The sequence below is a fragment of the Hesperophylax consimilis genome, chromosome 4 (assembly GCF_061612785.1).
Source record: "Hesperophylax consimilis isolate HC1 chromosome 4, BYU_Hcon_1.0, whole genome shotgun sequence".
Lineage (NCBI taxonomy): Eukaryota > Metazoa > Arthropoda > Insecta > Trichoptera > Limnephilidae > Hesperophylax > Hesperophylax consimilis.
The window spans coordinates 22,536,098-22,597,045 of record NC_142839.1 but is presented as its reverse complement, the minus strand read 5'-3'; the positions used below and the strand labels follow the sequence as shown (position 1 = coordinate 22,597,045).

General features: G+C 33.0%; 3 protein-coding genes across 3 annotated transcripts; 1 reads left to right on the top strand and 2 right to left on the bottom strand.

Moving 5' to 3' along the window:
* The first annotated feature begins 5,877 nt into the window (after positions 1-5,877).
* On the top strand, positions 5,878-16,194 carry LOC149424365 (puratrophin-1-like). Its single transcript, XM_089631303.1, has 9 exons — positions 5,878-6,047; positions 6,318-6,549; positions 9,323-9,536; positions 11,996-12,227; positions 12,919-13,005; positions 13,345-13,614; positions 13,782-13,913; positions 15,118-15,328; positions 15,913-16,194. The coding sequence occupies exons 1-9, from the start codon at positions 5,943-5,945 to the stop codon at positions 15,963-15,965; spliced, it is 1,536 nt and encodes a 511-aa protein (XP_089487429.1). The 5' UTR covers positions 5,878-5,942; the 3' UTR covers positions 15,966-16,194.
* Positions 16,195-32,915: 16,721 nt separating this feature from the next.
* LOC149424364 (uncharacterized) lies at positions 32,916-37,958 on the bottom strand. The gene is made up of 4 exons (XM_089631302.1): positions 37,832-37,958; positions 36,867-37,010; positions 34,483-34,676; positions 32,916-33,750 (listed from the first exon to the last, which is right to left on the bottom strand). Exons 1-4 carry the CDS (start codon positions 37,859-37,861, stop codon positions 33,711-33,713), a joined length of 408 nt encoding a protein of 135 aa, XP_089487428.1. The 5' UTR covers positions 37,862-37,958; the 3' UTR covers positions 32,916-33,710.
* Positions 37,959-50,469: 12,511 nt separating this feature from the next.
* On the bottom strand, positions 50,470-58,217 carry LOC149424363 (kalirin). Its single transcript, XM_089631301.1, has 7 exons — positions 57,807-58,217; positions 56,480-56,711; positions 55,595-55,684; positions 53,441-53,701; positions 52,162-52,293; positions 51,521-51,731; positions 50,470-50,591 (listed from the first exon to the last, which is right to left on the bottom strand). Exons 1-7 carry the CDS (start codon positions 58,103-58,105, stop codon positions 50,557-50,559), a joined length of 1,260 nt encoding a protein of 419 aa, XP_089487427.1. The 5' UTR covers positions 58,106-58,217; the 3' UTR covers positions 50,470-50,556.
* Between the last annotated feature and the right edge of the window lie 2,731 nt (positions 58,218-60,948).

Genomic DNA, 60,948 nt, shown 5'->3' with positions numbered 1-60,948 from the left:
TGCTGCTTGTAAAGTTAATTTTATTTTGGTTTGGTTAGTACCTAAGATAATCGCAACGCGTCAATTAGCTAACTTTATTTAAAAATATATGGCGGATTATATAAAATTATTTATTTGGTGCGGGATGACGATTATTTGTGGTTTTTAAGTTTATTGTGTTAAAATTATTATATCCAAGCGTCTTGAGTTCAATTACTCGGCTGGGTAAGTCGTCCATCACGACATAAGCAACATTTTCCGCTTACTGTGATGGTAGTACGGATTTTTCAAATATTGTCAGGTTATTCCTGATTCGGAAATGTTTGTCGTTCGTTTAATTTTTTTTTTTTTAAATTTTATGCTTCATTGGGAATTTTATTATAAGCACCGATATATAAGTAGATCGTCTGAAGGTGGCTTTACCACAGTTTACGCGTAAAAAATACTACTTGTTTATAAATAAACCGTAATAATATATTTAAAAAAAAATACAAAACACCTAAAATTAGAACGGAGTTCTACAAAATAAACTTTTAAACAATAAATTGTGATTTTTTTATTTTATTTATTTAACGCCCAGAGGGCTTTTACATGGTTGGTAGTATAATTTTAATTTGACAAATACTTTCAAACATAAAAAATAAGAATAAAATTACATTTGATAAAAGCTATGCAACAAGTCATACAAACACAAGAAACAAAAACAGAAAATTACAGCTATTTGTTGGTTTACATGATTTGTTTAGGAGTATTGTTGAAATAAATGTTTTAAATGATCCACAAAACTTGCCAAGTTGGTATTGAATATGTCAACATCACCCAAGTAATGATTTCCCATGGTGTGAAGTCGTTGTATCGGAGAGTGGGCAATGTAGTTACGCTTATGTGTGCTGCTGTAGAATATTGTATTTTGTCGTGTTGTTACTGTGGGTGTATGTATGTTTATAAGTTGCAGGAGTTCACAACAGTCGAATTTAGAGTTAAGTATTTTGAATAAGAACGTTAAATCGTTTATTTTACGTCTATCTTCTAATGTATGTATTTTTAGAGTATTTAGTAAGAAATTGTATTTTAAGTCTTCGACAGGGATATTTAATTTAAAATTTATAAAACGTAGAAATTTTTTTTGTATTCGCTCAATGTTGTTAATGTGAATTTTATAAGATGGAGACCAAACTACTGAGTTATATTCAATTAGACTTCTTACTAGAGATACGTATAATAGTTTAATGGCTTGCAAAGAATTAAAGTTTTTAGTTGTTCTTAATACAAAGCCTAGTGTTTTCATACCTTTGTTCACAATTTGATGGATATGATTGGTGAAACTTAGTTTTTCATCCAAAATAATTCCAAGATCTCTCATTTCCGTGACTCTTTCTAAAGCTATGTTATTGATGGAATATTTGAATAAAACAGGATTTTTGTTTCTGAAGAAAGTCAAGGTTTTGCACTTTACTACATTTAAAAATAAATTATTTTGAACGCACCAATCTCCTAAGTTACTAATATTTGACTGTAGTATATGGCAATGATTTATATCAGTTATTTTCTTGTATAGTTTGACGTCATCTGCAAAGAGCAATACCTCGACATCGTTGAAGCAATTGGTTATATCATTGATGAAAATGAGGAACAAAACCGGGCCAAGGTGACTACCTTGCGGTAGGCCACTGGTAGCCCGGAAAGCTTTCGACATCCAAGATTTTATTTTAACGAACAGTTTACAATTTGACAAATAGCTACTAAACCATTTTAGCATGTTATCCCTTATTCCTAGAGCAAATAGTTTTTGGATTAGTAGTTTGTGGGATACTTTGTCGAATGCCTTCGAAAAGTCTGTATATATACAGTCGACTTGTTTATTTTCTGCAAATGATTGTATAATGAAGTTTTGAAATACTGTTAAGTTAGTTGCGGTGGATCTTCCTTTGATAAAACCGTGCTGTTTTTGATTAATTAATTTTATTAATTTGGGATAGATTTCATCAAGGACCAATGATTCAAAAAGCTTTGGCAGTACTGACTGTATACAAATGGGGCGATAATTAGCTATGTCAGTATCGTCTCCTTTTTTGTAGATCGGTGTAATGAAGCTAGATTTCCAGCGGTCTGGAAAATGTCCAAGGGACAAGAGACGGTTAAATAGTAATGTAAGTGGTTTAGATAATGTGTTAGAGCATGTTTTGAGGAATATTGGTGGAATGTTGTCTGGGCCAGCGGATTTGTCAGTGTCTAAGGAAAGTAATTTTTGTTCGCAACACTTTTGTGTGATTTGGCAGTTTGTTAAGTTTGTGGTCATATTAAATTTGTATTCAGGTATTTTATCATCTGGAGTGTCTTCATCATATACATTTTTGAAGAAGTCCGAAAAAAGGTTTACAATATCCTGTGTATTGTTTGCACTGATTCCATTCATATGCATTATTGGCGGGTAGTCTGTGTTTTCATTGTTCATTTTTTTAAGAAATTTCCAAAGGTTTTTGGATTTAAAGACAGTGTCCTCGACAGAGGTTATGTACATTTTGTAACATTGTTTGGAAAGATCTTTACATTTTTTCCTAGTTTCGCTAAAGATTATATAATCATTTATGGATTTACTTTGTTTGAATTTTTTGTGTTGACTCTTTTTTTGCTGAAGAGAGGCTGTAAGCTCTGATGAAAACCAAACCGGGTAGGTATAGCTTCTTGGTGTGTAAAAAGGTACATAGGATTCAATAGTATTAGAAAAATATAAATACAGTTTATCTAACGATTCATCAACGCTTTCATCGGATAAAAAAGACCAGTCTGTATTTGAGAAATAGGAGTTAATTGAGTCGAAGTCGGCTCGTTTAAAGTTTAGGATGCTTTGTGAAGGTTTCCTTTCATTATCACATATCATATTTAATTTAATGTATAGGGGAGGATGATGATTATCTATAGGTAGAAGTGGATCATTTGAGAGTTCAACAGACATTTTAGGATAGTTTGATAAAGCTAAGTCTAATAAGCGATTGTTACTGTTATATATAAAATTATGTTGATGAAAGTTTAGAAAGTTTACCATGTCCAAAATTTCACGTGCACGATCGTTTTCACTTTCGTTTATGATGAGACCACAGTTATTTGCTTTCCATATTAAGTTTGGTAAGTTATAATCCCCAAGAATAACAATTTTCGAGTCAGGATATTTTGATGAAATTGTTTCGATGTCTTGACAGTGGTTTCTATATGACTGAGGGTCAGAAAGTGGTGGTAGATAGGCCGTTCCAAATATAATTTTCTCGAGAGGAGTCGTTATTTGCACAAAAATATGTTCGATGTTATTGTGTTTCATGGTTAATTTTCTTGCTGACAACTTCTGTTTTATTGCAATTAAAACTCCTCCACCTCTTGACTTGGAACTTGATCTGACGTTTCTGTCGCAACGAAATACTTTGTAGTTAGTAAGACCGAGTTCAGTCGATTTGATTTCCGAGTTTAACCAGGTTTCCGTAAGTATAATGATGTCATGATGATGAGAAGGTAGAGCTGCTTGTAGGTCATCGAGTTTTGATCGCAGTCCGCGGATGTTTTGATAATAGATTTTTATGGTTCTGGTTCGGTTAGGTGGGATTTCTTGAATATTTTTGTAACTTCCTAGTTTTTTGGTCGATTCGGCACGATTCGGGGGGTGGAGTTAATGTATTTTATGGTGAAATCTTCACCATTTTCTTTCCTTTTTTCCAGCTGAACCCTCAGATCGCTCAGAAATTTTTGTTGCGCCGGTGTTGAGTCGGGGTAAATTCTGACATTGTTCTTGAGAAGACTTCGTTTGCTTAGAATATTTCTGGATTGTGTTGAATTTTGTAGTTCTATTTTTATTGGTCTAGGCTTGTCATTTAATAATTTTCCAACTCTATAAAATTTAGAAATATTTTCATTTGCTGAATTGTCGATTACACCGATTATACTGGTGACAGCTGCCTGGTCATCCAAGATCCTGCCAGCTTCTGTCGTCTTAATGCTTTCGGGCACATTGCAAATAATAATATTTTTAGATCGCACTTGTTGTTCATTCATTTCCGAAATTGCCTCGCAAATATTAAAGTTGTTTTGCGAAGGATTTGCTCTAATATCCTTGTATGCACGCAGTTCACCTTCTAAATTAGCAGTTTTGGATGCTACAGCTGAAGACATGGTACTTATGGCACTTAAAATTTCACATGCAATTGGGGAAATTTTAGAGATTTGATCCTTGTTAAATTTGTTGGCAGGATCAAAAAGTACTTTATTTAAGGCATTGACAGCTATTTCTGCTTTGGAGATGAAATTTTGCACATCCATTGTGAAACGTTTGAAAATTCACTATTCACTGCTTATCACTGTTGGGATTCGATGATTTATTTTTGCTTTTGTTGACACAGTACACAAGTTCTCCAATGCTAAATACTGCTATGTTAGTAAATAAGTGCTGCTTGTTAATATTCGATAATACTTATGTGTAATAATTCACTGTAATTAGTTTAAATGTTTAATTTTGACAGGAGTAGATCAAAATATGTTTGTACTGTCAAAAGAGTATTGTTGGAGTATGTATGTATGTATTGGAGTATGATTCTTATTTATAATCACCATTTTATGAAATACGGTTAATCGATACCATTTGCAGGAAAGTGCTTAGAGGTTATTCGAATCCACTACTTATTTGATCACGTTTGATTTAATTCATTCTAATTATTTTTACTATATTTTATTTTAGTAATGTAGGAAACCTTACATTATATTTTCGTATTTTTTTTAGGAATCAAAAAATGCGTGTCAATGAGTTGATAGGAACAGAAAAAGCGTATGTCAATCAGCTCAGACGAGTTGTGCGCCATTATATGCCGTGTCTACGGGATCAAGTATTTTCAATGGCATTGTTGAGCCTCGACTCTGAGGATATATTCTGCAATATAAAGCAGATCTATAAGTTCCACTCGAGGATTCTTTTGCCAGCCCTGGTCGATGCAAGGGAAGATATGGAAGCTTTCGGAGATGTCTTTACTAAAAACGTAAGTTCTTCCTTATTACATTTGTGCACTGTTACCGAGAAATAATATTAAGTAGGTACAAACAATTATTACTGGATATATTTTGGGTTCGTAATCATAATATATCATTTGTATAATACATGTCTTTCCCGATTTTAGGAAAGCAGCTTTATGGAATATGAATTATATTCCAGCAAAAATAGTCGAAGTGACGAAATCATAAAAAAACATCTCACCTATTTTAACGTGAGTATTAAGATATTTTTGGCTATTCGACAGCAATTGCTTGGCTGGGTATATCCATAAACATGTATTTTTTAATATTTTTAGGAAAAGAAAGAACAATTTGGGCATGAGTTTGACCTACTGACTCACCTCTCCTATCCTCTCCAGAGATTGACCAGGTTACCCCTTTTCATCGAAAGCATGAAGAAAAATTACACAAAACTGATTCAAGTATCTAAGAGTCTTGATGAAGCTTTGTTGAACTCTAAAACGTTTTATTACAACTTCGTGGACCGAGAGTTGAACCAAACAACTAAGCATGAAAAAGATTTAAGATCGCTTGACACGGCTTTGGACACGTTGGTTAATACGATCAAGACGATAAATTTGAATTTAACTCTGAAGAACATTACGGGCTTACCGGTTTGTGTAAAATTCATACCATTCGTATTTGAAAAAAATATTTATATTTCATTAAATTTGATCTTGGGCCACTTGTTGAAGTAATCGTACACTTTGATAACGCATCCATTCGCGTGTTGAAGAAAGCGTACGTTTTGATGACGCATCCAGTCGCGTGTTAAAAATTCTTTTGTTTACATATATATATTTTGGGTTTATATTCAATGACTTTTACAATTTAATGATGGTTTATTTAGTATCATGCAACTTCATTTAATATCCCATACCCTTTATTTTCTCTCGTATTTTTTTCAGTCTAATTTCAAGCCTACCGGAAAACTCATGAGGCAAGCTACATTTAACGTTGCTGACAATTCCGGGAGTCAGAGAAAAATGAAATGTTTCTTGTTTGAAAACTGCATTCTTTTAACAGCTATTCATCAATTAGTAAGTAAATAATTTATTTTGTATTAATTACCTAGAAAAAAATTTGAAATATAATAATATTTTCTTAAATGTCCCTACCTGAAAAATAAACCAGATGAAGAAAGCTACCGAAATGGTTGACAATGGCTGAGTATTTGGTTGAGGAAGAATAACTCAAGTCTACGAACTGAAAAGTCTTTGTGGTCCCATCCACATTACTGAATGAAACAATGTTAGTGAAAAAAATGTGCAATATGCATATATATACATATATGCGTTCTTCTGTTTTAGACTTCGGCAAGCGATGAATATTTGTATGTGGACTCGATTCCAACGGAGGATTTGTTTTTCAAGCCTTCGACCGAAGAAACCGAACCATCATTCAGCGTTCAGAATTATTACACATCTAAGCTGTACATTTTAAGGGGAGAATCACCCTCAGTTCGGAAAGCATGGGAAAAGGATATTAATCAATTCCTTTGGAGACAAATGCTTAAGTTGAGGGAAGAAAAAAAATCTTTAAGTAATATGCACCTTCGATTACGTAACTTTTCCTCATATAAAAGAGATTCAATATATTCTTCAATAATCAATGTTTAACTTTGTAGCGTCATCTTAATTGAATTAAAATAAATAACATTGTAAACAAATATTGAGATAGTACATGTTTATATTAAAGATAAATCTTTGTTATAAGCGTTAGTCGTAAGTCACTAAATATAAAATTTATATAAAATATATATGTATACATATATATAAATATATTTACAGCGCCTTGGAGATGATTTTCACGAAAATGGAGGTATTTATCAGCCAATCTGATCTAGGCCCTCTGATTGGTCGAATTCAAATCGTATGTTTCGGGCAAATCCCGAGTAGGGGGTCTGCATGCAAAATTCGACCACTCTGCCCTTCTGGCGGTATAAGAACGAACCAAATGACTGGCGCGAATATTTAAATATGCACAATTACTTGACCATTAACAAGCATTTAATAAGAAGATCTCTTCTGGAAGCTTATCACTTTGTGATGGCATTATTTATTTTATTAAAACATAAATAACTTTGTTTACATAACTTAATTACATACAAATGTTACATGGACGAAGTCACCTCATCAGGAGTAAGTATACATTGAAGTCAAAAATTAAATATAGATTACAATTGGAAAGAAGAAGCGGAAGTAAGGGGGGGGGTAAGAGTGGGCGGAGTTTATCAGAATTAGGAATTACAATATCGTTAGATGAGAAAGACCAGTTGAGTGGGAAAATATTTAAAAGAGAGTTTGTTCTTCTAATTCTTGTTCATTATATCTGCTCTTATATTAAAATGTTTTCTTATTTCTAAAATTATAAATTATTTATTTGCGATGCTTTATATCCTGTGTGAAGTATTTTAGGACCTGAAAACACAAATAGCATATAACCATAAAACAATATATTCATAAAACAAATAGCATTTAATAACGGTTATTCTAATAAATTGATAGTTGAAATACTAAATAAAAAAATTGAACATGATGAGGTGAACTTCGTTCATGAAACATGTAGTGGTTGTATATAATAAAGTGATGTAAACAAAGTATTTGTGTTTGAAATAAAGTTTAATAAGATTACATTATTTTATCTATTTCCGTTGTATATCAATGCATATGTACGCCATAAAATGTAAACATTATATTTATTTATTTATTGGACAATTTGTAAAGCGCCGCTTTTGTGAGATATCTCCTCAGGGGCGCAATATTGTAATAATCTATTTAGAATATATTTATACTCACCCTCTCTCTGTGAATGACCTAATATGTACCTATTAAATGTAACTGTTGTGAGTATCATTTTAAATGGGCGAAGCCCAACAAAGTGCCGCCCGCAGAGCCTAACAGCAAAAAACCGGCGGAGCGGGTTTTTAACTGCTTGTTATTATTATTAATTATTATCCTCATAACAAGACAGTTTTCAGTATTATTAGCAGGCATCTTTTTCAGTATTTTACCTGAAAATGGATTACTTTAGATGCTACATAATTATTTCGGCGGTGTTTTGGTAAAACCCACCAAGCCACATTTTTTGGGGAATGTTACTTTTTAGTGGTTTCATGGAAAAATAGTCTAATATTTTAAGTACAGTATGATAATGCAATTTTTTCTAGTTAAGATATTTTTAGTAATGAAAAGTAATTTTTTTAAGGGAAAAGCGTCGATGAAATTATACAACTCTCGAAACCGTCACAATTTCAATCAGAATTGCCATATTTTGAAAAACAAATAACTACTTTCATGTAAATTAATTTGAAAATATTCCATTTTGTGGTTTGAAGGGTTTTACCAAACCACAGCCGATATTACAGTAAATTCTGTGACGAAGCAAACCGTATCGATGTATCGGGTCTTAGGGCCTAGACCAAGGCTGCCCAACCTTTTTAACAGTTGGGCGAAATTGACGATTTTGAATCACTGGCGGGCCACTGAATACCTGACGGTTCCTATTTCCATGGGGGGGGGGGTTGTTCGAGAATTTCTATAAAACATAATTCCCCACAAAAAAAATTCAAAATGAGTGCTCCCCACAAAATATTTAATCCATGGAGGGGGGGGGGGGGGGGTTGTTACGGAACTTCGCTGAGAAAAAAAATTCCGTGCACCCAAAAACATCATATTATGTGATTCCCCACAACAATTTTTCGAATTTCATGGGGGTGGGGTGGCTACAAGATTCCATTTCGGACGCAAATAATATTATATCAAAAACCGGTGTATTTTTGTTTAAAAAGTAAGTTCAACAGGTTAGATTTTTTCGTCGCTGATTCTCGTTCTGAGTAGCCTAAATAGCGATAAATCGCCTTCGTTGGCAACACTGGTGACCGCGCGCAAGCTGCATTGTTTGTTTTACCGCGGGCCCGCGACACTTTTTCAAATTGGCGGATTGGCGGGATTTTTGAAAATGGTTCACGCGGGCCATTTATAATTCGTTCGCGGGCCACATTGTGGCCCGCGGGCCTGGGGTTGGGCAGCCTTGGCCTAGACGATATACACAAAAACATGCAAGGTTTATACATTTGCAAACTGCATAACTGTCTACAGATCAACTGAAACACTTTTCTTCAGTTTATAGAATTGAATGATAATATTTCAGGCATATGTTACAGCTGCTTCATTAGAAATAAGCGTTTTGTAATGCATAAAAGTATATGTTTCTAAATTTGTTTAGTTTTTGGTGACGGATAGTAGCGGTAGTGTGCCCCCATTTAATTTATGCAGCCAAGTGGAATTGATATATTTTTTAATGGCTCTTTCAGATTCTGCAAAATCAATAAATAATAATGGCTTAATTCGTACAAACAGCAAAACAGCACCGCAGAAGCTCTTATTTGCAAACGAGGGTCGTACCAGAATAGGTCGACAATCAAATAATAATGAAACTTCAGTGAGCGATGATCTCTCGAGAAGTTTGTCATGTGATTCACAAATAAGTGTTTTCCAAAGAGAGACTGAACTTCAAACTTGTGAAAGGTAATTATTGATTGTTTTATTTATTGTTTTTGTGTTAGGTTAAGTTATGTAAGAATTTTTTGGTTTTTAGTATTATTACAGCTGTTTCAGCTTTCAATGCCATTTTCAAACTGTGGTTATAACCACGTTTAGACGACTTATTTGTATGATTCTATTTTACCCCCTCCCAATTTAAAATTATTTGTTACCGGTTAAACCGATTTACAGATAAAATAATTGTGACAATAGATTATATATTCTGTGGGGTATTTCGAAGTCTGTTTTCCTCTTATTATTAACGTTATCTTAATTGTTAAATAATGACGTGGCTGCTATTAATTAATTTAAACGTGTTATATTGTTTAGGTTTTGGTAACATACTTAGAAGCGTGGAATAAATAATTTTCCTTACTAATGAATGTTATATTAAGGTCATAGGTTCTTTTATTGAATTCTAATTGTTTAAGCCTTATACAAGACGCCCAGTTTCTTGGATGCAAGATTTACTGGGGTTTCTATAGAGCCCTGATACTTGAACCGGTCTTATATTCTTATTCCAAGCATTTCAATGGAGTCGTTTTGGGAGGGTGCTTCAATCAAATAGCACAAGACAGTCATTTTTTTAAAATTAATATATTTTTTTTTATTTAACGGCAATATAAAGTAAAGTAAAAAAGATACAATATTAAGTAAAATAATTAAGTAAATTAATCTCCCTCTTTGCCGAAATTAGACACGCGGTGACATATGCGGTTTAAATGTCTCCGTGGTGTACTTACCTAGCTTATGCCTGTATATTCGTATATATAAACCTTAACCATAACATATATAAACCTTAACCATAACTTAAGGTTTTCACGGGTTTAAGATGTAGAATAATTTTCTCGGTTTACCCGCGTAACGTAGTCCTTAAAATAACTTTTTAACTCCTGACGTTTCGGACAGATCTCACTGTCCATCTTCAGAGGCCTAAGTCTCAAACTGAACGCTTTTGCGTGTCTGTTCGGTCCAGAAGTCAAGATACAAGTGGGTGCTTATCAATTCTTATGTCTAGGACATAGTATGCGTGTCGAAAGTGATACACGCATAGTTCGTCCTAGACACAAGCATTTATAAGCACCCAGTGGTATTTTGATTTCTTTGACCAAAATAAGTGTATGTGCCGCCACAAAGTTCAATATAGAGCCAATTCTAATTGCACGCGTTTGTTGTGTTCAGCAAATTTAATATTGATAAAAAATCGAGAAAATATTTGAGTGATATAGGTATAGCTGTTTTATATACACAATATTACGTTCCTTATAAAGTAGGTTGGATGGATAACAGATTTTTTTTTATACGTAACTTTAAGGATCAATTTTTGAATAATATTTAGTGGTTCAACATTGGACTTTAGATATGATCCCCAGCATACTATGTTACAAGAAAGTCTAGATTGGACCAAGGTTAAATAGACAGTTTTTAATTTCTCTTTGTCCAATATGTGTCGAAGTTGCTTAAAAATAAATGTAACTCTCCTGATATTTTTTGTTCATATTGAAATGGTCAGTCCATCATTATTTTTTTTCACACTTTTCATCTAGATACATGATACAGTCTACAAGTTTCAAGGGGTGGCAATTATGTATAATTAGATTATGAGTGTCAGAAGGCTGACTTTTTGATGATGTACTAAATGTCACATATTTAGTTTTTATTGTATTCAAAGTTAAGATGTTTATGATTTTAGATTATGTTTACACGCCTCACCAACTTCTGAAGTGAGTTTGAATAGTGGCGGATTAGATTAATTATATCTACACGCCTCATCAACTTCTAAAATGAGTTTAAATAATTGCGGGTTAGCTTAATTGTACGAGTACCTACACGCCGCACCAACTTCTAAAATGAGATTTAATTGTGGCGGGTTAGCTTAATTATGTCTATACGCCTCATCATCTTCTAAAGTGAGTTTGAATTATATCTACACGCCACATCAACTTCTAAAGTGAGTTTAAATAGTGACGGGTTAGCTTAATTATGTCTATACGCCTCACCATCTTCTAAAGTGAGTTTGAATTATATCTACACGCCCCATCAACTTCTAAAGTGAGTTTAAATAGTGACGGGTTAGCTTAATTATGTATATACGCCTCACCATCTTCTAAAGTGAGTTTGAATTATATCTACACGCCTCACCATCTTCTAAAGTGAGTTTGAATAGTGGCTTTTTAGCTCGATTATGCCTCACAATCAGCCTCAATAACGGGGGTGCCATGGTCTAACTCGCTGAATGGAACGTTCTGGAAATAAAAGTATATATTATTAGTTCGGTTGTATTATTCGATTTCCTATTTATCTATGTATCTACGATTTTCAGTTATTTATTTTATTTTCAAGTATTATACTTTAAACAACGTTTTATTTCCATGTCGTTCTTTGGTTCTATGTATGTATACCAACTGACCTATTAAACAACGATTTTTTTTTTCAAATAACAGGCTAGTCAAAAGTTCTATAGACGAAATTTTGGAAAGTGAAGAGGAATATGTTAAAAATCTGGCTCTTTTGCTAGATAATACACTCGAGGAAGATCCAGATTTCTACCTTATCCCTGAGAACATCTTCAGGAACACAGAGAAAATTGGCTCATTTCACTCTAAGCAGTTGCTTCCAGCTCTGAAGAGGGCAAGTAATGACTTGACTGCATTGGGAGACGTGTTCATAGAAAATGTAAGGCAGACCGGTCATGTAAGGTAGTAAGAGATTTACAAATATTGTCGGGTTATTCGTAACCTGGGAATGTTTGTCTTACTTTTTAAAGAAAAAATATTTTATTATAAGCAATAATTAGTCGCCTGTAATAAAAAAAAATTTATAATTTTAATGATAAAATGTGTACAACATCTTAATTTTTCATAGTAAAACTGATAATGACTTTCTCAAAGTACTTTTTGAAACTATTAAATGAGGTCAATTATCAACTTCGTTTAATCCAAATGCCCATTAGATGCTGTAAACATGGGCCTTATAAATACACGTGTTTTAAATTTTACACAACTGATTAACAACCATTAATGTAGGGTGAATGGTTGTTTATCAGTGTTGTAAAATATAAAATACCTTTATTTGTAAGGAGGTAAATGTTTGGAGTATACATTACGTAATTATTCTACTAATTAGTTCGTGATGTTTTATTCCGAGAAGATTTTTAAAAAATAATTATTTTAATGCATTTCGTTTGATTATTATTTATATCTATTCTGTAATAGTAATGTAATCAGCCTGTGCTGATCCAAGTTCCATATTGACGTTTATATATAAATTCTAATATATTTACAGGTTTTAAATGTGTTTATGTGATTTTGAAAACCCTGTCTTTTCATAACTATAAATTTGTGTGATATCTTTGTTGAATTTTCAGGAAAGTGGTTTCTATTTATACAATACGTTCTCGAATAAAAAAGAAAGTGGCTTTGTCTTCGTTAACCAACACAAATTCCTATGTAGGGTAAGATAATTTATTTTATTAACCATTTCAATGTGTAATTCATATAAGAGCAGAATATAAATTTTATCAAATTGTTTTTAGAATTTTTAATGTCAATTTTTATCTGCTTGCAGTGTTTGTAATATTTAATCCTTCATTTTTAAAGAGATTCACAAACATACTACAACTAGATCTAATCTAAACATATTTAACATGCATATTTTTTTCAAAAGTAAATATTATAACTAGACATAAAATATTGTATATCCTATTTACAAATAAAATATTTTTTTCTCTTTTAAATACTTAAAGTCTAAAAAAATGCGAAATACCAATATAAAATGACTTTATTCGTTTCAGGAAGTCCAAATAAAATTGGGACAGAGTAACCCGTTGACGACCTTCTTTTTAAACCCCTTTCGAAGAATATCGTCGTATTTTCTAATTCTTGGTGAACTTATAAAACATTTTAGGCGTTTTTGTGACCATATGAAAGAAAGCAATATTCAAAGAAACGATTTTGGTGATCCGAAATCACTGAAAAAATTATTAAATGCCAAGTACATAATGGAGAGATTGCTTCAAAGTCTAGACGAAAAAATGCGCATGGAATCAATCTTATATTCTCAAGTAAAATATGTTTTATTGTTTATGATATGATGATTTACTAAAAATGTGGATATTATTTTAATTTTGCTTTGTGAAAATAGTAATTTAAACTCATTTTATAAATATTTTTATCTTATTTAAAATATGGTGTCTTAAATTAAGATGTCAATAATTTGTTATATTCTCAGGTTGACATGATGAAGCAAGGGGAATTGTTAAGAAGCGACCGTTTCTTTGTTACTGATGTCAATAAAACGCAGTTTGATATGCGATGCTTTTTATTTGAGAAAAGTCTGATTCTCACCGTCGTCCACTTAGGGGTAATATAATGGTCCTGTCTTTCAATGTTTTATTACTATTTCATTGGTTCTCTGTCTCTCACCGTCGTTCACTTAGAGGTAATATAATGGTCTTGTCTTTCACTGTTTTATTAGTATTTCATTGGTTCTCTAATTTTCACCATTGTCCACTTAGAGAAAATGTTATGGTCTTGTCTTTCACTGTTTCATTAGTATTTCATTTGTTCACTGATTCGCAACGTTATCCACTTAGAGGTAATATAATGGTCTTGTCTTTCAATGTTTTATTAGTATTTCATTGGTTCTCTAATTTTCAACATCGTCCACTTAGAGAAAATGTTATGGTCTTGTCTTTCACTGTTTCATTAGTATTTCATTTGTTCACTGATTCGCAACGTTGTCCACTTAGAGGTAATATAATGGTCTTGTCTTTCAATGTTTTATTAGTATTTCATTGGTTATCTAATTTTCACCATCGTCCACTTAGAGAAAATGTTATGGTCTTGTCTTTCACTGTTTCATTAGTATTTCATTTGTTCACTGATTCGCAACGTTGTCCACTTAGAGGTAATATAATGGTCTTGTCTTTTACTGTTTCATTAGTATTTCATTTGTTCTCTGATTAGCACCGTTGTTTACTAAGAGGTAATATAATGGTCTTGTCTTTCACTGTTTTATTGGCATTTCATTGGTAGTAGTTAAATAATTACAAAAACACGGTTTCAAGAAGATTCGAAATACGTATGCAAAACACTTAAATAATCAGTACGTAGTTTGAATATTCTAAACCCTAAAATCTATTTTGTAAGGAATCAAAGCAAAAAGAGCACAACTATAATACAAAACCATTAAATGTATTTAAAACGATTATTGGACATACGTGAGTTAGCTATAGCTATACTAAAATTCCAATATTCACGAATAATTGTAAAACTTCACTCCTTCGTCTCCCTTTATAATAATAATAAAACCATATTAAAATACCCGCATTTCGCTAAAAACAACAACAAGAGTTTTCAGAATCTATTAAGGGCTTTAACTTTGATCTCCTCAGTAAGTGTATTAAGCAAACAAGTGGACAAGTCGCTAACCAGTCAATTTTACAATAGAATAATAACATTGCTTAAGGCAATTCTACTCATTCTTATTACACAGTACAAACGTACAAACGCGATGATCATCATTGAAACATAAAGTAAAAGGAAAACATTTTTCTAATTTCCAGGAAGTTGGGGACTATTTCCACTACCACGATGCGATCAGTATCAGCGGTTTGGGCTTTACACCTCCAAGAGATAAGTCGGACACGCAGTTCACAGTCTGGTACCAGAAATTTAACTCAAAGCGTTATACATTTAAAGCTAAAATAGAAATACTCATGGAATGGGTTAAGGACATTAACCAAATTTTGTGGACTCAAATGGTATTCGAAAAAGGTAAAAATAACTTTATATTCTCCTCAGTTCGAATAAATAATCTGCAAAGAACCATTGTTAATTATGAATAAATTATATTCATTAATTATTATAATTATTCGTAATAAACTTTCAAAACAGTATTATATCCGTTGCAAATTAAATAAATACTGTTAAAAATGTGACTGCATGATTATTTCCCAATAACATCTCAGTATTAGTTCAGAATATATCTAAACACGTGTTCATGTAGGTGCCCTTGTGAAAATAAATATAATGGACGAATAAATATTATAATGGTGTTTAACCTCATTACATATTCGTGCTTTTCCGATATTTTGTTACGAAATTTGTCAAATCGTTCTTTATAGGCCTCCAGTCTAATAAAAACATATTTTTAAAATTAATGATATTTAAGTTTTCGTCTTCAATAATTCTTATTATTATTATCTTATTACTATTGTTATTAGAAAATGTGGAAATAATATGGCCACCATATGATTTGGACATTTTCTGGTAGAGCTGGACCAACTTACTTGCACTGATTCATGATTAGAAACTGTACTTGCAAATGATAAATTTTTTCAAAGTTATGATTTTTTCAGAAAAAAGAAGAAGTGACTTTGCAAAAAGGAAAAATAATGAGGGCCAGGAATAACCCGCAGACCGGAAGTATATTATTTTTTTGTCATTTGGATACAAAAAGTTTTGCAGATTACTGAACTGAGAAGAAAAGTCGTTGCAAGCCGTTTCAACGAGCAAGTCTCACTGTTATCTATAATGATATATACGATATTATTATAAAACAATTTTGAAACTTTTTTCCACTTTAATTTTACTGACCGTAACCAGTTTTAGCTAGTTAAAGCCATCTTCAGACTGGTACAAATTATACATTGTCTACGATTTATATACATAACATATGGGGGAGGGGTTGAGGGGTGGTCTACTGAGGCTGATTAAAAAACCCTTGTAGACCACCCCTCAAACCCTGCCTCATATGTTATGTATATAAACCGTAGATTAAGAATAATTTGTACCATTCTGAAGATGGCTTTAACGAGCTGAAACCGGTTACGGTCAATAAAACTAAAGCGGACAAAAGTTTCATAATTGTTTTATTATAATATATTGTTATAGAATTCCACCATGAATTGTCAGTTTCAAAAATAGAAATATTAATATATAGATTACCTTGGCTATACTTTTCTTTACATAAAAAAATAAAAATGAATCACTTATTAAGTGTTCCTATAATTTTTCTTAAATCGAAGTACTTAGGTACATAATCTTTATGAGGTATTTTTGGTTATTAATACGTCGATGACGGAAAAGGTTGAATTGTCATCGCAATGTGATAAGGTTTGCAAATGCAAAGTGATTAAAAAAGTACCATTATTATACCTATGACTAAAATAGAGTTTGAAGGGATCATTAAAATTATGTATTGACTGATTATACCTTCTTTCAATTGTTTCATAATACTCGTAAAATAATCTTTTGTACTTGTCGTTGTTGTTCAAAAAAGCAATAAATATCTTAAACATTATTTCATGTCATCATTATTTCAAATGTTTTTTGGTTCACAAACTCGTTTTCCAATGCTTTTGAGTTTAGATAATTATAACCTCTTCCCGCATGACGGCATCATTTGTCGCCAGGATTTTCAAAAAAATATTTTATTCCCGCTCTTTATTTTTCATCGATTATATATATATATATTTTTTTTTTTTAAATTTTTTTTTAATTTATTTTTTATTCTACGACAGACAGGTAAGTCCAATTATGGTACAATTTTATTATAACTAACTATACATGCACATATTTTTTTTAAATATGGTATAGTGATATTAAACACATCTATATCCGCTGGTAGGGCATTTAGCAAGGTCATACCTCTTGTCATGCTATGTTGGGAAATGACATCTGTCCGACCCTGCGGTATACAGAATAGGTCGTGGCTACGATTTCGACAATATTTATCAGGAACGAATAAGCCACAGCATGACAGGAGATATGGACAATCGATAAGGTTTTTTAGTAACTTTAATTCAAATACCATGAGTCCGGCACTACGCCTGGCCTCCAGGCTTTGGTAATTTGTCTCCTTTAGCAGTTCCACGTGATGCATGAATTTCGGATATATTCCGTATGATCGCATGTAAACATACCTTAGGATTTTTTTTTAATTTGTTCAATCATATTTATGTATTTAAGTTAACAAGGTATCCAGACAGTACTGGCGTACTCCAGCTTGCTTCTGACCACTCCTTTGAACATGGCGGTCATTACTTCTATGTTATTGAATTGTTTGCAAGTTCTAATTACAAAACCAAGAGTTTTGGAGCAAGCCGAGGTAAGCTGGACTATGTGGTTTGAAAATGTCAGCTTGGGATCAAAGATCACCCCAAGGTTCTTGATGATGTTTACGCGTGTAAGTACTTCACCATTCATTCTATACTGGCAGAATAGCGGATTTTGTGAACGACTATAAGTCATAACAACGCATTTTGTAATATTGAAGTTAAGTTTATTTTCTACCGACCATATCATGATTGAATCGAGGTCGGTCTTCAGTTTCGAATAATCACAATCTGATTCGATTTCCTTCATCACTTTCATGTCATCCGCGAATAGTAGACATGAGCTGTGACGTATGCAATCCTGAATGTCATCTATCAGAATAAGGAATAACATGGGACCGAGATTCGATCCCTGAGGAATTCCTGACAGAGCTGCGAACTTATGGGAGTCGTATCCATTTATATTTATATACTGACTTCTATCTTTTAAATATGACCCAAAAAATGTTAGTAAGGGTTGATTAAAACCTATTTTATGTATCTTTTTTATTAGAATATCGTGATCTACTCGGTCAAATGCCTTTGCGAAGTCCGTGTAGATTACGTCCGTCTGATGCCTACAGTCTAGGCCTTGTGCTGCCCGTCAAGAGAAAGAGAGTAAGTTGGTTAGCGTTAATTTCTTCGGTAAGAAGCCATGTTGATTACCTCTTAAGAAAGGCGTGATTTGTGGACTGATTTTATCACAGATAATCATTTCAAAAATTTTTGGAATTGTCGACAGTACTGCAACTGGTCTATAATTTATGACGTCAGTCTTTTCACCAGCTTTGTGAATGGGGCTGACCCTCGTTAGTTTCCAACACTGTGGAAATGTGGAAGACATGATGCAGAGATTAAATATGTACGCAAGGGGTACACAGATATTTGGAGAGATTTTTATAATTATTGAAGGAAGAATACCGTCCGGACCAGTAGCCTTATCAAGTCGAAGATTCCGGAAACAAGTTTTTATTTCCTGGATGTTGGTCAATCCGAGTGAGATATCTCCAACGTTCCAGGGTGATGCTGTTGGGAAATTGGTTTCAAGTTTCGGGGTTACTTGACTATAGACGGAATGAAAATAGTCAGCAAACTTATTTACAATTGTGTCAGGGTTAGTAAAAGTTACGCCTTCCTCAATCAAGCATGTTGGTGAGGTTGGGTTAACTTTTTGTGACGTAATATAGTTCCAGAAAAACTTTATGTCGTCTTTGATCCCATTCTGAACATTTTTCATGTATTATTTTTGGCAAAATTGATTTCAGATTTTAGTTCGGATCTACTCGCTGAAAATATCAGATAATCGGATTGCTTTTTGTGCAATAGATATCTTTTTCGGAGCGATTCCTTTCTTTTTAGTTTCTCTATAATGCTCTAATTGAACCATATCGGATATACATCGTTTGTGATATTGGGTTTGTTATTGGGTATACATAATTCAAAAATACTAAACAGTACATTGTTTAAATATTTCACTGCTTCGTCTACAGATTTTATGGTGTACAAAAATGTCCAATCATGCAAAAGAATATTATTGCACACATTCTATGTTTGCTCGCTTATAATTACATTTGTGGAAATTATAATTGTGGAGCGAAGGCGGGGGCCCGCGGGGGGCGCGGCGAACGTTTTGGCGGGGTCTTCGACTGCACCGAAGCGCTCTTGATAGTCGCGCGGAAATGTCCAGCGTCGGGTGATGCTGGTCTTCATTCACCAGTGGTTCCTCGCTTCTCATCACGTCACACACATTTATGTTGCTAAGGATAAGATCGAGAATGTTGTCGCTACTGTTCTTCACTTTATTGTACTGTGTCAGTCCATTCGAGTTTGTGAAATACGAAAAATCAGTTAAGACGTCTTCGGGTTTATTATTTAAGTTGAAATCACCCAAAATCATTATGTTTTTATTTAATTATATATTGGCTTTATTGTCTAAATTTTCATAGAAAATACGTCTGTTTTCGATGTCATCTGTGCAGTAGAAGTACACTTCACATATAAAAACAGTAAAGTTATCTTTACAGACTTTTACCCAGAGGTGTTCGCAATCTGTTTCTAGCTCTCTTACTCTTATTGAATTTAACGGTTTACGTACTGCGAGCAGTACCCTTCCCCCTCGTTGCCCCTCTCGGTCCCGGCGATGTACTGTGTACTGGCTTGTGGACAACAGTTCTGCATCGATATATCATAAAAGTGTGAAGCTATCCTTCGTTACAATTAACAATAATTCGTAACAGTTTTTATTATATGTCGAATACAGCCACTTTTACACAATTCCAACACGAATGAACACAATATATTCGATTTGGACGTACGCAGTTTTGCTAAGTAAATAAATTAAAATTGTCGATCAAAAACAATGTTATGGCAAGTATTTTTTTCCAAGCTTTAAGAAGACCGTAATATAATGGTGATTTATTTTTGGGGTATTATGCAAAGTTGTGTTTACTCCTTCCTTAGCCAACTTTTCGGACATCATTACAGTGTTCATCATCTGGGCATATGTGTAATGATTGTGGTGAAGTGCGTGCATATTTATGTTAATATGATCGTGTCGCCAACTCCAATCCTCTAAGAGCTGGTAATAATAATAAAAAACATATTTAATCGTTAAAACATATTTCACTAATTAAGGATTTAGGAATTACCTTTGACACACGCCTGACATTCTGTTCTCATATCGATTCGGTGTGCAACTCTGCGATGCGAATGCTAGGCTTTGTAATCTGCAACGCAAAATCTTTTTCCAATACAGCAGTCATAAAAATGCTCTACTTCACTCTGGTTCGCAGCATTCTCGAGAGTGGATCAGTAATACGGGAACCCGAAGATGCCCTTTACTCAAATGATGTAGGAAAGGTGCAAAAAAGTTCATGTGGTACCTGTACGTGCGAGAGTTTGGGTAGGTACTACCCTTTGTTGTATCCCTCGAATTCCCTCGCGGGAATGCTGGGACTAAATCGTCTTGACGTTAGGAGAAAAATTGCAATGGTATTAGTAGCACAAGGCTGCTAAACGGGCAGATTTAGAATCCTGATGTTCTGAAAAAATTGTCACTTTATGTCCCCGATAACTTCACCAGAGCGAGGCAACACAGGCTGTTTATTTTTCCTAGAGGCAAGACCACGGAGGAAGGATTCCTTCCTCCGTGGGCAGGACCAACCTACCAATGATCATGCCTCTGGGGAGAATGACCTCACTATTAAACCTTTCTTCCGAAATTGACATTTTTCAATCGAATCTCAATCATTTCAAGAGCGAAATAGTGGTATTCTTTAGCACCTGTCATTATTAATGTACCTATTATATTATATAATTAATGTTATTATAATTAAGCTATTAACTACAAATTATGGAATGTAATTTGTTATATATGTAAACTGTTTTTCACAATAAAAATAAAAATAAATAAATAAACACGACACTGGACACTTTTTAGTTAAATAAACGTTCTTCACATTAAACGAAATTCATTTGAGGCTTTCCTATAAATAAATACTGGTCCTGTGACTCAAAAGAAAATCGAAAAAATGATATTTGACTTGGAATTTTGGAACGCGCCTTTTCAAATATAAAATAAACGTATTTGCCAGTGACTAAATGACAAGCTAGAATAATATTAGGATTGATTCAACATTATTTTCTTGCCAAGCTTATAAAACATATCGTCTGTGGTTTCGTAAAACCTTTCAAGACACAACATGTTAAGGGACACGATAAAAACGAATTTTTACGAATTCTTAAAACTAATTAAAAATCACAAAAATAATTGAAATTTATGAAAAAGTGGTTAGTGTTTTTTAAAATTTTTATGTCTATTATTGCAATTCTATGTATTAATATGAGATATTTGACGGTAGAGTAATTTCTTAAATTTAGTTTTTATTATTAAAAAATCAACCAGTAAAAAACAATGTTACAAAAAATCTATTTTTGTAGATTTATTTAAAACAATTTTTTTTACAATAAAATATATAAATTTGTTTTAGACCACTTTAATTTTGATTGCACTCTACCTGTTTCGGAAGCACCCTTCCTTCATCAGGAGAATATTAAAACTAACGAAAATAATAAAAATAATAAATAAAACGAATACTAAAACAAAAAATATAATTTAGGTGTTTGAGTGGGAGGTTAACCAAAAGGGGATGGGTAATTGCGAGAATTTCGGCAATAACAGAGCGGTTTACTGGAAATATATCTAGAATAGGACTAAACGATAAATTAATTTGGTTATTCAATATACAAGCGTTATTTGCTTGCTTGCTAGCGTTATATACTAGCGTTATTATGCCAAATTTATATCTTTACTCTGAATTACTCTTAACTGCAATGAACCAGTTTCAGAAAAATGCGTGTAAGTCCACGTGTGCATGCATGATTGTCGCCGGAGTTGATAGAATACATTGTCATCGACAACAAGTCTATCTGCTGAGTTCAGCTCCATTGGATTTCGGCAAATGTTTTGGCAACTTTATCGATGTGCATTAATTAATTCATGAAAACAGAATCGAAATTTAAATAGATGTACTTAAAATTGCCTTAATCCGTAAAAATAACTTTCCCATGTTGTAATAATAAATTTAAAAATAGAAGTAACATTTCCAAAATACAGTCGATATTATATTAGTATGATAGGAAGATTTTTTTAAGTTCTAAATTCTATAAAATCGAGGCAAGTGCGGTGAGCCAACGGCAAACCCACGGTGAGTCCGCTGGCACACAACGGGTACAAAGGCCAGCAATTGGCGGTAGATTTCTTATCACACAGAGGTTAAGAAACCATCGCTCCCTAATGGTAATGTAAAGAAAATAATTGTAACCTACCATTTCTAGAGTAAAGTGATGTATTCTGATATGACCCCGTGGATAAAGTTTTACGACAAAAAGTAGTTAAATTAGTGGCTCAGCATTGTCAATACATACGTCGGACAAATCCGCGTACGGTCTTAAATTTTGAGACCATAAAAAATGTCAATTTACGAGTGTAAGTAAATAAAACCCGATAATGTTGTTGGGGCTTATATTTTTTATGAGATCTGTGCACCTCAACATGGTGAAAGTTAGTTAATTTATAATATGTGATAAATTCTATTGCTTTCGTTCTGATGAAAGAATACCATTTTGAATCAAAAATGACTTCAGCCGTGAGATCTGAATATTGCCTAGTATCATTTCCTTCCCACCATCTGATATGACACTATTCAAAATTAAAACGTTGCCAAGGGCGGGTTGGTTTACAGAAATTCAAATGAAACATTGTCATCAAATGGCCATTTAACGCCATTTTGTTTTTTTCATAGTTGAAAGGTCCCCGTTAAAAGTCCGTTTCAGTGTTTGAAAAAATGTGATCAGCATAAGATAACAAGTACCATGTTGTTAGATTGCTGAAATGCGCCTGGAATGGCAGATAAGATATAAGAAATTATAATTCTGTATTTTGGATTACCGCCATCTTTTGAGATAATTCCAAACAAAAATTACAAATAAGAGTGTCGGGTAAAGCTGCTGCCAGACGCAAAGCTCACATCAAAAGTTAATGTACAGCGCATCATCTTTTCTACCGACACACGACGCTATCAAATATTTCTTCCTATGGTAGGAGAGGGGGTCAGTTGAATTCGAGAGCGGCCGAGGAACATAATTTCATCTGTCAAAGTGACAACTTTACTTACTGACAGCTTGAGCACGTTTTCGAAATGGATGATACTTGTCGCCTATTGCTGGATCTGTTGGACAGCTCATCCTCAGATGATGATGCCGCCAACTATATAATTATAAATGCTATTTATAAACTTTTTAGATTTTAAACAATCTGCGCGTAAATAGCGCATTTTCACATAACCTGACATAACCTCTCCGTCGAATCAGGAAATTCGCAGTTCGCACGCCGATCGACGAAAGCGACATATAATAAATTATTGTAAAATAAACTTTCGTCCAAGCCGTCCAACTTTTATCAAAAAACCGAATGATATTACCATATAAACATACTGAGATTAAAAATATGATTAACTTTAAAAGGGCGAAAATTTGTTTACTTCAAATTCAAATATTGATTATATTTATATTTTAAATATATATGTTAAGTATGTTTGCCAAATAAAGTTTTTTTTTATGTTTCTAAATGTACTAGCACACATGAGACGATATGAGCTAACATAATAAATAAGAAATGCATTATTAGGCTGCTTATGTCATGGCTGTCAAAGGGAACACGGAACTTAGTTGGTAGCTCCGTAATTAAAATGACCCCCTCTCCTTTTTACGGCGGAGAGGGGGACGCATAACTTTTCAAATATCGCGTCGGGAGCGGTTACGTAAAATAAATTCGGTTAGCGAAGTTCAGAACCACACATATAGCGCGTTATCTTTTTACGTGTGTCGGGTCTGTATGGGATTGTATGGCGAGCGCTATTGTGCTTTATATTATCTGTTGATGTGAGCTTTGCGTGTGGCAGCACCATAATTCACTAAAGCCGCCATGTATTTCACTGCCATATGTAAAAAGGATTAACAAAACTCACGTTTATTTGACATGGGCTAATAACCTTTTCATTCGGTGAAAATTGCTAGCAATATTATTCTTTTCATCGATCGGTGTTGCACGGTCCATGCAAAATGCCGATGTTTCTCAATCTTTGAGATATTACCCTTTCAATAAAACAAATCATTTAAAATGTTATACAGGATGTTAGGAGGTTAAGTGCGTTTACTTAGGGGGGGTCATTCTACACGATAGTACAAGTAATAAAGATAAATAACTTTTTAAAAAATTAAAATATTTTAAGGTAGTTTTTAGGCAAAAAAAAAATTGTTTGTACGGGAAAATAAACAATTGGAATTTGGAAAAAAGTTATTAATCTTTTTTACTTTTACCATCATTTAGAATCACCTCCCGAAGTTAGTACACTCTACCCCGGGACACCCTGTATTAAAGTGTAACATAGTTTTAGTAACGGACGTTGTTGGCCACATTATTTCATTTTGTCAAAATATGTTTACATTTATAAAATGTGCCAACTCCACGCCACTGGCAAAATCCTCCCTTTTTATTGTTTTTAATTGAAAAAAAAATATATATCGGACAGCAAAATGATATGTGCATTTTTTACTACAAATATCTTAAAAAATGTTAAAACCCTTCGAGTACATATTGTAACACCCTGTATATATAAGAATAGAAAAAGAAAAAACAGAAACCAGTTATGAAATTGAAGATGGCATAAAACCGATATAGGATAAAAATACAGGTTCATAACCCATGAATATTTTACATTCGAATAATAAGAAAAATATAAAAATACCAGCTATAAATATATTATATACGAGGTAATTTAATTTTACTTGGTGCCATGTTCACCTCTGCCCTAATAAATCCGTCAATTCCCCTTTACAACTTCCACCTCCACCCTACTTTCCACCCGCCACCCCGTTGCACTGGAAGGTTAACTACCAACAATCCCCACAGGATTTGCGGACGCAAGCTTACCTTTACCTTTTTTTCTTAGGTTTATGGGAGCATTGAAGAAGGATCACAACATATCAGTGCAAGCACCATAAAAAAACACCAATGGCGCACAAAAGTCCCAACTGCCCGCAGCCAGTGGGACCAAGAATTTTCCAATTAGGGTACGTTGTGAGGCTGAAATGTGTGGAGAGAGAAAGGGGAAGGAAAAACGGGAAGTTGGAAAGCATTCGACCATTCAAATCTTATAACTTATCACGGCAAAACCCATTTGAAGTAAATTGTTGAATCTGAGTTCTTTCACCAGGACCAAACTGAGGGTTTCTTCTTATTATCTGAACTGGAATCTAGCATCTGAACTGTAAAAAAGTTAACCAAGTCGTAACCAAGGTACTCACATGTTACATACTCAGGTGCTTCTAATTGTCACTTTAAAAAAATCTATTTGTATCTTCTTTATAATACCTATCTTCGACAATATGAGAATGATATTAAATGAGTATTCTATAATTACAATTCCTTAACAAGTAGTTACTTAGTTAGAGTTGGTGAAATTCCTCCAAAGTCCGCTCTGAACATAATTTTAAATTAGTAGGTATTATTATTAAATCTGAAAATTTTGCGATAAGTAATTAAAAAAAATATATTAATTAAATTAAAGTCTCAACATTTAAAAAAGAAGTTTGTTGGATAATTTGAAAGACGCGTATAGTACAGCAAACTTAACTTTTTAACTGACTAACCATGTGATGTTTTGAATATCCACATAAATAAACGATAAATAATAAACGAACGTGCTCTAAAATTTTTTTGTCTAGACTAGCAACATGGGATAGATTATAGGCCTTGAGTAAACACATTCCCACAGAAAGGGATAAAATACGGGCAGTCGAGTCTTGAACTTGGGTACGTTGACAGCCCCGAGAAATGGATACAAATCAGAAGTGTTGTGTGAAATTAGAGTTAATTAGTGAATTCAAATGGTGTTAGAAAGCTTTGTTGTATATTGAATTAAAGTGAAAGATTATTGAACCGGTGTTTGTGTGAAGTGAAAGTGGTTCAACTCAGTGAGAATACAATTAATAATAATGACAATAATAATAATTGGATAATTTGTAGAGCGCCGTTTTGTGAAAAATCACCCCAGGGGCGCTAAGGGTTGGGCGATCGCGATTATAATATAAAGTGTGTTAAATTAAACGTGATTTCGTAAATGTGTAGTTCAAACTAAATTACTTGTCTTAAAGACATGAAAATAATAATAATAGTGATTTCGTTTTGAAACAGAGTGACCGTATATAAAGGCAGCAAGTTTTAATCGGTCTAGGGGGGAATTGATTTGGCGAGATCTATCCACGGAGACCGAGAGCCAGAGGATCGAACAAATTATAAACTCGGGTTCGAATCCCAACAGAGATTAGGGAGGTACAATTGTATTTACAGAATTATTTAATTACCCTTTTATATGCGTAGGGAGGGGACCAAAATTGAACAGATTGCAAGGATTTCGCTAAAATGAGGAAAGAAGCCGATAGGGGGGAGATCAAAAATTAAAGTGATTTAGCTATATAGTGTAACCAGGTAAGCTTCACGCTGAGAATGAGAGATGACTAACTGGGTGAGTTTTTTTATATTATTTATTAAATTTCAGAGGACCCTTTTAAAAGACGGATACAACCGAGATACAGGAACCGAGTTTGCAACGCCTGCAACCCAAATAATCTTCCCATAAAAAGGAATACGCTAGACGCATTGTCAATCAGCTGTGAGTGGGAGACAGGCCAATGACCTTTTCATATATAGGCCGAGAGGCGCGGTGTACAGTCAGTCAAAGGGGAAGTTTTGCTAGCGTATGACCTCCCGAATTGAAAGCGATCGGATGCAACCAGACGGAACAAAATGAAAACTTTTCTTCTGTTATTTGACTTTCTAATTTAATACTTTTCATCTATTGTTTGACTTTCTAAGTTACGAATTGGGATGCACAAAAACAAATCTAGAGGCAAAAGAGGGAGATGGTAATCTCCGAAATAAAACTACCAACCGAACAACTTTTCTCAACAGGTACCTTTCGAGAGGTAGGCAGCCTCTTTAAATTAAATGCAAAAATCAAACCAATTATCCGTTTATACCTACCTGAGAGGATAGGTATTCAGTAGAAGTTACCCATACCTAATACACGAGGGTGCTAGTAACCTCATAAAATAAATACTGGAACCAAATATTAAAATACAGACAGTCCTCATCCTAAATTTGGCATTTCGAGTAGACCTTACATATATCTCACATGATAATTGGCTGAATGAGTAGGCACACAACCTATCGCTAAAAAGCAGGCTAAATGTCGACAAGATTGTCGTGTGTTATCTATGTTATTGACCTAGAAAGGGATGTAAATCCCCGACGACGAGGGAGTTACAACGTTTTCTAGAGGTGGCACGTAACTTAGGACCTTACGTGTCACATTTTCGCGACTAGATTCGTGACAAGGGATGTCATGGTTTTCCCCTTCTACACTCAGTAAAGTAGATTATCCTGGAGGTGTTTGAGGTTGGGGCAATTCTGAAATTGGTGATGAGACCTGGTTTTCTTTATTCTGGCGTGACGGTTGCCGATTTGGAACAAGGGGAGACCCGGCCGGTTGTGATATCCAGACACGCAGATATCGATCGCCTTGCTCAAATTATCATCCATCGGTTTTGTTTGGTAAAGAGGAGGAGCCAATCTTAACTTGAAAAAAATTCATTTCCTTCCTCTCCTTCCCCTCCCAAAATATATACATGGATGGCGCCGACAACTAACACCATAAATTTATCGTATGTTCATCACACATACAAAATCTAACACTTTATTATACTCACATAACCCTATGACAGGTAGACTCACGTAGCTAGTTTGAAGAGCAGGCGACTCAGAAAAATCAGGTTTATGAGATGGCTTTAAAACACAGCGGTAATGGATTCAACTCACTCTATCTCAAAAGAACCAAGGGATACCACACATACATAGATAACTAGGTTTCTAAACCGAGAAACAAAAAACCAACACAACGTTCGGTGAAGCCTTTTAATACTGAACCGTCACGTGAAATGAGTACGTTCAAGGTCGTACGTCACGTAGACAAACTAAAATGTACACACTTGAAGGGGTGTGTAATAAAGAGAGAGGCAAGGGATTGAAAGACGGCAGGGAGGACCTTCCTACCCCGGATATATACATAACCAAAGCCTTATGGAAAAGTTACCTATGGGACTTAAAGAAAATTTATCGTAGAAAGAAGAGAAGGAAAAAGTTTGAAGTAGAAAGGGTAGATCATTACAACCATCACGCCATTTCCCCACGGGAGTAGGCAGAGAGGAAGTACCGCCAAAAAACCGGTCTTGGTACGAACTTCTTGTCTCATTCACAATCATGAATCGTCTCATACATTCTTGACATGACCCGATTCGAGTATCTTATTCACTTGATCGTTCCATGTCTTCTTCGGGCGTCCCCGACTTCTGCTACAATAGTAGGTATAAGGACTCCATTGTGGACTGCTAACTTCGCTTCTTTGTACAATTTTTCGTTAGCGCCTATTGCGTTAAGTTCTCTATTAATGGAGTTACCTGCATTTACCATTCTTTCAATATCTCTGAAGATTCTCAACGCACCGGGCGCTATAAAACGGGGGCGTTGAGATGTCATTAATCAACAATGAGCAACCTGCGGACCCTGCGAACGCCCGCTGCCTACAGAGCGGCCACTTTGCCAGTCCCTCCCACGTTGCGCCCCGCCGTTACCTCACCGCGCCCCTACAGGTCACGGACCCGGCGTTAGACGGACATTTAAGAAAGGCTACGGATTACCATGGACTCCTCGGGATTACATCAGCCCCTGGCCCAGGATATCATCGCTGGCCTGGGCTCCTCACGCGCTTAGATATTGCGACACCTTCACCGGTTTGCGCCTCGGCCCCGCAACATCGCTACTACACCTTCAAAACCATCAAACCACCCCGTAAAACCACTGTTCACCTTAACGCATGCAACGTTTCCCCATACAGAGATCAATTTATTGCCTTGATAGTGAGATTCGTATTCACTCCATACTTGGACAACACCTTCCGAAGCTTTTATTCTGTCAACTCGGTCATATGCTTTTTGTAGTTCTAGAAAGGTACAGAAAAGTTTCTGTTTTTTTTTCAGAAGCTTCTTAGTGAGCATACGCCATGAGAAAATCTGGTCCATGCACTCCCTCCCACTCATAAAAGCATCTTGCATCCCATATTTTATCCTATTTTACATTGTTATAATAAAACTTTATACATTTTTTACTTTGTTACAAAAAAATTCATACATTTATTACTTTGTTACAAAAAACTTTATACATATTCGAACAGTTTAAAATGACAGCCAGAAAAACATTGGATTATTATTTATAGTTAATCAGAGATATGAAAAAGTTAAATTAGGACATATTATATTATGCATGTTGAAAAATGCATATTATGCATGTAGGTAATATTTTATGAAGTTAAATAAATAAATAATTATGCATTATATTATTAAAATTATTTTAGAAAAACAGTTCCAGAATTTCCAGAATTCGTCCATTTGAAGATACGTCTAATTTTTTAGGCGATCTGTTTTAAATAACTAACTAACTAACCATCAGGTCGTTTCCCCGCAGAGGTAGTCAGAGAGGACGGACCGCGAAACAACTCGGTCTTGGCACGCACTCTTTGCCTTACTCACATTCATACATCGTCTCATACAAAAACCAATTAACTTTAATTTATATTCGTCGATATATATAAATGTTTATTGTCCTGAAGAAGGTTGAGTTCAACCGAAACCGGTCGACGAATATAAATTAAAATAAAGTAGTTAAAACAAAATATTTATTTCATTTTGTTCTTTAATTATATTTCAGATGTGACTATACTCAACTGAAGAACGTTTTGTCCACATCTTGTAAAGATGTTGAAGCACTGAGGTAACAATAAAATCATTTACGCCCTTCACATTTATTTAGAAAGTTCTTGAAATGTAGTTATAATCAATGTTTTTATTTTGTTCCAGCTTCCACGAACAACGGGAAAGCATACCTGTTGAGAATACATATAACGACATACCTAAGGAGAATATAGATGATGGAGGAAGGTAAAATGGATTTCAGAATTTCGATTAAACTATCGTGTTGTGAAAAAAATATATACCGTTAACTTTTTTTTTATTACAGTAAATCTGATGTACGTGTGTACTACAACAAAAAACGTAAAATTGTAAACAAGAAACCCATCGGCCGGAGAGGTCTTTCTCAAAGCATTGACAATTGGTATGTTATAGTGATTTACTTTACTAACATTTATGTATTTTATTTTACTAACGGTAAAACATAAGTTCTAAAGAAATGAATTATTAATATACAAACTATCTGCTTTATGTGAAAGAACATCCGCTTCATTCGAAAAAAATAATCTTCAGTAATACAAACATTCAAAAATCTATAATACTTGTATTGGTATCCAAATGATTATCAATATCCACTTTTATTTGTAGTTTTTCATAAATCAATTTTGCTTTTCTAGGTTGGATAAAAATGATGCAGTCGAAGGAGGAGAAGAAAGACGCATCGTCGACATTTTCTTTTTTATTAACCAGCTGCAATCCATATCGGACCATTCTCCTTTTGGATGCGGATTTCGAAATCTTATTCTTAAATCTGAGCAAAGAGTTGGTCTAATGTCCAAAATACTATTTGAATGTAACATGTGTGGCGCCAAATTTACAGTCAATACATGCGACCCAAAACCTAAACATACCATGGACGTCAATGTAGCAGCAGTATCGGGGATGACTCCTGCAGGAATTGGGCTTGCTCAACTGTCCGAGTTTTTGACTGCTGTCAACATACCCCCGATGTCCGTAAAATTTTTCCACAAGACAAATGTATTAGTGTCAAGAGAATGGGAGAAATGCGCGTTAGTCGCCATGGAAGTCGCAGCGAAACGAGAGCGTCAAGCAGCTATCGAAGAAGGTTGTCTACAGGACGGAGTGGCGGTGATTGACGTGATCGCGGATGGGTGTTGGTCGAAACGATCATATAGAACAAATTATACAGCCCTCTCCGGTGCGGCAGCAATTGTTGGCAGAAGATTTGGAGAAGTTTTATACCTCGGAGTTAAAAATAAATATTGTTGCATTTGTGCAAGAGCTGAAAACCGAGGAGTATTGCCTAAAGAACATGTTTGCTACAAAAATTACACTGGACCTTCAACTGGAATGGAAGCAGAAATTCTTGTAGAAGGGTTCAAAACTTCAGTTGAATCTCATAATTTGATATATGGGCGGCTAATAGCAGACGGAGACAGTAGTACTTATCATAAACTTATCAAAACGAGACCGTATCCGAACTACACCATCGAAAAAATCGAGTGTCGCAATCATTTGCTTAGAAATATGTGCAACAAGTTATCCGCTCTATCGAAAGACACAAAATATCCCTTATATCAGCGAAAGATGATCACCACACAACGGATTTACTAATATTTAAACATGCTACACTACTTATGAAGATTGTCAGCAGGTACGTAGTGACAACATTTTATGCAATTGGTAAATTTTCAAAGAAGGTATATGTATAAATAAAGATGATGATAAATTACCAACTAGATCAATTGGTTAAATTAACAGAATAGTATAAATATAAATATGTAAACAGCAGTAAAAAACTTATACACTAAACAAGTACAAATGAATGGTCACATCAAATGGCCGGCATAGTCCAGTGGTAACGCATTGGACTGCCATTCCGAAGGTCGCGGGTTCGAACCCGGCGTGCGCAAATAAATTTTATTTGATTAATTTGTGTTATTTCACAATTAATTAATTAAAATAATATATAGTATATTTGCGGCACGTTCCAGAGTGGAAGATACTCTCAGTATCGCCCTGGTGTAAGACCACCATTCAGAATTGAAACGTTGCTCCAAATGGCTTTAGCCGTGTTTAGTGACTAGATCTGAATAGCCAGGTACTTCCCCACCTTCCTCTTTCCCTTCCCCACTTACCTTCAGCCTCACAACATCCCCCAATTGGGGATGCCATAGTCTCACTGGCTCCAGACGGGAGCATTTGGGACTCTTGTGAGGTATTCACTAAAAAAAAAAAAAAAAATAGTTTCATATATTATATAGGTAGGTATATGAAGTATTAAAAACATATAATGATATTTCTTTTCCTAACAATGTCAATTCTAATTACAAATACAAGTGCTTCAATAGGGCATCAATATAAATATCTGTATCTTATAGTCATTTCCTTTTATTATATTTGACTTGCAATACAAATGGTATTATTTTTGATTGTTTTTAGTTTATTGTATTTTTTGGGTAAAACATAGTTTAAGGTTCTTTCACCGTATTTATTGGTATATCTCAGAACCACCAATTCTTCATTGTATTATGTTTGTGATTAAATTACATTTGACAATTTAAACAAACAAGATTTAGAGTATTTAAAAGTATATCGTATGTTATAACCAATAAAGTTCAAAATTAAATTGTAAGTTCACATGAACTTAAACTATTAAAAATAGTAGTTATAAAAATTTCTTACCTTTGTGAATAAATAAAGCACCCTCCAAACAAAAATACAGAAGCTTTTTTGTGAGAGTAGGTACATCATTAAAAATATATGTTGGAATGTAATTTTATGATTCATACATGTTATATTACTCTCTAATAATTATTGAATTGTTTAAATGAATAAATAAATCATTACAAAACTGTCTTCTGATTTATATTTAAATCCTTGATACACTAATGGCCCACACCCTGATAAAAAAGCTTAAAAATGTATAAATTATCTTCATAATACAAAATATGATAAGTATAAAAAACGTATACATCTATATAATTTATATAAATGTACAAAAGTAGATAATACATATATATTTTTTATACAATATGTCCGGGGGTTAAATGTGCAAGGAAGGTGATTCTACATGATAGTACAATTAAAAAAGACGATTTTTTGAAATTTTAACGTTTTAAGCTAGTTTTCGGATAAAAAAATTTAATTGATTGTATAGAAAAAAGTATATTGGTCTATGAAAAAATGTTTTTTTAAGGAAAAAAAAAATGAAATTTCTACTCCTCCTTGAAACTTCCTGAAGTTTTTGAACTTTACCCCCGGACACCCTGTATAGATAAACTTATATATATTGATTTTATAACATCATATTTTTTTACAAATTACATATTATTATAAAATTAAAAAAATAAATAATTTTTATGGATTCTGAAATACCCCACAGTTTGACTTCCTTTGTATTGTGCCAGCAGAGCTCTGCTGTTGGCAGCTGACACGAGTTGATATTATTTCACATTTGTAAAAGTAGATTTAGTTTGGAGTCGTGTTAATAGATGTCTCGAATTCAGGACATAATATTATTTTTCTTGAAGTGACGACAGAGCCCCTATAGACAATCTTACAAAGTATTACAGGTGCCGTAGAGGCAATTCTCAAATTCTGCTAGGGAAAGTGCACTCTTAAGCTCTATTTAATATTCTCTTAGTATTTGTAAATTTTGTATCCCAGATTACAGATTAATATAACTGGAGTGAGGATCGTGCGCTTACAACAAACCTGAAAGAAATAATGTATTTCGCCGATTAGTATTGAATACATGCATTTTGATAAAATAACATATAATCATGTAGTATATATCTACATTATTACTATGCGAAGACTATCCGCATATTAATAATATAGTTATCAAATAAAGTATACACTTTGTGGTTTGACATAATACTAAATTTTTTTTGAATTATACACGTTCTGTATAACTCAATTATAGAACTTTTTCGTTTGAACTAATATAGTCCTTACACTATCTAGGCTGGCTGATAAATTAGATTATGCAATTAAAATTACCAAATTTGTCTACACCACTATTTTTTATAAAAATATTAACACGTTTAAAAATAAAAGGTTTCTTCATCAAAATACAAAAATAAATAAACAAAAGAATTTCTATTAAAAATGGTAGTGTAAACAAAGTTGATTATTTTTATTTAATAATAATATTATTTTTGCGCAGAGTATGTGCTGTTCGCTGTAACTCTTGTTGTTCAACCCGTAACTAATATCAATAGTATATTAGTTATACACATAACTGTTTGAAACAGAATAGTGACAAAACAGAACACAATAAAATAATAGGTTAAGATGGCTTAGTTTAGGTAAAATTAGGTTAGGTTAGTTTAAGTTTGTTTTTTATTGGTTTTTCTTCTTAAATTTTCCTCATTGTTTTGTTTTATCACTGTTCTGTTCTATTAGTCTGCCAAAGTATAAAATTGTGGAATCAAACAGTCAAACCTTTCATCTAAAAGACGTTTTAATACGTAGCTCCAGTCATCAATCGTAGGAATGATTTCCGTCTTCATTGTGAATTTAATATCAGTATCTCCATCGGAGTGATACACGGACAGGACTTTATCAGATAGGTTGATTTTTGTATTTTTGTCTGATAATGAAATTGCGTCAACAAAGTCGAGATTATTTTTTGATTCCTGAAATAAAAAAAATAAACATATACCTGTGTAGGATTGAAATAATTTCATTCTCGATTGCAAGCTGAGCATTCAATATACATTGCAAAAATCACCGAAGAGATGAACCGACAGTAGTAATACTTCATGTAATGATATGTCACCTGTAAATAAAGATATCTGCTACCAAACATTGTCTAATCTATAGATTGTTACTTTCTACCCGGAGAAACGGAGAAATCTAAACGGCTCCACCATCTTTTCAGTGTGGAAACCACAGAACAAAGATTATTCTACCAGCGCGTCGTTACCGAACTGCATCTTGTGCATAATAATTTTTACTATACAGGCCTTTTGCGAAATAATTTTTCAAAACCTCTGCCGTCGCATCAAATCAAAACTAATTGGTACTGAATTTGTTTGTTTTAGTATTTTTTTAACTAATGTACCTACTCCTATTATTTGTATAAGTATTATTTTTGTAATCCATCTACCATACGTACATACTATTATTATTTTTGTAAAATCCCACGGGCGTTCGATAAATTAATAATTAAAAAAGATGATTGTTACTTTCGGACGTCTGTTCAGTAAACTTTTGCATTGAATTATGCAATCGTTTCTATAATTGGAAGCTGTTGTTTGGAGAATTGTTTAATCATTTCTATAATTGGAAGCGTTTGTTTGGAGAATTGTGTAATCGTTTCTATAATTGGAAGCGTTTGTTTGGAGAATCGTGTAATCGTTTCTATAATTGGAAGCGTTTGTTTGGAGAATTCAGCTCAGCGATAAAATAGCAACCTATTTTATAATACGTTCTTCAGATTTTTTTTTATTGCCATTTTCAAAATAGAAACTGATTTCCCGAGATCGAGGTCGTCTTCTACAACAAAATTTCATGTTTTTACAACTGTATCATATTAATTAGACTATGTTGAGCGATACTGCAGTAATTTCTTTCGAATGATGAATTATACTGCATTGTGTACAATTGAATACATTTTCATCAAAATAATTGAATAGGAGACGACCTCATTTAGACTATTCCGTAATTTTTCGAGGGTGACACGTTTACAGTAAATAAATAAAGTAGGTTTTGGCTGTTTCCGTGATACAAAAGTTAGGAAAATTATGCCTTATTCAAATTGGATCATGCATTTTAAAATAGTTAAATATTTTTTGAGCAGATAAAAATCCCCAGCGGCCCGTTTGAGGCCTAGGAGTCGATGTCGAAGTATTATATAAATTGATGTCATCAGTTTTCCTTCAAATCGGTCTAGTATAGAAATCCGTTTAAAATCTGGAGTGCAGGCCCGTAGCCAAAGAATGGATGGGTTTCCAGATAAACTTTTGTTAAAATACGAAACTATTATCTCGATTGCAGAACACGTGTTCATAAAAATTCTAATATATTCGTATTTTGACATTATGTAGTATTAAGGCAAACGCAGGTGAATGATCACGTGCTACGATATATTAGGAATTTACTAAAAAAATCGGCGTGGTTATAAATAATTTTAATTGATTTCAACCGGGTTACCAATAATAAAGATATTCTTAAAAAAATAGCAACTATCGCGTAGATGACATTTCTAGGATTTATCTGTTCAGTGATATAAAAATTGATAAATAATATTGAAGCATCTTGTAAATCATTTTAAAGAGAACCATGAATTTGTAGTGGTGTAAACATAAATATTAATTTTGCCTCTAAACGTTTTAAGTTTGTATAAAAATTCCAATTTTAAATTATCTGTATTGTAGTAATAAAATATAAAGTAGAAAAAGTTTATATTGTTTATAAGTAGGTACATCCTGTTTCATACAATTAACCCAAGCAAAGAATAATATAATATTAATATGGGAATTGTTAAGCGTGAGGCAGCCTGCAGACGAGAGACTTTATTTGCGTGTATAAAAATCAGTAGGTGCGCAGACGAGCGCCGCGACACTAGGGAGACTCTTTTGAATTTTCCAACTGTCGCCGTCTCAACTAAAATCTCTCGTCTGCGGGCGGCCTTAATGTACATAAGTCTAAATGCAATCTTCTTACATAGCTTACTTATATCAGTGCTTGGGTAGGAATGCTAGGTAAAAACCAAAAAAAACTGTGTGCACAAATACGTTCAAACAGTGTGGACAAATACATTAAAACTGTGGGCACAAATACATTCAAACGTGTCCTCTTTGAAATGATTTGCCTGAACATACCTTTGGGTCTGGATTCACTTTGGCAAAAACCAAAATTTTTTCGAATAGAATACACTTCTGTGTGGTCGTCGAAGGGCGATTATTCTCATTGGTTACATTGAACTCATCGTGCCGAATCAGTTCTCCATGCTCATAAATTGAGAACTAGAAAATATCAGAAAATAATTAGTCCTTATTTATATAACTTTTCTCAAATATCCAATTGTTATTAATTTGATTAACCTTGAGGTGATATTTCACAAAAATGGCGCTAGAAAAACTGAACAAAAAATATTAGTAGGTCTCCGTGGTCAAGGGGTAAGGATTTCGACTAGCAAACCGCAGGTCGAGGGTTCAAATTCCGGCGTGCGTACGAAAAAAATATTTGATTTATTTCTGTTGTTTCACAAATTACTCATTTAAAAATAATATTTTGTATATTTGCGGCACGTTCCAGAGTGGAAGATATTGTAATTATCGCTCTGGTGTAGGACCACCATTCAGAATTGAAAAATTACTTTAAATGGTTTAAGCCGTGTTTTGTGAGCAGATCTGAATACCCAGGTACTTCCTCAACAACCTCTACCCCATCTCCTTCCCCTCCCTACTACCTTCAGTCTTACAACATACCCAAATTGAGGATGTCACGGTCTCACTGTCTCCTCACGGTTGCGAGCAGTTGGGACTCTTGTGCGGTTTCACATTTAAAAAAAATACCTGTTTTGACCTAAGCATCTTATAAAATCAATTAGAATTCAAAAAGAATTTGCAACTTCAACAGCATTTTAATGTATCAAAGGTAAAAGTATTTATTTATCTTTAAAAAAGCACTGTTGGGCGGGTGCATATTTGACACATATTTGAAGACATTTGTTTCACATTTATGCCAACTTATTCATTTTTAAGGCTTTCTAAGCAAGATTATTCATATATCATAGACATGGAAAAATGTAGGAAAATCTTAAATTTAAATAAGTAATATATACTTCTCCACAGCCGTTAATTTCGCCAATCATCCTTGAAATATTTATCTTATCCAATGTACATTTAACGGAATCTATTGCCGCCTTCAAGTCAGAGTCACGTGTGTTAAAATCTATGTCTTCAGTCGCATAATCTTTGTATTTATTGTTATATTTTAACAATTCAGACAGAAGGGCAAAGTAAAGCGGTAACCTCCTCATCGGCTCCAAAAAGTTTTCTTGCATCGTCAGATTTGGCTTGTCCTCCTGTAATCAAATTAACCTTTTTTAATTAATAATTGTTTATTTCCATATGAGCTCTTACATTCTAGGGTTCAGAGGTAAACTATCGCATGTCACATTATAGAGTACCTACTCGTCACACTAGGCACAAGAACCTATTTTGTTTCCACCGTTCACAAAGCAAACTCGCCAATTCCACGCCTACATGGTTTATTTAGCAAACGAATTCAATAATGATATCGACATTTTTAACATAAAAAAATCTACAACTCTCCTGCAACCATTTTCAGAAACAATACTAAAAAATTGGCGCAAACTTTTTTCGTTTTCGTTCACGTTCCGTCTCCTCCCTTTGTCGAAACATTGGGGCGCAGTGGGCGAGGCCATAGACATTTTGTCATTATTTTGTAGATCTCTGATGAAGAAGACGTGTACGTCAAGATGAGTTTTGACGAATAAGAAGTTATTGCTGTTTTAGCGATCGCAGAAATTATTGCACCAAGGAGGAAACACAAATTACGGATTCAACCGTACATTCGAACTCAACATTTTAATTTATATCAGAAATTTAAAATAGAAGACTGATTTGATTTACATAGACAGTCAAATTGATAGACCAGCCAATCAGGGAAAGCCGAACAAACCAATTCGCGCGAAGCGCTGGAGGTTATGTGACCGTTTATTTTTCTGTGATTTGTCGAGAAATCATTCTGACCGTATACAGGCAACTTGCATTGTAATGTCACCACTAAACAAAAGTTCGGGCTTGTTTCCAAAACTGAATATTTTTTACACTACATATTTAGTATGAAATTTTTACAAATGTGTTCCCATCTCAATTATTTTTAGCGTCGCTACACCAGGCGATTCGTTTAAAACGAACATTCAGATCCTGCGTAGAAAAGTCCCACAATGTACTGCTTTACAAATCTTTGCTTTACTTTAGCGATTTTAACTTTTCTGCCAGGGTCTGGTTATTGTACGACTGATGTCGTAGTTTATTCTAAAATTAAGTATTTTCGAACAATCCTCGTGCAAAAAAGTGGTCACGTGGTTTGCCTCCAGCTCGTCGAAATGATACCCAGATTTTATATTAGGGCAAGTCTATCAATTTGGTGGTCTATGGGTTCACACATATATTTTCAGGCCAAATCGAAATGTTTCAAATTATTAAAAAAAAATTCTGGACAGTATCCTGCAAAGCAGGTTCATAAAGTTTAAGGTATGTGCATATATTTTTACTTACATCTTTTGAATAGATGGAGTATTTTTCATAGATTTTCTCGTAGTTATAATACATCTCAAAATCTGTTTTCTGGAAGGAAAAGGTGTTTGTTAATATACTTATTTATACATTGATGTAATTGAAATTGTGTTTTTACAAGTCTGTCTAATAAATACCACACTATTTTGGATGTATATTAAAATTACTTTCTGAAAGTAAAGTAATGTTAAAAGCACGTAAACGCAAAGTAAATTAATATAACTTGTAAAAGAACTTAAAAAAAACATTAAAATTAACCACCTTATCCGATTTTAGCACACTTAAAAGTTTCAGATTTTAACATTTGGTTTTAAGTTTTAACTTTTGGTTAGAGTTTTAGCATGTAAAAAATGACTGGTTCAGTTTTTTTTACTACAAAAAGTTTGGGTTAAAAAGTAAACATTTTGAGCTGTAACATCAATTACAAAATGTTCTGAAAAAAAATTAAAACTATCTTCATTAGTATGTGTATCTTTTAGCAGAATAACAACAAGAATAAAAATTTTTTAGGGACTAGGTATAAAAATTGTTGATAAATTAACATTTACTATGCTAGCGTCGGGTATCATCGGAATGAAATTAAGGTAAAACAAAAAAAAAAAAACTGTTGACATATTGACATTCAATAAATGGAACTGTGTCCATTTTGACATTCAACCAATGGAACTGTGTCCATATTGACATTCAACCAATGGAACTGTGTCCATATTGACATTCAATAAATGGAACTGTGTCCATATTGACATTCAATAAATGGAATTGTGTCCATTTTGACATTCAACCAATGGAACTGTGTCCATATTGACATTCAATAAATTTAACTGTGTCCATTTTGACATTCAACGAATGGAACTGTGTCCATATTGACATTCAATAAATGGAAGTCAGTCAGATTATTCGACTTGATTATTCCAAGAATTGAAAATTAATTATAATCTGTCATAAAATGCATTACTTCAAATCCATAATGATAAACTAATAATAGAGTCATTGAGCGCCAGACCGAGAAAAACGGGACAAATAATAATATCCTTAACTGAATACAACAACGGCACAACAACATTACACAAAATAAATAAGTAAATGTTAACTATCCACTCTGTGAAAAATACAGAAAACCACAAATGCAATATATTATGTACAAACATAGAAAGCAAGACCGATATTAAGTACTGAGGCATAACAATAGAGCAGCGTTTAAAATGGTCCCCACATATAAATATTCTGAAGGACAGAATAAGGAAACTAACATATATATTTAGATGTTAAAGAGATATTTTAAACGAAAAATTACTTTGAACAACATACTTCGCTTTGTGTCAATCAATTATTCAATACGGCATTATAGGCTGGGGCGGTACATATAAAAATCAAACACAAAAAATTTACATATCACAAAAACTAATAATAAAAACTATATTAAAAAAACCTTATTCATATTCGTCCAAACTTTTAATCAAACAATTTAAGGTCACAAAATTAAGTGCATTATACTTCTACCATGCAACATTACAAATTTATAAAAACAATATTCAAAATAAAGTTGCACCCTTTAAAAATAACAGAAATCTTAGACAAACGTCAATATTTCCTACTCCTAAATGTAAAAAAACAATAGGACAGTTCAACCAAGAATATCTCGGAGTTAAATTACTTTACTTTTACGGAGTTAATTAGAAACATGAGTGCAAATGCAAAAGAATTCAAAAGCCACCTTAAAAAGTATTCCGAACACTTGAACTGAATCAAATCAAATTTAAACCAATATAACATCACCCCCCATGCACACAAGCCCTGCTTATTTATGGGGGTACACCAAATACTTATATAATATTATGTAATTTAAAACTGTATTATATTGTGTAATGTAATTCGTGTATCTTTTTTTTTATTAATAATACAAGCTGAAATTTTTTTAAGAATAAAATTAAAATACACTTTACAGCAAACTAATTTGGTTATGTTGTATAATATTGTAGAAAAAAAATAGTTTTAAAAATGTATGTATAAATTCAAATTATATTAATTATATTATAATTTATTTATGTAAAATATTTATTTAATTTTGTAATATTTAGCGTATAGACATCGGTTATTCTGTACAAATATATGTTTATAATTTTAAAGTTTATAATATGTATGGTGGTATTCCTAAATGTATTTAATGTTAAAAACTCAAGACGACACTCCCTCATTAAACACGAGTTATTCTCAATTAGGTAGGTATTAATTAACAGCATGGAACATACATTATTTTTAATACTGTTGTACACCGCTATTGGACGGTTGGTATCTATATACTTTGTTTTTATAATAGTAACCGTCTGTCTGCTGCACACTTACTGATGTTCTGCTATCAATATGTATTATTGTAATCATTTTTTATCACAAATAAAAATAAAAAAGTGTCTTAATTCAATGTGTTTCATAAAGTATTTTGTTCGACCAACCACTCACTTGAAAATATATTTTTGATTTTATTATTACGGGTTTGTCGAAACCGAGAAGAAAAGTAATGTTGAAAAAGTAAATGTGTTTTATTTTTTTATTAGATTTTTATTATTTTGACGGCCTCCATGGTCGAGGGGTAAGGCTCTCGACTAGCAAGCGGGAGGTCGCGGGTTCAAATCCCGGCGGGGGCAAATAAATTTTGTTTGTGTTATTTCACAAATTACTAGTTTAAAATAATATACAGTATACTTTTGCGGCACGTTCCAGAGTGGAAGATACTCTCAGTATCGCCTTGGCCCTGACCACCATTCAGAATTGAAAAGTTACTTGAAATATTTGGTGACCAGATTGGAATAGCCAGGTACTTCCCCACCTTCCTCTACCCCAGCTCCTTCCCCTCCACACTATCTTGAGGTGACATAGTCTCACTGTCTTGAGACTGTTGAGAGCAGTAGGGACTCTTGTGCGGTTTCATATTATTATAATCTTTTTAAATTTCCTTTGTACATTTTATAGATATTTTAATAAGATTGCTTACGTGTCAGTGTTAACAGCATAATTAGTTGATTCGTGTTGACTTCGCGTAATGTTGATTATTCAGATTTGACAGCTCGCAACGCTCTGGCGGAATAAAAATGTACTACCAAACACGGCTACTATTTTGACAGGACTGACCGGACAAGAAAAAATTAACCCATCCTAAACCAAATTCACAGACAAATGAAATGCAAAGTGGTGGAGTTAAAAAAGGGACTTCGCTATGCCAGGTCAATAAATAAATAATTTAATAATATATCTGTTAAAAACTTACATGTTTAACGAAAGCATAGGCCACCGAACTCAAATCATTCCCACTGGATTCAAGTTCATGTAAAAACTGCGGATGGAATGCAAGCATTTTATCAAGTTTCTGTTTCATTTCATCTTCTGCGGACGCTTTTCTTAAAGTAAAAGATGTTTGGCGAGAGGTATTACAAAACTCCACCAGATTTTCCAACTGAGCGACGTAGATTTTTTCACATATTCGCAGCTCTCTTATGCGATTGTTAATTTTCCTAGAATTGCAAAACACCACCGTTAGTCAAATTACCTCATCTGGATTTTTTATTTTAATTTGACATGAAAGACAATAATCCCGGGGTATGAATATACTGCCAATAATTTGAAAAATATTCTCAAATGTTCCATGATAACTCAACACAGTGACAATTCAACACACTTTTAAAAAGTGATATTAAATTATTAAAAAAAAAATTAAACTTAACCTAACCTAACCTAACCTACTTAAACCAGTTAATAAAGTTTTTGTTTCATCACTTTCCATGACTTTATATAACTTTTTAAAGATGTGATGAATTATCATTGTGATGATATATCCGGTCACCATTCTTAAAAATAATTATTTGCTGATGTCCCTGATCTATATAAGTCGATAATAAGTATCAACAATTGTACCAATTTACAACATAATTTAAACAATGTATCTACCTAGTTACTTATCGTCAACAAAAGCAATAAATGTTTCGAAATAATGTCACTGTCTTTCCCAGAAACAAAATTGAAATTTTTACTATTTTTTAAATAACTAAACATTTCAACTCTATGATGTTCGTGTTCTTGGAATAACTAATGACAAGTGAAAAGTGGATATTTTCAAAAAGAGCTTATCATGAAAAGTCCATAAAAGAGTGTTATCCTTTAAATAAAGGTATAGCTTTGGAATTTTTGTAGTATTTAGGAAACGAGCCATTCTCAAAGCTAATATTTGCAATTGCGTAATAGGTACCTATAACTAGTTGAGAAGCATTTTGTTTGTAAACCATTGCACTTATACTGTCATTTCTATTAGAAAAAGCAAAATTAAACTCATTAATCAACCATATAAAATTTATTACAATTCGTCGGGTTAAATTCAAAACATGCGTTATATGTATTACAATATTATGATTACTGATTGTTACTGATTTTATTCATTTCTTAACCCCTTCAGCGTTTTATCATGAGGACATACGTAATTTTTATCACGTTAGAAAGATAAATAATAATTATTTCCAGTGTGTCTTAAATATTCACACTAGATGCCGTTAGTAAAATCGGTTTAACTTTAAAACTTATGTATTTATTATACGAACGAGACAAAAGTTAAGTTACAATTTTTTCAATTTTTCTACGGTTGGAACAAAAAATTAACAGAAAATGTGGTTAGCGTTTTTGACAATATTTTTCACGTTTGTTATTAATTTTTATTATTTAGAAATAGTTATATTAATTTTAAATGAGTACACCGGAAAGATAATTTTATCTAGTTTCTAATGCGGAAAATTAAAAAAAAATAAGATGTATATAAAGCGCACAGAAAACATTTCTACTGAACAAAAGTGTTGCAAGTACGGAAGGTTAATTCAAATAGGAAATCTATACTAGGTCATATTTTTTGGTATTATGTAAAAAAAATAAAGATGACTAAATTTTACCGTTGATTTACATTAATAAATTTGAACACTAATCAATAAAATATCATTTTGTAATCTTATGCACTCCTAAAGAAAGAGTGGTCATATTTTCTTTGCAGTTGGAACTTAAGAGCCCGTATACCCAATTTCTACAGATTTATAAAAACTTTCTCGTTAACTCTTTAAGTTTTTAAGTTAAAAAAAAAGGGTTCGAATCCCCTTGATAGAAAAAAGCTTAAAACAATAAACATTATCTTCGTGTTGTTATAAGTTATCTCCATAATAGATATTTATTATAAGTATACATAACATACGGGTAAATATTTATATAAATGTACGAAAGTAGATATTATAATGTATAAGAAAACATTGATAACCTTACAAGAAAAAACCTTAATTCATTTAGATATAACAAATGCTTTTAACTTTATAAGATAAATATCGTTAAAATTCGAATTAAATTTTTAAATATGTATTAATTTGATAAAAGTATAAAATATACATAATATATGAGTTACATTTTAATATAATATAAAAAAAACAACAATAATAATTCACACATGGTCCGCCAAAATCCACTTTGTTAGTATTTTCATCCACCGAGATAAAAAGTTTATTTATCAAGTGCCAAATAACTAACCACGGCCTCTGCTAGTCGACTCTTACTACGTGTAGACATCAAAAGCATGGCGACTTTTGTTAATTACATGTCACGTGGAGATTTATTGGTTCTTGTCAATAATATTTTGACATTGTTATCGTTAATAGATGTAGCAAATGTTAGATCCTAATTTAAATTCGCTTATATTTAAACGACTATGGTAACCCCATGAAAACTAATAAAGGTGGGCGTTGCCCATTTACAATTCAAAAGAAGGTTTGCTGGGCCTTAGTTCTTTTATGATCAAAATTAGTGTAAATATACTGTCCCTAGTTAGAAGTCTAATAGAACATAACTTTTCAGTCGGTTCTACAAAATTCGTATTCATAAAGTAGAAAGAATTTTTTTACGCTTGGTAAATTTTTTCGATTAAATTTTGTTAAAATAAATAAACTTTAATTAGGATTGTCGTGAACTCCTGCAATTAGTAAATCTACGTGTACCTATTCGAACAACTTACATGCACCTACATGACAAACACACATCTTATTCCATCTATGTATACTTTGTATTCCCCAATACAACATTCACATGGTCTTGGTAACAAATATTTAAATGATATGGATGTATTTGACAATAATTTGAACTTGCCAAACGCCGTATGTGCAATCTATTTCTATCTAGCATAAATTATTGTAAACATCAATTTTATAAGTTTTTATTAATATTATCGTTGATATGGAGGATACCGGCAGATTATCTGTTTTTACGTCACTTATCTATATTTCATGATAAGCTTTGTACAGGGTGGGGCAAAAGTAATCACCCGATGTTCTTTTGCTGTAATTTTTTAATGATAAACTTTGATACTGCTTGTAAACCGATTCATGTCTTGTCGATTTGTATTCTGCGTTTGCTTACTTCACAAATGTCAAAACCGAATTGACATTTGGCGCCATTTGCAAAAGTTATAGCGTTTTCCAATAGGGTGATTACTTTTACCCCACTCTGTATATTTAAGTCAATTTTATATTTTTTCATTTTGATTTTTCAAAAAGGTGAACTGCATTTTATGTGGGCATTTAAGTAAAATAAAATATGTCTTACAAACTACATTGAATAATGCTTAACGTGCACTGAACACGAAATAAAATGGTGAATGATAAGTAAAGATAAAAAATGTCTGAATAATATATCAGACAACCAACCTTTTGTATTTTTCAGGCTTGTCGTAAGTTGAGTAATCTTCAGATAGATAAAATTCATCTTCAACGGTGGTTTTTTCTTCCATAACTCTAAAGCGGTTCAACGAAGATTGGGCAGAATGTGAAACTACCGGCGTAGTGAAGGTCTTACGGCGTTTTGCGTTATTATTATAATATTCGAGGTGATAACAAATACGCCATATGAAAAAGCATTATCTACACGATAAAATTTTGTTTGATTTGATTAATATAGTCCTCACGTCTTATCGATTTAATCAATGTAGTCCGTACGTCTTATCGATTCGAAAAGTGTAAAATATTTATTTTTAGAGTAGGTAGATACTATCTTCCTTCAATATTGAGGGAACTCGGAAAAAAATGAGTACCTACTACTTTTTTTATAAAGATACTGTTAAAAATGTAACTGCATGATCATTTCCTGGTAAAATATTAGTCATTCAGAATATATCTGCTTAATAATAATAATAACATGGCATTTATATAGCGCAGTTTAGTGTCATTTCACTTCAAGTGCGCTTAACTACTCGTATATTGTGAACTCCTGCAACTTATAATCATACATACACCCACAGTCACAACACGAAAAAATACAATATTCTACAACAGCACACATAAGCGTAACTACATTGCCCACTCTACGATACAACGACTTCACACCATGGGAAATCATTACTTTTGTGATGTTGACATATTCAATACCAACTTGGCAAGTTTTGTGGATCATTTAAAACATTTATTTCAACAATACTCCTAAACACATCATGTAAACCTACAAATAGCTGTAATTTTCTGTTTTTGTTTCTTGTGTTTGTATGACCTGTTGCATAGCTTTTATCAAATGTAATTTTATTCTTATTTTTTATGTTTCAAAGTATCTGTCAAATTAAAATTATACTATCAACCATGTAAAAGCCCTCTGGGCGTTAAATAAATAAATAAAATGTATAACAAACTTGAAAAAATGGTAATTTAGTATTAGTGGTTCTTAAAATTATTCCTACAGTGTGCCTAACTTAAATACAGATCTAATATTATAACATTAAATACACTGTTTATACAAAGTGATGACAAAACTTAGAATAACAATAACAGCAGGACAGGACAAAACACGAATATTAAAACTAAAACATAATATAAAACAGGAGGCAGTTTATGCTCAGAAATGAGAATTTTCTGAGCAGACACTTTAAAAAGGTACAATAAGGAGACAACCGAAACCAAACAATTACCGGAAGTTTTAGAATATGGCTTATTATAATATATTGAAAAGAAGTTAAAATTTATGAATGGTAAGATTTTTTAAATAGTTTTGTTTTTAAAGCCCGTTTAAATTCAGCCAAATTCTGGAGATTAGTAAGAGCTGAGGGAAGTCTATTCCAGATGAGAGGGCCTGTTACACTAAAAGAACGATCATAGTAAACAGCTCGATTTGACCTAGAAAGTTCAATTAGACGATTGCTAACATCTAGATCTGCTGACCTTAGAGTAAGCTGTCTATTGCTTAAGTTTTGTCGGATACATAGTGCCGATATATAGGCTGGCGCCATTCCTTGGTCATTAAGCAGATCTTAAACTCTATTATTTTAGGGCATCGAAGCCAGTGAAGGCAATCCCTTAGAAGTGGGGTTATACGGCAATACTTAGATTCACCACAAATCATTCTTGCCGCAGCATTAAAAATTGACTGGATTCTATTGATTTATTTCTGAGGTAGGCCGGCAAATGCACTATTGCAATAGTCCATACGTGAGACGACGAACGAATTTATGAGTGACTTTGCTCCATCAGAGGGAAGGCATCTCCTGGTTGATTTTATCTGCCTTAAATGGAAAAAAACAGAACTTACTGATTTTGAAATTTGCGATTCAAGAGAAAGAATATTGTCCATAGTAAAACCCAGAAATTTTATTTCTGCAGAAGGGAAGAAGAATCTCTGCATTATATCTGTATCCTGAATACGGATTGGACTGAAGTCAAGGAGAGCTTGCCTTCCAGGGGAAGCTATCCATATAAATTCTGTCTTTTTGGGATTAAGTTTAAGTTTATTGAAAGACATCCAACTTGAGATTGTGTTAATGAGGCTAACCACCTCGTTTTTAATGACGTCTTTTTTGTCCGGAGAGCAAAACTTGAAAATCAAACGATCATCTGCGTAGCCTTGTGATTCAAAGCCAGTTGAGTGAATTAGTCGTTCAAGACGATTCGTATAGAGAATGGGGTCTAGGAAAGAACCCTGGGGAACTCCAAATTCTATGGGAGTTTCAGGTGATGTACGTTTATTGAAAGTTAATGAGGCTACTCGTCCAGATAGGTACTATGTTATCCATTGGAGTGCATCACCTCGAACGCCAAATTCGGTTTCAAGCACATTTAGTAAAATACTATGATCTACTGTGTCAAATGCCGCACTCATGTCAAGAACAGATATCAAACCCAACTAACCTGCTTCCATCCCGATGATCAAGTCTGAAACAACCCGCAAAAGAACAGTTTCCGTTGAATGAAATCGTCGACAAGCGGATTGATTTTTGGCAAACAGACCAGTGGAGTTCAAGTACCCCACTAATTGTTTTGCAACGATTTTTTTCAATCATTTTTGATAGGAATGGTAGGTTGGATATTGACCTGTAATTATCTGTATTTTCAGTATTATATTTTGTTTTTTTAGTATTGGAGTTATAATTTATTTTTTAAGTGATCCCTACAAGTGAATTTACTAGAGATTTCTGAATAATTTCGGTCATTACAGGTGCTATATCCGGGAGACATTTTTTTAAGAGCAGGGTCGGTATGGGGTCTTGAGCGCATTGCTTGTTTGGGCAAGACTTCACAGCATGTATGACATCTTCTTCCGTTATTGCTGCAAAAGTAGTGAAGTTGTTGTTGAAAAACCAGGAAGCAGAGTTGTTGCTGCGACAGAAGGCAATCCTACCCCACCGAGAGCCCGAATTTTTTCGACTTTACTCCTAAAATATGTCTCAAGACTATCCGCTTCAAGAGAGGAATCAATCTTGATGTTGCTCTCTTCACAAAAAGTTTTTATATATTGCCACAGTTTTCGAGGGTCCTTTTCTGCCTCAATTTGCTCACACCAAAAGTTAGATTTCTTCTGCGTTACTTCTTCCTTGTAAGCATTTTGTTTCGCACTCCAAAGTTGCCGATTGCTGAAAGTCGGGTTTCGTCTGTACAACCGCTCGAATTTCCGCTTTTCCCTTTTCTTCTTGAGACATTCAGCATCGAACCATTTGCAGCCATTTCGAATGCGGCAGATCTTCTCTGTGAAAGGCGCATTTTTGTCAAGTAATGCCAGTAGCGTAGAATTAAAAAGAATTACTAACTCTTCTACCTGCCATTCACAAAACTTTTCCTTATCACAGAGCGGTGATAAGGAACTTGTCCCTTGAATCTTGTCCGAATAAATAAAATGGACGAGATGTGACAATATTACTATTTTAAGGAACACGTGGTACGACTTCCTTATAAAAAATTCGTGCTTTAATGTTAGTTTGTTTTGTAATTTGTCAAATCATTCGTAGTAGGCCTCTCGTCCCGTTACTAACAGGGAAATAAATAATATGACCCGATTTTTAATAAACTAACAATACTTCAAATCGGTAAGTTTTATCTGTTCAGTTTTACAAAATTATCTGTCCAGGCAATGTCAAAATTTTTTTCAGCTAGGTTCCTCAAAAGTTTTGGTTTGATTGATTTATTACGACGTTATGGAAAACACATAAATAAACGATAATGGTCTTTGCCATACTAAAAAAGCGCAGAAAATATAATTCAAAAAGTATTGGGACAAATTACCGCCACAGGTACCTACCTACTACTATGTTTATACATCTGGTATGTATTGCCAGCATTGTTATAATTACATTATACAATAATTGACAAAGTATTGGGATGAATCTCTTGAATTTATAGTTAGACACTCTATTTACTATTCCCCTATTAGGTTTCCTTCAGCTTTACAGATTTCTCCAATTAGGATATGACATATTTAATAGTTAGACACTCTATTAACTCTTTCTCTATTAGGTTTCCTCCAGCTTTACGGATTTCACCTTTACATAGCACTCTTTTTAGGTTGAATTGCCTAATACAAAAAAAAATACAAAAAAAATATGAGATGCCATATTTAATAGTTACACACTCTATTTACTCTGCCTCTATTAGGTTTCCTCTAGCTTTATGGATTTACCCAATTAGAAGATGCCATATCTCACTTGCCACGAAAAGTGAACATCGATAGTATCAAATAAAACAAGTTCGTCAGTCAAATGTTGTATTTCTGGAAGCGTCGAAGAATTGGACTCGTGGTGAGATAAAATAACAATGCAATGATTATTTCTTAGATTTTTAATTTGAACTTACACGCATCGACGAAATTCGTTAACACAATAATAAAATATTTAACTGTGATAATTTATACTAAGTATTGTTTTCGTAGGTACTTTAATAAATTAAAATTTTCTTAAGGCACTAGGATAATGGTTTTACTGCTCACATCATTTTACTTTTTTAAACTTTTTTAAATGTTCACCTGAAACGAAAAGAAAATTTATATAAATATATTTCAACATCCTACCATAAGCCACTTTGTCAGTAAAGCCAATTCAAACTTTTCAAATTACAATAATATTCCAATAGGACTAAAATTTAAAAAAAATTCGTGAAAAATCACAAACTAACATATCTATAGATTCTACCAGATTGAACCAGTGACTAATTTTATTGAAATGTTGATTTTCCCAAATTCAGCATACATCGTCGTAAGATACACACTTCTTACAGCGAAGCTGCTCTGAGTAAATTCCATGTTTGCCATTAATTGAATCACAGTATTCTGGAGGTTTTTTGACCAGTGTAACTTCTGTTCTTAAAACAGTAGCAAAAATTTATTGTAGACCACCGTCAGACATGTGATTATGTTTACAGTTCCCGTGATTGAATATTATGCAATGATTCGGTAAGGTTACTGGTAAAATTTGCGGAACAAACGTCCGGAATTGTGGCTAATATGAGTTGTTTTTCCATCGCACTGAATGTTTTATAGCTTTGGCCAACAGCTTTGATCCGTGATTTTTTTTTACTCTTCCAGATGAAGTATATCTTCAAAGGGAAGCGAATTTCGTTACAGAAGAAGTGAAACAAAAATCGGAAACAACACTAAAATGCATCTGGAATCTGGATTTATGAGTTCTTACACTACTTTGAGAAGTGAAACAAATCTTGAATAGTACGTTGCATCACAAACATTAGTTTATAGGGAACAGACGAATGAACACGTTAAATAAATACCCGATTTTTCATAAATAAACTCGAGTTACTTTTCATAATATAGAACTAAACAAACAAAATTCCGTTTTCCTCCATGGGAAATTCATAAATTGAACAGCTTTGAGTTAATGTCCTGTCTCAAAAATATTTTTGTAAAAACCGGACTCAGCGAGTTGCAAATATTTAGTGTACCTTTTTTGTCAATTATCTGCTGCCATAAAATTTGTTTGATGTTGTCAATCCATTGTTCCCGGATATCATCGTTGCATACGAGGACATATTGCTTAACATTAAACTTTTGGTACCAAACAGTGAAGGAAGGATCCGCTTTATCTCGCGGCGCGGTGAAACCCATTTGTGCGGTGTTGATTTCGTCAAAAAATAGAAAATTCTCTGTTAAACTCTGAAAAGAAAAAAGGAATAATTTTTATTTTATCTAGTTTTTTGCCTGGCTAAGACTCCCGTTCCAAAACAGCGTACCTAATACCCTTACCACAAACGAGACTTATTTCTATATTGTTTTTTACATAACTTGCTCTTTAAATGAATATGGGTAGTTATAGAAAAAAAATCTGCATTTAACAAAAAAATTATCTCGATACTATTTTTATGATAATAAATATTATCTATCAAATTCCGATGAAATTACTCTTCCCTCTCCCCTATGAATCCCCATTACTCGAGTGTGGTCGGAAATAATTCGGTTAAAGCGGTAGATATTAACCAATATCTGAGTTTAATTTGAAATGCCAAAAGTAATATCAAGAGACCCCAGCAACTTTCCGTCGGATCATACGTGATGTTTACCTACAGGTAAGTAAAGGTTAACTTACCTTCATATCAATCACTGTAAAAACTAGAGATTTTTCGAAGAGAAAGCATTTCATCCTATAATGGGTTTTCTTTTCATCGATAACAATGAACAAATTTTCTCTCAACAACACCCCTTGCGCCAATAGATCAATCTGGAAAAAAAATAAGAAGCAACACTATGAAGCTTGGCATAATGTCATAATTATTATCAACATCGCAAATCAATCAACAGAATTGTAACTTGACTTCCTCTGAGCGCTGAGCGCTTTTTAGATTCCGGGCTTCGGTTAGTCAGTTTCGAAACCCAGTGCAAGAAATTAAATAAAATTTAATCACTTTTTGTTGGAATAAATTCAAACGTATACACGTACACGGTGTATTTAATTATTTTTATTTATTTATATTTTTATAAAAGAGAGAAACATCCAAAATCAAACATCCCCGGATTGCAAATAACCTGACAATATTGATGAAAATCTCCTACTACCGCCACAGTAAGCGGAGAATGTTATTTGTATTGTGATGGAGGACTTAGCCAGCCGAGGAATTGAACACACTGTACTTGGGTGGGACCCAAACGCGATGTCAACTCAGTCACCGACCGGTCAACATTGGAGAAGAAGATAATACTAACGAATATCTATGGTATGCAGGTTGCACATAAGTTCCTATAAAATATTGCAATCATTCATAAAGATTGCAGCCTTAATACTATGGGAATTAATTCATTATATTACTAGAAATTTTGAAATAGGAATATGAGATCGTTAAAAATGAGCGAATTTAACAAGGTCCCAGTGACTTCATTGTGAAAGTATTCTACTTGTAAAACAGAGGATCTGGGTTCAATTCCCACTGGCCACCACTAATTATTATGTCCGGCAACACATTTAAAATAAAAAAATCTAAAGTATATTCACGGCACGTTCCATAGCGATAGATTCACTCGGAATAGCCTTATTGAAAGAACACCATTTAGAACGCTTCTTCAGGTAGGCGACACATTATGCTATACGCATCATGGCTTGGTCTATTTCAGCATATCGCTCGCCATTCACTACCAATTGTAAGGTATGGTGAGTGATATACTGAAATAGGCCGAGCTACGAAAATATAGCGGTTTTAATGGATAAAGCCGTGTTAAGTGACGACATTTGAATAGGCCGGTACTTTCCGATATTTCCACTCCCATCATACACTCCGCCATTGGGAATACCGCACAACCTGTATTCACTGAATATATTATATTCATCCTGGATTAAACATTATTATTATTATATGACGAATGAAAACACTTACTTGTGACCTTTTTATACAGGAAACGGAATCCTTGCTTTCAATTTGGTGTATGAGGTTTATGAGGCGTTTTTTAGCGTCCTTCAGTGTATCCACCAGGGTCAGCTGTTCGGTACAGATGACCTTTGTTGGAGCGCACGCCAACATGCTTTCATATGTCTTTATGATTGTGTCGAGGGCGAGGCGATATGAGTCAATCCTACCAAACGGATTGTCCATGAAAGACTGAAGCGTTCCACTTGCTTTTATTTCTTTTTTCAGAAGCTGAAATCAACTATAAGATTAATAAATATATTTCAATGAAAATGTTAATTTTATGTATTGTTGGCAGCTAACACTGAAGACCTAAATCCATTGAAGTGTATTGAAGTTAGTGAAGTAAGTACAAGTGTTCCTTATTTCTGAAAATTGATCAAAAATTTTCAAATATAGATTTTTTTTTCATAGATGATTTTATTGACCTGTCGGAGACCAAAAGTTTTTATGTAAATTGGTGGCAATCGTTTTATATTAAATTGGTATTGATCACACTTCCAGAGACTATCTATTCAGCGGATTAGTTTATTTATTTATTTTATTTTAATAATTGGTAAATCAAATTATTTTTTTATGCATAGCACAAAGGATAAAACAATATTATAAGCAAGAATTAGTCGCCTGAAATATCCATACAAATTGAAAATCATAATAATGTTTTTTTTTACAGGTGAAAAAAATATAATAAGCAGTAATTGTTGATTGAAGTACTAGTACATATTGAATTATTTTGCAGGTTGGGAATAAGCCGAAGTAGCTCAGTGGTCCAGAGCATCTGACCGGACATCAGAAGGTGCGGGTTCAATTCCCGTCGGCGGCATTTATTTTTACTCGGGAGATATTTTCAATTTGTGTGGATATTTCAGGCGACTAATTATTACTTACAATAATTTGTTAACTTTTGTGTTGTACATAAAAGCTTACAAATTACAAAATAATTATAAATTATATGCTATATTTTCTCTTGCTTAATGTGGCTCCTTCAATACATCTTGAAAATACCAATAAGTGCAGACTTTAAAGTTTCCGGCAGCAATAGTACTTCATCCTTTTATGCATTAAACTATATATGCGTATTCGCTTTGTCCGTTTTAAGTAGCCTTAATTCCATTTTGTATGTAATTTAGTTTGAAAAATATTATTAGCAAACAGGTTGTATATTATTTTATGCATAAATATCATCGAGTGCAAAATTGGCATTTATTTCACTGTTAGTCAATTTAGTTTCTTAAACATTTTAGTTACTTTTGTAAATCTGTTTCGCCTAAATATTATTCTCGCTGCCTTATTTTAGAGAATTTGCAACTTATTTTCTTCTTATTATAATGTTGGTGTAAATTTTTCTTACTAAAATGAGACATTTCCATAACAGGTTCACATTTCACACATTAATAATTTGATTCTAGCTGTTTTTTGTTCTAATAAATATTAATATTATGGGGTATGAACGTTTAAATTAGATATTTTGTCGATTATTATTTTTTGATAAAGGCTGGAGGTAAAAACACTCAACATATAACCGCAGAATGTGGTCTATACTGAAGTGGGATTTGAAAGAAAACTGGTGTCGCCAATTTACATCAGACCTATCGACTCTAAGGAACCAGTTATTTCAATGAATTCATTGTCTAGGAAAGATTTCCCATATATGAAAATGTGTTGAAAGTATTTTGAAACCTGTTGATAATTTTTACAATCGCGGTGTAAATAAAGTTGGTTATTTTATTAATATGACGTTTCACAATGATTTTGCTATTATTGAAGAATTGAAAATGTGTGAATAATTTCAGCATAAGTAAGGAAAACTCAGTAACTACCTATACCTATTTACTGGTTAAAATGGTTTTATAATTACAAGATGATGAGTAATATTTATGTTTTATTTATTGTAAATATATAATAAAAAAATAATATTTTCGATTTATACTGTCGCCGTTTTGGAATGAACATGCGACATTGTTATTAATATAATTAACCATTTCTAAACTTTGGACACATTTTGAGTAGATTTCACATCATCAGTCTTCAATACAAAGAAGAAGAGTTTCCGAATCTAAGCTAGAAAAACTCACTTTAACAGTATATTTGTGCTGGTTTACAATATCAGCTGGACAAACTCACCTTAACAGTATGTTTGTGCTGGTTTACAATATTATAGCATCCTTCACTTTTAGTTGAGTATTGCTTGGTGTATATCTCCATATTCTTTTCCTTTAAAAAACATATGAATTTATTATTTGACCAACAATAATTGTTGAAGTTGTGAAAGTATTGAATAAATATTTGTCTCAGGATCATTGCCATTCAAAAAATAATTAGAGACGATCAGAAATTATTTACCGCTCGAATGAACACCGTAACCAAATTCAAACATTCATATTTAGATCTGTAAAAAATGTCAACAAAAGAATTTCACGTTTCTAACCTAGAATTATCATTAAAATTAAAATAAAATAATTTGTTACCTCTTTATATTGCTTGTCTTATTGATGTTAATTAAAATTTTGAAAATTAAAAGTTCACCGAACTTTAATTAACTTAACTGAACTTGAATAATTTTACGTATTACGCAGGAATACCGACCCATGCACCAACAACCGAAATTAGAATGTTTAATATCATCCCAAAAGTGCCTTATTTTGAATGTTATAATAATAATTTATTGCGTAAATTGAAATAAAATAAAATTTACAAAATCAAAAGAGTTGTTATACAGGAATCTATTATTATTTTCATACAATTGGTATATGTACCCACAGAGCTACTGCAAGTATCTTGTTAACAGTGCAAGTAGCTTGCTCCAGCTGCTGATTTTGTTTTAATAGACGCGGTTGAATTGGTAGTCACCTCTGGGTTATAGCCCAAAATACTTATATGTTTATATATCTACAAAGAGGATACAGTGATCTTTTCAGTGATTTCTTTTAATTTTTTTTTTTTGCCCTGACGTTAAAAAAATACATTTATTCGAACTTTAATGTATTACGTATCTTCGAAAGTACTCACGTTTTGTATGAATACGTTTCCCAATGCTTCCAAATCATAATGTGCCTTCTTCAAACTTGGATATAATTTATTTGAGTGCAGAGTATAAATGTCACGAGTATTTTGAAAGACTTCCTGCGGAATAAGACTGAATAAAGGATCTTCATCTCTGACGTATAGTACCAGTTGCTTCAAATTCCACACATAGCCTTCTTCGCTGCCCAGTAAATCATCTACGCTTTTCTGCAATTTTCTGCGAAATAAATACGATAACGTTCGATAAAACTAAAGATCAAACATATTCGGCAACAACAAATGTATTGAAACACGAATGAATTAGTAGTAACAAAATTAATTGAAACCCTAATATGAATTTGCGACAGCAATATGAATTGTAGCGCAAACATGAAGTGAAACACGAACATGAATTGAAACACTGACATAAATCGAAACACCAACATGATTAAAAACACCAATATGAAGTGAAACACCAATATGAATTGAAACATCAACATGAAGTGAAACATACATGAATTGAAACATCAATTGGAACGCTGACATGAAAATTAAAATGCATACATGAATTGAAGCACCAATAAAAACATCGCATTCTACACAGACTGGAGTCAAATTTACACTAGGTCACTAGACGTGATGACAAGTACATGACAAATCTGTACTTCTACTACACCTTTTCAACACAAACTCCACATTCCAATGCAACCTCAAACCGTAATATAAAACTAGTTCCTCAACCGATAACACACACCGCACATAGTTCATTATTGCGTGCCCACCACATTTAGTTAAGTAAATCACGATTCTGTTTTTTCTTTTGTGTGAAACTCTGCGGGCATCAAAAATACCAAATAAAACGTATTTTTGTAGTATTTATTACAAAATGAGTTTTATTTTATTAATTTTCAATGTGCGTAACTTTTTTCGTACTATTTTTTCTATAAATGTAACAATTAAAACTTGTAAACGGAATTTCAAAAGCATGAATATGTTTTTAAACATTTGAATGACATTTTTGTTAATTGTTTTTGAGGTGTTATGCCGTGTTGCGCTAACTCCTACTTTATGTGTTATTTAAATATAATATATTATTTAAATAACACATCTGCCCTGATGATGGACACTGCAATGCTGTCCGAAACGTTGGCTAAAGAAGGAGTTAGCGCAACACGGCTAAACACCCCCAAACCAATTAGCAAAAATACTTTTGGCCGTGAAAATCTTAAATCATATTTGAATGACATGCCCAATGTTAAATTCATAGTTGTTAACTTAGTTAAAATGATTGCATGAAACGGTGAAAACACTTATAGTTGAGAAATACACTTACTCTTTGTACATTTCCAATTGGTTTATCTCCGTGCTGTCTGCACTATGTACACTCTCTGACAGTTCAGACTCTGTATTGTCTTCTGAAAATTCAACCCCATCGTCATCTGGTAGATTTTCTTCTTTATTATTATTTGAACTCCAGAGTGTAAGAGTTGAAGCCATGAAGTCTCGAATTTTAGCTACGGAATCCTTGTCTCCGCTCATAAACCCAATTATGTTGGCTTTTGCTTCCTGTATATTTGTCGGAGATTCGTCCACTTCATGAGACGAATTTTCTGCTTTTGAACAACTTGCCATTTTAAATAATTTTATCACTTTATTAAACTTCCACGTATGTTCACAGCACAGTTTGATACAACAACTTATTTATTACTTTATTTTAATGGACATGAACGTTTAAACATATAAATGATTCGTCCCGTATGATACATAGAATATTTTTGTTTGATAATATGAGCTAATCTTTAACGCCAAGTTGCGTATCGCGCGGATGTCTTTGTGGAGATAATGATATTTTCACGTTCAATTCGACTACCGTATCTATCATGAATTTAAGATAGTGAATTTCAGATTATGATAAGGAAAAATATAATGTTTGAAATACATTTTTAACGATATTGCACGCAAGAGTTCTATTTAAAAACTCCACATACTCATAGGTATATCTTAATAGTGAACTTTCTAGTATGTTGCGTAGAAAGAATATTCAAAAGTTTAATAATGTTCTGAATAAAATTGTTGAAAAAGTTTTTTTCTTCAATAATTAATAATAATGTGTATTATACTATCTGTATACAGGGTGTATCGGCACTAACCCGACAAACTTTAACCAGCTATTCCTTAGCACATTTGGAGTAAAAAATGTTATGGGCACTTTGCTGTCCGGTAGCATTTTTTTTCAATTAAAAACAAAAACATTTAAAATTTCCACACTACATCACTGTCATTGGCATTGCGTTTCGTGTTCAACAGCTGTTATAAGCAAGTATGTCAAAAAGCGTATTCGCTCTTTCGCTCACACTAAATAATAATAGTTAAAAATGAGACGAATGGTGCCGTGCCATTTTGTTGTGATTGTAAAAGTGCGCCAATATAGGTACACACGTGCATTATTCAACGGAATTCGAATAAAATATTTGCCAGATGGGTTTTCAAACTTTGACAAAGGATGAAACAGTGGTGACATGTGGTGAAAATATGAATAGTAAATTTTTTATTAAAGAAAAACGTTACCGGACAGCAAAGTGCACAGAAGATTTTTTTTACTCCAAATATGCTAAGGAATAGCTGGTCAAAGTTTGTCGGGTACGTGCCGGTACACCCTGTATATTTTAAAACTTATGGTTTTCTTATTTATTAAAATATCAATCGTCACCAATCTGTCTCAAGAGGTAGAGAATAACGTGAACAAGCAACTTTAGTTATGGCGAAAGCTGTTGGCGACTATTTCAAAATCCACGTAAATTAAAAAAAATCTCCCAAGTGTGGAGTCGCCTTGTATACCCGCCTTTACATCGATCGATGTTGTAGTTGCCTTGTCTAAGAGCAAAAAACGTGAGTAATAAAATTTCTTAGGCAGGTACACATTTCAAAATTCATTAAATATTTGATACATGAAAATAGAAAAGTTTTATATTACTTAGGTACTTTATGATAAAGTGTGAAAATAAATTTTAACTTGGTTCTTATTTATAAGTATGCTTAAAATGCCCATTTGATGAAGGATATAGTAATTATATTATTTATTTCATTATTATGTCACTAGTTTATATGATTCCAAGACGGTTTGCGGTGAACATGGAAGAATAGGTTCTCAATTCCTTGGCCGTGAGTCAAATTTATTTATTATTATCTTCTTCTGCGATAAGATTGTCCACAAAATCCATATATTTTTTCCTTCTTATTGGGTCCATATAATCGTAAATGTATAAACATTTGTTTGTTTTCGATCTATTTTTTTGGAATTTGTTGTATTTGTGCACTGATCCCGGAAATGTCCCATTTTAAACATTTAATCTTCAACTTTGACAAATGTCCGCCGCCATCTTTATTTCGACTTTTGTCTTTCTCTATTGGTTTTTTTTTTATGTTGGCCATATTGGTTTTTCTGTTGAAAACTACCAAACGCAACACTATTATTTCTACTGATTTCCGATTCCATATCTAACAATTTAGATTTAATGGCGTTCGTTTGGAAGGACAATCCCAAATGTTCTATAGCCATAATTATAGTAGAAATTTTTCCCGTTAATCCAGCAAGCAATATTGAACCGATCCATTCGTCATTAATCTTGAATAAAGTTCCCGCCAATTTTCCACTAACTGAGTAACGTAGAAATTCATGGAGATACAATTTTCAAGTCTAATTGGTATGAGGTTTCTCAATAGGCTTATCCTTCTGGTAAATCCCAAATCATCATACAACGATTTCAATTTATCCCAAAGTTCCTTTGTTGTTTGGCATGTACGTAAATGAAGAATCTTTTGTCAATATCAACTTGGTATCTTCTGCAGCTGCAACATGTAAATTGTCTACGTAAGATTTCATATACATTTGAAAATGTATTAAATTATTATGAAACATGTTGATAATTTTTATAATGACGGTGTAAACAATGTTGGTTATTTTATTTTATTTATATCACGTTTCACAATGATTTTGCTATTATTGAAGAATTGAAAATGTATAAATAATTAAAGCATAAGTAAGGAAAAATCAGTAATTACCTATTCCTATTTACTGGGTAAAAATCGTTGGTTTCATAATTAAGATGATGAGTAATATATATTTTTATTTATTAGAAACGTGTACCAAAAATTATGTGCCTCCTAATTTTTGATGTTTATTGTCACAATTTTGGAGTAAACATGCGACATTGTTATTGCTTTTATTAACCTTTTCTCCACTTTGAATGCATTTTGGGTAGATTTAATCATCGGCCTTCAAAACAAAAAAGAAGATTTTCACAATAAAAGTTCTCATCATAACAGCATGTTTGTCCTGCTTTACGATATCATAGCACCCTTCTTTAATTGAGTATTGCTTAGTATTGAATGTACGAGAAACTAAAAAAAATTGGTATCAACGGACCGCCCCTCGACTGGTTCATCAGCTATACTAAAAACAGAAAACAAATAGT

What these genes read in the sequence shown, in the direction of transcription:
- LOC149424365 (XM_089631303.1), top strand. Translation starts at nt 5,943, where the DNA reads ATGAGGCAAGCTACATTTAACGTTGCTGACAATTCCGGGAGTCAGAGA. An exon ending in GGAAGAAAAAAAATCTTTAA is followed by an intron (nt 6,550 to 9,322) that starts GTAATATGCACC and finishes TGGCTCTTTCAG; the next exon opens with ATTCTGCAAAATCAATAAAT. An exon ending in AACACAAATTCCTATGTAGG is followed by an intron (nt 13,006 to 13,344) that starts GTAAGATAATTT and finishes TATTCGTTTCAG; the next exon opens with GAAGTCCAAATAAAATTGGG.
- LOC149424364 (XM_089631302.1), bottom strand. Translation starts at nt 37,861, where the DNA reads ATGATTGGCGAAATTAACGGCTGTGGAGAA. An exon ending in AAATTAACGGCTGTGGAGAA is followed by an intron (nt 37,011 to 37,831) that starts GTATATATTACT and finishes GATATTTTCTAG; the next exon opens with TTCTCAATTTATGAGCATGG. An exon ending in AAGTGAATCCAGACCCAAAG is followed by an intron (nt 34,677 to 36,866) that starts GTATGTTCAGGC and finishes TTTTTATTTCAG; the next exon opens with GAATCAAAAAATAATCTCGA.
- LOC149424363 (XM_089631301.1), bottom strand. Translation starts at nt 58,105, where the DNA reads ATGGCAAGTTGTTCAAAAGCAGAAAATTCGTCTCATGAAGTGGACGAA. An exon ending in CAATTGGAAATGTACAAAGA is followed by an intron (nt 56,712 to 57,806) that starts GTAAGTGTATTT and finishes TTTATTTCGCAG; the next exon opens with AAAATTGCAGAAAAGCGTAG. An exon ending in AGCACAAACATACTGTTAAG is followed by an intron (nt 53,702 to 55,594) that starts GTGAGTTTGTCC and finishes AGTTGATTTCAG; the next exon opens with CTTCTGAAAAAAGAAATAAA.